The sequence below is a fragment of the Cucumis melo genome, chromosome 11 (assembly GCF_025177605.1).
Source record: "Cucumis melo cultivar AY chromosome 11, USDA_Cmelo_AY_1.0, whole genome shotgun sequence".
Lineage (NCBI taxonomy): Eukaryota > Viridiplantae > Streptophyta > Magnoliopsida > Cucurbitales > Cucurbitaceae > Cucumis > Cucumis melo.
Window position 1 is genome coordinate 5,452,369 of NC_066867.1, and position 72,089 is coordinate 5,524,457.

The window sequence follows — 72,089 nt, forward strand, 5'->3', positions numbered from 1 at the left end:
TGTTCAAGGAAGTTCAGGCAAAATCGTCGCGAGAAGTAGCTTTTGGAACCGTTCGAGGTTGGTGGCCGTCGGGTAGTTCATCTAGTTGGCCGTTGGAGTGATTCGTGCAGTTGGCCGTCATGTGGTTCGTGCAGATTCATTGTCGTGGTTTGTTCGGCCTGGTTCAGCTTGGCTCGTTCGCGAGTTCGTTCGGCTTGGTTCAGCGTGGTTCGTTCGACCTGGTGAAGCGTCGTCGTGCAGATTCGGCCTAGTGAAGTGTCGTCATCGTCGTGCAGATCCTTCATCGTTCAGATTTGTCACCGGTCGCCTCAGTTCGTGCAGATGGGTAGCGTCGTGGAGGAGAGGAGGTGGAGATGAAAGTTTTCGGGTTGGTAATGGGTAGGGGGAAGAGTTTTTTTTTAATTAAAATTGTTTAATGAAAAAAAGAGGAGGGAGATAAAGGAGGGAAATTTTTTAGACTTTTAGCAAAATCTACTTTTGTTGCTAAAGCTATCACACTTTTAGTGACATTATTATTGTGTTGCTAATTCTTTTAGTGACGCAAATTTAAAATGTGTCGCTAATAATAATCTTTTATGACATTTTTTTTGCGTCGCTATAAATGACCTTTTACTGACAAAAATTTGTTACATCACTAAAAATTTGTCACTAAATAGCAATTTTCTTGTAGTGTCCGCGTGGAAAGGTACTTTCAAATTCATAAACTTAGTGAATCCAAGAAAATGGTAGTATCAACCATTAGTTTCAGAGGTCCAGCACTAAACTAGTACCGATCACAAAAGGAGAGAGATAAGTTTCTATGCTAGGCGAATTTGAAGGAGTGACTACTAGTTCGTTTTTGGTTAGTGAGAGGGATCAATCTGTGGAAGATTCCTTCGAATTAAATGAGAAACTACCGTAGAAGAATATAGAAATCTGTTTGACAAATTAGTAGCTCATTTATCTGATTTACAAGAAAGAGTGATTGAGGAAACATTCATGAATGGGTTGTTTCCATGGATAAAGGTTGAGGTATAATTTTGTAGACCAAAAAGACTAGCTGAAATGATGAAACTTGCTTGGTTAGTTGAGAATAGAGAAATCATCAGAGGGAAGCCAATTTAAATGGGTACGCTGCTGGAAAATACCCACCAAACACCTTAGGAAATTCAAAACCTATTGAAAACACCTCTATAAATGAAAACAAGGGAAATGCTACTTTTCCTATAAGAACTATTACTTTGAGAGGATCAAATACCAACGAAGTAAAAAGGGAAGGGACATTCAAACGATTGCCTGATCCTGAGTTCCAGGCACGTAAAGAAAAAGACTTGTGCTTCAAGTGTAATGAGAAGTATTCGACTGATCATAAATGTAAAATGAATGATCAAAGAGAATTTTGGATGTTTGTTGTAGCAGATATCAATGAAAAGTTCGAAATTATTGAAGAAGAGGAAACAGAAAGAAAGGAGTCAAATGTTGTGGAAGTTAAGGGAGTAAACACAGCTTGTGTTGAGTACGGAACAACCACGAGTTAGGATCCTCGCTATTGAAGACCGACATTTTGACTTTCTTGAATTTGTTTCGGTCGCCATTGTTATCTTCTGTATTAGCTTTCTTTTTGGCTTTTTCATAACCGATTTCACGACTGGAAGATAGTTCATTCTCCTTCATATTTGTCGTCGATGACTCGCGCATCATTGATTTCGAAAGTCGTTCACTCATCATTGATCTCTCCTTCGTTGTCGTTTCCATAAACATCAATATCGCCTGCTGTTGTTTCTCGGATTGTAATCACATTAACTCCAGGTTCTTCGTGATTTCAGTCAAGCTAAGTTTGATCGCATGAAGTTTACTCATCTCCTTCTTCATTTTGGCAATCTCCTGATCGATCAATTCCATCCTCTCCTCAATTCGTGTCTAAACCGTTTTTTATTTCCTCCCCAAAATTCACTGCTCTGATACCAAAATGATGAAGATCGGAACTAGCAAGTAGAATTTCTCTCTTGATTTCATCAAAATAATAGAATTTTACATAATATATTGAATTGAGAATATCTCAATTCAATAAGCTTTGGGTTACAATCTTGATATCCTTTCTGTAAAGGATGAACAAGCCTAAATTCTCTATTATAATATTCATACTCTTCTTCCGGCCCAAACAATGCTATTTATATCTCACTCTAACTAACCACCCTAACTAACTATCACAGCTTATTACAACTGTCTATCTTTTATTTATCACACGTGCGGCTTCTTTTTCCCCCTTCTACTATAATGTAGAATAATTGGGGTTCTATCAAATAATCTAAGCTAAGCTTTTGCTTTTTTCTCGTAAGAAGAAGAGAGTGGTCCAAGAACCGAATAAGACTTTCTAAGCGATATGCGTGGACTGAGACGTGTATCAAGCACCCTAACCCATTTTATGTGTTCAACCTTGACGGCTAAACTGGGTAGAAGGGAAGGAAGTGCAATGGTGTCCGACGGGAAGGAGAAGGCTTTCTGGATGGTAGAGGGGGAAGGAATGGGTATCATTAATTCAATCAAAGAGAAACGGGAGAATTGAATTCAGCCTTTTTTTTTTGTAGCTCATTGGGGAGACAACTAACGACAACAATGGCAACAGAAAAGAGAGTGGCTTTCACATAGCGTTTATCGAATAAGAAGAGTACTCCTAGTGGAATTAGTTCAGGAAACTAAGGTATAGCAAATCTATGCTATGATATGAATGACAGTGATATCAAATACTTGTGTTAATATTAGCAAGAGCATTCTTCTTTTGGTTGCAAACATGTCGAGTTTCACATATTCATGTTTGTAGTGAAAAAGGATCAATTTCATAAAGTCATCAAACTGAAATAATATCTTTGTAAAGTTGTCAGTAATGAATTAAGAGTGTTTTTAGGGTATACAGAATTAGGCAACTTTCTTTTACATCAAGTATTGACTAATAATAATAAAATAAATAAATAACCTTGTGTGTTTTTAGGGCATCTTTCTGTTCATTAATAAGAAGTGATGAAATAACCTTGAGAAACGAATACTCGAACAGTAGAGACAAACACATATTAAGGGGTTAAAAGTAGTAATTTTAGCGAAGTTATTGTAACAATTTATAATTACTAGAAACTTTTAGAGGTTATTTAATTTTTTAAATGTTTAATTTTAAAAATAAGTCATTTTGAAAAACGTTGAAATATTTGACAAATCAAAATAATTTTTAGAACACTTTCCAACATGTATTTCTTTTTCTAAAAAAAAAATTATAGTCAAACCAAATAGATGATAAGAATTTTTGGCTACTATTTACAATTTACACTCAGTTTTCTAAGAGTTGAAAATATACCATCATCTTGATGTGTGCAACATAACAGAAAATAGAGGAAAAAATGGCTACTCATATTAGATTACACTTTCCATTTTCAAAATGGTAAATTAACCAACACATATAATGGAGAAGGAAAAAAGAAAAGATTATGAGGATGAACTCATCATTATTCAAACTTTGACAAACAAATAAGAAAGGGAGAAAAATGGGAGAAAAAGAAACCTCAAAGAGGTAAGGAAATGGGTTGGTGGTTGGTGACCCAAAGAAAGAAACAACTCATAAATGGAAAAACCAAAGAAAAAAGAGATGAAAAAGGTTGAAAAAGGACCAAAGTCAACACCACTTCCCACTTCCATTTAGGAGTTGGTTAAGAGCTAATTTATGCTTAAAAGAGACACTGCAACTTTAACAGAAGAATTCAATAGGTTCACATATGGGAAACATGCAGTAGTCAGTAGTGTAGTTGTAGTAATAATAATAAGGTCGTTGTAAGAAATGCAAAATTTGGAACCCCACCTATGTGATATTATCCTTTAATCTAATAAAACAAAAAAATATGTACATGAAATCGATAAAATATTTTTATAGTTTTTAGATTTACTTTTGAATGTTGTAGACAAATCGTCACTTCTCTTTCTTCTTCTTTTGCTTTGTGATTTCTTTATCTTTTGTTCTAGATTTTCTTTCTTCTATTTTTAAACGATTTATCATAATCAACACTATTGTTTTTCATGATCGATCATTTGTTATGATCAACACGATCGCTTAAATTTGAAGTATCTTTTTCAATCATTAAAAAAGAACTACACGTTTGTGTATCATGACCTAAACGATCATCAATCATTCATTTAGACTGTAGTATACGATCGTTTAAAAGAAGAGTACTTGTGTGCGTGGGACCGATTAATCACATGTTGATGGGTATTTTATCATATTTTCTATTATAGGTTTGTGATCTTTCTCTCTTTTTAAATTTGTTCTATAGAATATAAATATTTTATCTGTTATATTTAAAAAAAAAACCCTTACAAAATGTAACTTAACTTACTATTGCCACAAAAGAATAGATATTATTACAAAACTAATAAAAGAATATTGTTCAATCAACCTTCAATTACGTTATTACTTCAAAACAAATATATATATATATATATATATATATATATATATATATATATATATATATATATATAAGAAAATGATAGTTTTGTTTTCATTCATGAGATCAATAACACATAAAGACATACGGAGATGAAATTTAACTACTTAATTAATGAATACTTTTGCAAATTAAAAACATCAAACTCAAACATAAATGAAATTAACCAATAACTTATTCTACGTCTTTTTCTTTCAGAAAAAAATAGCTATTAAATTATTAAAAAGTAAAAGATGTTTCATGGTCTGAGATAAAAACTCATACGAACAAGACAAAACCACACACAAAAAAAAAAAAAAAAAAAAAAAACTTAGCTACAAAAATCACTATTTCAAAACCTCCAATTTGCTATAGTTTTTACTATTTTACCTTCTTCATTTTTTATTATTTGCTTCCATATTTACTATTTCCTTATCAAACAAAATAGTTACTCACCAAACACATATCTATTGTCAGCGTGAGCTTAACTCAACTGGCACCTGTATGCACCTGAGAACAAAATATCTTAGAATTCAAATTCCCCACTTCCAAATTTTGTATTACTATTATATTAAAAAAAAACATATATACCTATTATAACCCAAACTAAACATTTGGTAGGCTTTGCCTAATTAAGAAGAGTGTTCACTAGAATATATAATATGGATTACAAGTATATATGCAATTTATCTTTAGTAAGTAATCTCAATGCATGACAAGATTAGAGTAGACAGTCACTTAGGTTTCCCCAAAGTATAGTTGATATTTGATTGACTCTCCTTGCTAATAGTTTAATTAGGCTCCCCTAAACACTATAACTCTTCTTCTTAATCAATGTTGAACAATATATCAACAACAAACCTTCTTCATTAATCAGCAAAACAGTACTGTCTTCAAGAGTTCAACAAAGAAACAAATAGAAAAGAGTTTTTACGACCGATCAACAAACATTAACAATATGAAAATGTTACACTCCTTCAAAGGATTCTTGATAGAATATAATTTAATAACATATCATGCTACTCTTCACCCTTTTGGTGATGACTTATTAAATTTAAATAACCATATGATCTAATCAAAGTATACTGCCTATTCTATGAAGCACCATTACATTTAGATATATATATATATATATATAGCAACGTCATATTGGCATCATTAAAATGTCATAAAAAAAGTGTATATGTTTCAAAGGTGAGTATATTATGGTAAAATCCCACATTTTTATGCATCCAATTGTTTACTTATTATTTCTCATATATAGCTATAATGGAATGCCTAGCCAATTTCTTAATAATGTCATGGTGCCATTTTCTTTGGTAGAAATACTCACATCTTTATTAATTTGATATAATGATTATTTTTTCTTTTGGTGGAGAACTAACTTTAATTTATTAACAACCCATTTCAGATAATACTTTAAATAAAAAGAAAATGGTTATAAATAACCAAATTTTAAAAATTATTTAAAAATATAATTAAATGTCACTGTTTTTCGACTATAGATTTATAAAAACGGATATCACATGCTATTATTTGTGTTACCTAATTTAGTAATAAAAATAATAAAATTTTACTATATTTGAAAGTAATATTAAAGATTATTACACTTTTTTTGAAATAAATATATTAGTTTTAAATTTTTGTATTACAAAATTATACAAATGCTTGTACCCAATCTGTTATTAATATTTTTTAACCTTATTATTTGCAAAGGTAAAAGATATTTTTTAAACCTAATTTTAGAAGTGCATTTCTAGGTAATTAAGCTATAGGGTTATAGATAAGTATCATATTGTTGATATTTGAAAAAATGTATTATATTAACCTTTGAAATTTGATTTTTCTTTTCAACCCATCTCGAAGATATTTGTTGTTAATAATTAATTGAACAATTTCATCATATTTAGTTGGATTTGACCCAACCTAGCTAGAAACATATTAAAAATACTCAAAGTTGGATGAGTTGAGCACATAATTAGGCCTATAGTAATTTATTATATAGCCTATTTTCAAAACAAAAAGTTCTAACATTTCACACCTATTTTATCTAGAAAACCCTAATCAACATTGTACTACTAAATAGTTTTAAAAAGGAATGCACACATGAAAACGCCATTCAATTTTATCATGATGCTAATTATTGTTTAGACAAGAATAATTAGTGAGTAGAAATATGCACATCATCAATTGAAGTATGAAAACTTGAAAATAAAAAGAGGGTTTGGTGCAAAAATCCTAGAGCTCTCACAAGTGGAAGACCCAACTTAGGAAATGATTTTTTTTTTTTAAAAAAAAAAAAGTTTCAACTCTCTCAATTTGAATTTTTGATCATTTCTCATAGTATAAAAACCCCATCTACCTCAAACATTTCCAACATCAAGAATTCAATCTCACAAAACTTAAATTAGGTTTTGGGTTTCTATATTTGTTGAAAAGCTTTCCATAATATCCAACCATGGCTTTCATATGTTCAAAACTTATCATTCTGTTCATTTGGGCATGCATCTCAACAATAAGCTCTGCCAATGGAGGTTGGTTTTGGGGACCAAATTGCACTGTGCCTTCCAAACCTAGGCATAGTCGATCTCCGCCACCACCATCACGGCGGCTACCACCATCACCACCACCATCACGACACCCACGAACTCCACCATCACAACGGTTTCCACCCCCACCATCACGACGATTTCCCCCGTCACCACCACCATCAAGACATCCTCGAACACCACCATCACAACGGTTTCCACCACCACCGCCACGATCACGACGTCCTCGAACACCTCCACCATCGCCACCAATGCTATCATCGCCTCCACCACCATCACGAAGGCCTCGAACACCACCACCATCAAGACGTCCTCAAACACCTCCACCATCACCACCAATGTTATCATCGCCTCCACCACCATCACCAAGGCCTCGAACACCACCCTCGCCAATAGTGTCGTCACCACCACCACCACGATCACGACGACCACGTACACCACCACCCCAAAGAATACCACCACCACCGTGGTCATTGCCATCACCGTTGCCACCATCTCCATCACCATCATTACCACCCTCACCACTACCAACCCCACAAAGTCCAAGAAAGATCATAGTGGGTGGTTCCAATCAATGGCAGCTTGGCTTCGACTACACCGATTGGGCGCTCAAAAACGGTCCCTTTTATGTCAATGATATTCTTGGTAAGCCAATTTCTAAGCTCAATTCCATGGTTAATATGAGAAGTTTTCATTCCCAAACTAATTTTGAAAGTTTTTTTTCTTCTTTCTTTTGTAGTGTTCAAATATGATCCTCCAAACATGTCAACTCCACCTCATAGTGTTTATCTGCTAACAAACATGAGAAGCTTTGCCAATTGTGATTTAGGAAAGGCCAAAATGTTAGCAAATATAAAACAGGGAAGTGGAGATGGGTTTGAGTTTGTGCTTAAAGACCAAAATCCTTACTATTTTGCTTGTGGAGAAGGCAATGGCTTCCATTGCAAACTTGGATCCATGAAGTTCACCATCACACCAATACTTAAGGGTTGATTGTTTTACGAGTTTTCTTGATAAAACAATATTATTTAACTAGGTGCATCTTAAAATATATCTATCATTGTGCATTTTATTCTAATCATAAATGCAAAATAATTATTCAAAAATATAGTTTTTAAAAAGTAAGAGAAGTTTGCCACGTGACAAACTATGATTGGACAATTGAGTGAGATACACAAAGATAAATATAAATTAAGATACACATTCTAAATATTTTTCTTCTTGAAATACATCATCTTCTCGAACCCTCACAACAATATAAGTTATATATGTAGTTACTACGGTTAAATAAGATATCCCAATGCATGGGAGAAAATGATGACCCATATCTTGTACTTTTGTTCTATGTAATTTTGTTTTTTTGTTTTTTTTTTTTTTTTGTTCTAACTTTTTGAAGTATAGAGAAGATAAAACATATATATGTTGTTTTAGTGGAGGGTATATGTCTTAATTAATTAAAGCAAGGATCAAGTTGACCACTTTGATTACTTCTAATAAATTGATTTTGTGTTTTAATATTAATCCATCTCTTTTAGTATATTAAGCTATATATGTTATATATAAAAAAAGAAGAAGATATTATATATATGAAGGTAGAGAAAGACACATGTAAATGTAATAAGAATTTATTTTATGTCCATGAAATATAATTTCAATAAATTGTATATGGATGCTAAGTTCAACATGACTTGGTTCATCGTTAAGCACATACCATTCTCAAACAAACATTATATTTGAACCACAAATCCTATCATTCTGTGTCTTTTTTCACAAACAATTAATGAAAAGTAATATTAAGGAAGAAGAGTTTGCCACGTACTAAAATATGATTGGATAATTATATTGAATAGTGTTATCGAGAAAATAACAATATTTCACCCTCCCAAGACTGAATCAAAATTAAAGGGTAGAGCCACTATTCTCACTACGACTTCTTTTTTATTTACCACTAATCAAGCCCAATTTTGAAAAAGCTTCAAAAAGTTGTTTTTGAAATTTAGAATTTGGGTAGCAACCTATCATCTTGCTTACATGAATAACAACTAACTAAATTCATTAGAGTAGGACAAGATAATGCACAACAAGTCTCTTATATCTCCCAACCCCTCCATATACATTTATAACCCAACTCAACTATAAAAAAACACAACAATTCAACATAACTATTCAAACTTAGAAACTATATAGCCAATATCTACAAAGTGTAGTCAATATCTTCTGAACCCAAGCAAGTAAGAAGTAAGATTAACAAAAGCTAAGCCAAAAGACACCAAAAAAAAAAAAAGATGATATTTTAAATATATATCTCCTCCTTATAATTCAATATGCTATTGAATATAATTTCCCTTAACGACGACTATCATCCTCTTGTTTTTAGAAGAGTTCCTCTTGCTTTTGCAGGCTTTTTTATACCATTTGAGATATTGGATTAAAATAGAGATAACAATCCATATATACATCAAATCTATCATTCAAGGACTTAAACTCAAAATGAGAGGTTGGATTAGTTTTGCAAATGGATAAGTTCAAAGCGTTTCAATTTATATTCCACATGACACATCTACTAGCACAAAAGTTAAACTTAAATTTACGAGGGTATGTAATGTTTAATTTTGTTTGATTGTAATAAGATATGTTGGCTTTTGACGAGGCAATAATTTAGTCTGGGAATTCTCCAAACACATCCAAATATAACAGTACGTAAATTTTTGGTGATTATCTAAATTAGTATTTTTATGGAAAAACTATAATAATTGATTTAGCCCACGTTAAATGTGAGGATAATTTATATATATTAATAGAAGGTATTTGCGTGATTTAATTCATATTTACTTATTACTATCTCTAAATTTTGAATTATTAATAATAATAAAATATTTTATATGATTAATAACAGTAAGTAGTAATAAAAATAACGTTGTGGAAATAAGAGACTCTCGAGTTTTTTACCACTAATTTTAATTCTGTTTTTTTAGATATCCATATTTGTTTTGTTTGGGTTTAGATATTATTACTTTTATTTTTTTAGAATTAAAGTTAGATTTTGGATAGTTGAATTTATTAAGGTAAGAATTAAGTTATAGGGATATTTTGTTCTTTATTAAAATTAAAGATAAATATCAAATTAATTTTGAGGTTGTATTACTTTCAACTCTAAACTCATAAATTATAAAACACTAAACTTTGTTCTAAGTGAGTTAAAATTGATGCATTCGGGCATGGCCCAAATAAATATCAAGGGTGAAACCGAAGAAGATGATGGTGTAGGTGTAAGTGTAGGTGTAGGTGTAGGTGTAGGCAGGCCCAAGATGATGGTCGGCGGTGGGGGGATGTTGAAGCGACCAAAGCAGATCTGTTTTTTCTTCTTTTCAAACATCATCCGCCATTACAATCCACCAACCTCTGTTTCCCCTTTCCCCTAAAACTCAACCTCCATCTCCCCCCGTCATGGATCAATCCTTCTTACTCATGCTCTCAACCCTTCTCCATCTCCACAATTACCTTGATCCCACCATTTCCCTCCTACCCTCCACTCCCTCCTCCGCCTCTTCCCCTTCCTCCGCCTCCCTCAACTCTCCCACCTCCCTTCTCTCCTCCTCCTCCGCCGCCCCTCTTCTTTTTTTCACCATCGCTTCCGTCCTCTCCTTCATCGCTTCCTCTCGCCCCAACCCCACTTCCCCCACTTCCCCCACTCCCACTCCCACTCCCCCACCTCCCTCCTCCTCCGACTACTCCGTCTCCGCCTTCCGCGCCTTCTCCACCGACCACATTTGGTCCCTCGAAGCCCCTCTTCGCGATGCCCAATGGCGCTCCCTCTACGGTCTCTCCCACCCTGTCTTCACCACCATCGTCGACAAGCTCAAACCCCATATTGCCCTCTCCAATCTCTCTCTCCCTTCGGATTACGCCGTTGCTATGGTCCTCTCTCGCCTCTGCCATGGCTTCTCCGCTAAAACCCTAGCTTCCCGTTTCTCTCTCGAACCCTATCTCGTTTCCAAAATCACCAATATGGTCACCCGCCTTCTAGCTACCAAGCTTTATGCTGAGTTTATCAAGATACCCGTTAGTCGCCGCCGTTTGATTGAGACCACTCAGGCTTTTGAAGAGTTGACTTCTCTCCCCAATATGTGTGGCGCCATAGATGGCAGTCCGATCAAGCTTCGTCGACTCCCTGCTGATCAGAATTTTTCTACTAATTACAATTGTCGATTTGGGTATCCTTCTGTTTTACTTCAGGTTGTTGCTGACAACAAGAAGATTTTCTGGGATGTTTGTGTTAAAGCTCCTGGTGGCAGTGATGATGCCAGCCATTTTAGGGATAGTTTGATGTATCATAGGCTTACTTCTGGGGATGTTGTTTGGGATAATGTTATCAATGTCAGAGGTCACCATGTTCGGCCTTACATTGTTGGTGATTGGGGCTATCCTCTGTTGTCTTTTTTGCTCACTCCTTTCTCGCCGAACGGCATGGGCACGCCTGCACAGAACTTGTTTGATGGAATGCTGATGAAGGGTCGTTCTGTTGTAGTTGATGCAATTGGCTTGCTTAAGGCTAGGTGGAAGATTCTTCAGGATTTAAATGTGGGTTTAAGTCATGCACCACAAACCATTGTTGCTTGTTGTGTGTTGCATAATTTGTGTCAAATTGCTAAGGAGCCAGAACCTGAACCATTGAGGGACCCAGATGAGACTGGCCCTGCCCCTAACATTCTTGATAGTGAAAAATCTCTGTGTTATTATGGTGAAAGTGTGAGGCAGGCTTTGGCTGATGATTTGCATCATAGGCTTCCATCAAGATAGCTAGTTTTTTCTTGGAAGGGAAGATGAGTTTCCGCCCTCTTTCACTCATATGTAAGAATGTAGTCTTTCTTGTAGCTCTCTCTTTATTGCCTTGCTTTGTGGTTTTGTTTCTGTTTTGTTGACTCTTTATGCCTAACCACTGAAGTTGATGCATACCCACAAGCTGGCTGATGAGTATATCAACAATCAACTGATTGAATTGCATACTTTGAAAATATCTTCTAGAAAATCAAAATGTTGATTGTGTCATTTCTGAGAAAGCTGTTATGATCTGAACTCAACATGGAGATGAAATTCTAGTTCGAACTACTATTGTAGATTAGATATATTGATCCAAAAAGAAATATGGTTGTCTGAGAAGATCTATATGAAATGATAAGGAACTGCAGGATTGGAGTAAGCTGCCATTGACAGATGAATTGAGATATATTAGCCGGGGACACAGGGATACCTTTGTTCAGTAATCCTGTTTGCTTTTATGATCTCCTTAACATGGTAAGGTGGTATCGATCTGAGTTCAATGATCGTTGTATGAACTGTTGATTATGGCCTAGTGTTTGTAGAAGGGTTAGAGATCAAATGTACTCATATTTTAATTGAAGCATTTGAGGAAGATTGATCAATTAGAATTTTCAAGTTAGTTTTTGGGGATAATACATCTTGGCTACCTTGCAACTTTCATTCCTTGAAGTATACAGATTTGTTGTTTCTTTTTAAGTACTAAATTGAATGAGGTGAGCTAAATGGGGTTGAAGGGCTTTATTGGTGTCCTAGATGTTTTGTTTGTGTTAAACGGTCTTCTAGATGAAGTTTTGAAACAGATCAGAAGTAATGGATAGTATAAATTGGAATAATAAACGTGAGGTTTTATTAATAGGAAGAGAATTTGATACTTCATTTTCTTTTCTTTGAGTTGGTGAATGTTTAGATGATTCTGGTTTTGTCTTTCCTTCTGTAAAATAGCGTAAACAATATACCAAGTAAAGAAAAGTGAGACTAACAAGAGTTTAACACAACTAGAAGGATTGAGAGCTTAACATAAATGATAACAAGAGCAACAAGAGCTTAACACAATTTGTCAAAGTTATTTTTTCTTTTATCATGATAGATTGAATAATAATAATGATGATTTTTTTATCACTGATAATAATGGTTTTCAGGGAAGGAAGTACAATATTTGAAAATGTAAGTGCATAATTAATTTTTTTTAAAATGTAAACAATAACCTAGTAGAGAATAAAATTAAGATTCATATAAATAAGATTATAGTTGAACAATTTACAAAATTATATGGATCAAAACAAAATAACATGTTTAACAAGGAGTGAGTATGATAGCTCGAAAAATCGAGCCACATGATCAAATCAAAACCGAGTGATTGATCAATGGTTGGTTTTTTACTCTTTCATGGTTATGGTTAATTTGAACAATCGCTAAGTCTACCATAGTCAATTTGATTGAAAAACCGACTTCGACCAATCGATGTTCTTGTATGTTTAACTTTATTATTGTTATTAGGGATTTTTACCTCAAAAATCATCATTATTCCCTGTACTTCATAAATATCTTTAAATTTGAAATTTTTTTCAAAGTTGTCTTTTAGTGTTAATTTTGTACAATTCTAGCATTTTTTTTTTTATTGTATCCAATTTTAATATATATTTTTCTATTTACAAAACTTCTTAACGATGGAAAGAGAATTTATTTATTGTGAAGAGAGAAAGGGCATTTAATTTAGTATTTACAAATTTTCAATTATAGAAAGAATGCATTTAATATAATTTTTTAAAATTTTTATTTGGAGAGAGAAAATGACATTTAACGTTAATATTTTATATTATTGATATATTCAAAATTGCTTATTTGAAAATGTTCTAACCAATATATGAAATATACTAATAAATATATTTGATACGTACTAAAATAGGACTAGTTTCACAACATGTTCTTGGTTTTTCTAGAGGATTCATGACTATTTTGAAATAAACCTTTGTACATTGTATTACATATTTGCAAACTTTCTAATTAACCAAAATACGAAATATACTATTTACAACATAGACAAATAATTTGAAAGTTTTGATATTAAAATATCCATATGACAAATATATATGATTATGAACTGGATGTTAGGCAAAAAGATGAGAGAGAGTTTTGAGAGAATTGGAGATGAAAGAAACAGATAAAAGGAGAAAATGGGAGGAAGATGAAAGAAAAGTTTGTTTGTTTTTTGAAACTCCTTAATGGAGAAGAGAGAATGAGGAATGATTTTTTAGAGAGAAAATAGGTAATGACATTGGTATAAAACCGAAGTGAAGAAGACCATTTTTGTAGAATTTTCAAGACATGAATGAAATGAGACCTCATTTTAAGGCCTTTTATGTAAAAGTTAGGAGCTAAATAACAATGTTGAATTGAATTCAGACAAAACCTTATTAGCCATTTTGAATGGAATATAATTGTTGAACTTCAAAAATGGTTGCAGTGGGAATTATGAAACAACCATACTTAGCGAGTAAATATTTATAATATAAACCGAATTCTCAAATTCCGTTGTAGTCTAGTTGGTTAGGATACTCGGCTCTCACCCGAGAGACCCGGGTTCAAGTCCCGGCAACGGAAATTTTTCTCTTTTCAAATACTCTTTTTCCAATTTTAATGTAAAATGTGTACAAGCTATCATGATTTTTAATTCTTTTTTAACGCAAAATATGTACTAGTTTTATTGTGTGTGAATTTAGTCTACCTAGGAGGAGCCATGAGAGAGCTTTGACCAATTTATAGAAAGCTTGCTGGAATTGTGAGGCAAATTTATTAGAGCTTAGAGAAACCTAAAAAAAGCCTACGAAATCTCGATAGGACTTATAAAGTAACTCTAAAAGAAGCTTATAAAGACCTAAACCAGAGCTCAAGAGAACCTATGGAAGAGCCTAAAAGAGCGGAAAGAATTTTTGGTGGGACCAATTACGTGCGGTTAGTGAAGTTCATAAGAGAATGACTCACAAGGAAGAGTCCAACCCCTTAGAGGATCTCATAGAAAGAGGATCTATATTGGAGAGTCTAGTCTCATAAGAAAAACTCACAAAAATAGGAGGAATCATAAGAGAAATCCTAGCATTCTAAGAGTAACTCACAAAAAGATAAGTACCCACGAGAGAAAGCTTGCATAGAAGATCCTGGCCTCCTAAGAAGAACTCACAGATAAAGGACCCACAAGAGTAAAGGAATGGAATTCCTATAGCAGAAGCGTATGAACATTGTGCAAAAGGAATTCAATTTGAAAAAAAAAAGAATTTGAATAAAAATAAAAGAAAAGCCTAAACATGCTTTTAAGGAGGAAAAGAAAAAAGAAACTAACTTTTGTAGAATCTCCCAAGATCTCTTGAACCTTCCAAGATCACCACGAAGGCTTTCTTGTTATTCTCAAGGTGAAAATGAATAAAGAGTTATGGGCTTCTGTGATTTGTTTTTACGAAAGAGAAATTTTTTTAGAGAGATTTCTTTTTCTTTTTGGAACAGAGAGATCGTCAAATGCAGAGAGCGGAGAGGTTAAAACATTCTATATAATCTTAACCATTTTGTAGGTCCATAAGATCCCTTAATTAAAATAATATAAAATTAATATAAATTTAAACCATATTATATCTCATATAATGTAAACTTTATATTATATCATATATAATATAACAAATGCTTTAGATCTCTCATATGACTTATAGTTCTAATATGAATTGAAACCATGTCAATTTTGACCTATACTTTATTTATGAATCTTATTCATATTATTATTATTATTTGAATCATATACAAATATTAACTTCTCTCATAAAAACTTTATATTATAATGTATCTACATTAATTGTATTATATACAATGTATTCCCTTTAATCAATTTGAACAATTCAAATTAAATCAAAATAAATTTGATTCTCATTTATTCTTATTGAGCTAATAAAGGGATCTTATGGACCTACAAATTGAAGCTCAAATGATATGAGTTTAATTAATTAAACTTTTTAATTAAATTAATATTCATTAATTAACTATTAGTCATTTCACTATCGATCATTCCACTAAAGACTAACAGTTGCATTCTTCTTATTGTAGATATATTTTTGTGTTCATTAGATATAACTAATCAACAGTGCAATGACTCTTCACAAATTGCTCGTAAGTACTACTAGACCAAAAATTATCGTTTTGCCCTTGTAGTTACATCTAACTCCTTAAGTACCATTGGTTCCTCTAATGAACAATAAGTTATAGTTCCACTATAACTTAATTTCTCTCAGGCCAAGAGAATGTGTGGTGTCACATTGTTAGAATCAACCCTTAAAAGAGCAATTTTTCTACTTACTATATCTATAGAGGAGTGAATTCCTTCTTGTATAGTTGTATTCCTAGCTCCCCAATAAGATGAATCCCTAAAATAGTAGGCATATTGAATCGGTGACATATCCCACTCTCAACCATGCAAATTAAAGGACCGCCTTTATAGGCAAAAGTTCGCAACTCACCTAGGATTTAGGTCAAGTCACCTATGGTCATCCTGGTAAAATGTGGTCTCAACTAGTAGCAATGTTAATAAGAGAAACTATTCATTTCATGATCCGGTGTTATTTAAACTCTTTGTATAGAATACCTCCGCTCTAATTAAAGGGATGGAAGCCCTAGCAGCGAAATATTTAATCAGAACCATAAACTTAATTCAATTGGGATTTTAAAAATAAAAAATACATTAGCAAAAATAATTAAGAAAACTAATTTCTAGATTCTAATTAAGGTTAACTATGCTTTTGAAATTAAAATTAGACATTGCAGAGAAAAACAACTTACTCTCGTTGATGACTCTAGATCTGCTAATCACCAATTTTGAGCACCACCACTTCTCTCGCTCTGAGAATGAGATTTTGGTTTGTGGGAACCAAAATTGGAAAGGAAATTTTACGGAGAGTTTTCTTCTGAGAGAGGCAGAGTATGCAAAGTCACAGATATCACAAAAAGAAGGAAGTTGGAGAGAATCTAGGAACATGAAAAAACCACCCACATTCCCTATTAATTTAATAAATTAAAACAATAATATTATTCAATTAATTAATTATTAATTAAATCATATTTAATTAATATTTCATTTATGTTACCACCCAACTTCTTAATCTAAGCTAAGGTTATTACTTTAAGGTTTAACTCAAAACAAATCATTTAGACTCGAAAGATTTTATAAAACAAAATCTATTTAAAAAATAACATCAAGAAAAAGTTTAATTCGGGTCTTATTTCAAACAAAATAAAAGTACTGTTGAATAAGAAATTTTGGAACCAATCACAAATTGGCACATCATTTACTAAAATAATTGTATTCGGAATTAACTAAAAATTGTCATGTGTCCCAAATTAAATTTAAAAACAAATTGAACAATTCTAATGATTTCACATGTCTTTATTATGGCAATTGGATCAAATTAATTATTTTGGTTCAATTAAATATTATTTAGTTGCGCTAAAATTCAATTGAGCCCAAAAAATAAGCTTAATTTAGCCAAAAATAAAATATGACCCAAATCTATGTGATTGAGCCCATGGGTATAGTCCATGGACCAGACCAAGCTCAAGTTCATAAAAGCCCACTAGGGAACTCTATAAATAGAGGAATTCTCTTCATTTGTGAGGAAGAGAATTTGGAACTTCAGAAGCTCTAAAGGCAAATTTTTGACTTCAAAAGGTCTAGAGAGAATTCTCCCAAAAGACAGAAGACTCCTCAACTCCTAAAGTCAAACACCCTTGAAGATTGAAGCTCCTTTGAAGATACAAGCTTTCTTCCAAGTCTCCAATTTCAAGAACACCCTCGAAAATCGAAGTTCCTTTGAAGATACAAGCTTTCTTCCAAGACTCCAACTTCAAAAACACCACGTGCTTCGCTTTCTCAATCAAGCGTAAACATTCAGCTGAGAGAGAATCAGAGGATCAAATTCTAGAGATTGAACAACATCGCATCAAATCAACGTAAATACAATATCGACACAAGTTCAACTCCACGAATCAAATTTCTCTCGAAATCTCGTGTGAATAAGTACAAAAGTATTTGGGTTTTGAGATACAACAAAACATACGGTCATTCTAAACATTAAACTCATTTCATATCAAAACTTAAAAACAGTAAAAAACATTACGCGGAAGATTTTTAAAGATTTCCATATGTCGTTCATGAGTCTTCCTTGTCCCTTGTCGGTCTACCTCTCGTATTACCTTTGCCTGAAAAAGTAAACATGAAAAAAGTGAGTATAAAAAATATACCCAATAAGAGATCTACTACTGATCCCGATAGGGGTAAAATTGTTAAGTTTCTATTATGAGGTACCCTGTATCATAACAGTCTTATGATCTCGTAAGATACACGTCAATCAGTCTAGTGATCCTGAAGGATGCACATATCAGTCTAATGATCTCATAGGATACCATGACTGCAAGGTACACTACCTACCCCATAGCTAAAGCTAACAGTTTTCCTTCAATCCAATCTAAATAGTTACATCAAAGCACCATTAAAACTATCGACTCCTTTTCAACACATAGCCAGTCAAAATAAACACGCTAATGCATATTACAGTTCAATCAAAAGTACAATCCATCAATATATTTTAAACTACACATAATAGTCAAACCATATCAGTTCAATCAACAGTGTAAACCATCAATACTTTCTAAACTACACATAATATGTTCCAACTTTAATATAAGGCCAAGTAGTAGAAATCCCTTACCTCGAGATTAACAACAATCCTTGGTCGTCTATCAAAATTGAAATAAAACAATCCTAAACATAAAAAAAAAATTAATTCAACAATTTCTACCCAAACTGAGGTTGAAACCAATTCAACCTTGGTTAGGGAAAATTTTACCAAATACATCTTCTAGTAAAATAATCCAATTTAAGAAAATAATTCAACTCAATCCAAAACTAATTTATCTTGTACCAATAACAACACTTGATGGGTAACGCCAAAATTCATCAACAAATGATTACAACAAGACTCAAGTGGCTTAAATGGCTTGAAGAAAAAGGAAGAATACTCACGGCTCAGCTAGAATAAGAGGGTTGGATCACTCTCAGTTGGAAGAGGAAGAATCGACTCAGGAGGCTTGGACGCGGCTCGGATGGGAGGTCGGTTGAGACGTTTGACTAACATGGCTTGTTTGCGCAAACTAACGTGGTCTGAGAAGGAACCAAAGCGACTGTCAACAACGGACGCTTGAGAACGAATGGGCTTTGTTGGAGGGGATTAGCAACCTCATGTGGTCGTGTGCGATGGAGGAAGGTTGAGAGAGATGTAGAAGCTCGACACAGACAGTGGGTTTTACGTATGACGACTTCATGACGGCAGTGTCTTGTTAACAGAATGGGAAGTGGCTACACAAACGAAAACTCGCAACAACTTCGTCTGAGTCGTTGATTGCAAGTGGCGGACGAGGTGATTAGAGATGGCGACTAGGGTTTCTTTTGCAAGAGGAGGGAGATGAATAATGGAGAAGATGATGAGATGGAGGTTGCACGTAGACCGAGACCATTTTAAAATGATAATAATACATTATTATTGTTATTATTATGCTTTTTCTTTTCCAATTCCTTTTCAAAATAAATACAATAAAATTCTCTCTCCTCATTAACTCTCAAATATCTTCATTAAATAAATATGTAGATGTGTATAGATATATACATATTTATTCATTCTCTTTCTTCATTTAACTCTTTCTATCACATCACCTCTTTTTCTTCCAAAATACAATTATTATTTACTTCTAAAAATAATTATATATATATATATAAATCAATTCTTAAAGTTCTCCAATTTAATTAACAAATAACATTTAACATAAATCAATTCTTTAACAACACCAAAATTCCAATAAATTAACGCCCAAAAATTTTAAAAGCTTAAGAAAATAAGACAAATAGTTTGATGATAAATACCTTAAATTTTGGAGAGTTAGGGTGTGTTTGGGCCTCGGGTATAGGGGAAAAAGAAAAAAGAAATTGGGCCAAAACCTTTGTTTGGCACAAGTGTTATGTTAAATGGGGATTAGGGTTATCCTAATCCCCATTTAACCTATCTTCTCCTATATATTACCCACCGTACGCCTCTCCTAGCTCTACCTCATTTTTCGATCGAAATCCTCTGTTTTCCTCTCATTTTCCGTTCCATTCTCCTCCCATTATCTTCCCATTTTTCTCTGATTATCTCCCTTTTACCGATCTCTTCTCCCTTTCTCTTCAAATTCATTTACATCCCCTTCGTCTCCTTTTCAAAGGAGATGTCCATGTTGTTCATTTTCCATTTTTTGCCCTACTCTTTCTGAAACGATTCTTATCCACTCTCTATTTTGTGTTCGTTGATCAGTTGCCACGAACGTGCGTGAGCTCCAAAACGTTTCTCATCTTCTCTCCATATTTTCATACCCTTCGTCTATCGAAGAACCCTTGCCACTCCCCACTCTTACCAGTCCTAGAACGAGTTTATTGTATTTTTTTATACCGAACAACCATTTTGTCATACATGCTACACTAAATCGGTGAAAAGAAGTCGAGTAGAGGCATGCCGGCGGTTCTCGATTTGCACTAAAGGTATGGTCAGCTTATGATGAGTATTGTGGTGGTGTGTCTGATTTTTTCTTTCAATTTTTTGTTCATATTTTGGGTCCAATATGCATTTATGTTCGCAATGATGAGTTTAATGTTATGATTCCGTTCAAAACAATTTTAATGCTTCCTCTGTGAACTTGTTTAATCATCCTCACTCTCTGTTCTTCAGATGTATTCCTTTGTTTTGCGTCCATATGTGATCAATTTTGTTTTGCCTCCGTATGTGATCAATTCTGTTGCAACTCTGTATTCTGAACATGTTTTGGATTTGTTTTACAAGCTCTTCCATTTCAATTGTTGCATTCAATTGCCTTTAGACTCTCTTTGTGTCTGAGAATTGTATCTATTCTTGTAGCCTATGTACAACAATGTCATGCCTACTGTGTACTTGTGTTGAAAAATATGACTGGCTACTTTTTTCAACTTTGACTGCATTTGTGAAATCTCTTTTTTTTTTTTGTGGGATTCTTGTTGGACTTAATTATTGTCGGCTGCCTTATTTATTATGATACTCCCTTTACTATATATTTGGGCCTTCCCTTTTCCATTCCATGTCGGACTATCTTTCCTTTTTGGTATACTTGCATTCCTCTTTGGCATGCTTATCAAATTTCTTTTGTCTACTTGCATTCCATTACGTTTGCCACTTTATCCATTGTTTTCTTTGGTCTACTTGCATTCCATTCTTTGGTCTTTGGTATGTTCATCATGTTTCAATGTAACATTTAAAACGACACTTGATATATGTCTCCTATGCTAAAAGTTATAGTTAATTCAGCCCTTTTGTTTTGCCTTCTTTGTCACTGTCTATAATTATTTACAATACACTGATTCTGTAAATTTGTTTGCTTGTTGTTTTGAATGACCCCTTGCTCTTTTGAATACTCCATTGCTCTTAGTTTGATCACACTTTGGTATGTTCTTGAAATTTTCCATACTTATTTGTTTTTTACAAAACAATTCTGCTTGTTGTACTCTGTTTTCTCTCTATGACTTTTTTTCCCCATGCACTGTCACAAGTAATGCTTGCTGTTTTCAATGCTCCATTTTTGTTCGTGTACTATGTTGTCACACTGACCACTGTTTTCTGAACATGTCTCCATGAAACACATGAGAATGATCTCTATTTTATGTCTCTCTTTGGTTGATTGTGTTTTACATATGATGTTATTGACACACCTCATTCTAAATTTTCCCTTCTAACCTAGATCGTGGTGTGAATCTACTCCTTAAATTCATTCCTTTCATATGTAGGATTAGTAAAACCTTTTTCAAGAAATTCAAAAAAAAAATCGGCAGAGTCTCCCCTGAAAAACGGATTAACTACACCTGAAAAAATAGAAGAAAGACACACTTCTATGCTTTTCAAAAACTCAATATCATCGAGTGTGTCTCACCACACACTCATCCAGACAATTCCAGAATCTCGTTCAGAATTTATATTCAACTACGAACTAGTTACAGAAGAATTACAATCTAATAAAAGACCTCTCAAACTCAAATTCTCATCGTGACTCTCGCTTCTTCTAATCACCCAATAATACAATACTACACATAAATATATACATACAACAAGAATGAGAAACTACAATCAATGATAGAAAAGCACAACTAATGCTTGGTCCTTGATCGTTACCTGGAGAGGAGAAAACATTGAAAACGTGAGTTGAAACTCAGTGAGTGGCAATTTTGTTTATTTTCTTAAAAACTTATAAAACATATATTTAACGGTTTAGTTATAAAATCAACACCGAAATGATAATTTAAACATTAGAATCATATATTACCATAAACCATAAGTAACGCCAACCAACTTGTATCCAAACCAACCATGGCAAGGCATCTAAATATACAGCCAAAGATAGCTCGCACATGACTAAAAAATCATGCGGCCAAAACTAGCTCACGCATATTTAGTATCCGCCACGATAACAACCTCCATCCAATCCGATCCAACCAATCCAACCCAACCATGATAGTATACTAAGCATACGGCCTAAGGATAGCTCACACGTGCTCCATATCCACAAAGAAACACGCAGCCAAACGAAGCTCACACATACTTAGCACCTACCACGGTAACAACATACCGCTCCTATGTGCACATAGAGCCACCCACCATGGATTAAGCTAGGCCCGAAGCCATATCACAATCCTCCATCCATGTCCTCACCTAGACTCAGGTTCTCAGATCTCCGGTCACGGCCTCTTTCAGCCCCAGAATCCCCTGACAACTGTGGGTGGCGCTACGGAAACACATTCACGTAGCCTTTAGGGTAATCACCAACATTTATAATATCACATATTACATGTTTAATAACCAAACATGGTCAAGAACACATTTCATAAAGCCATTTTAAATCCTTAGCGACTAAAACATGTTTTAGAATAACCTTTCATTCAAAATATCCATGTTAATAACAGAACAAGTATTCTTAAATCAGTTGTCGTATAAATTATAATTAATAGGTTCGAGTTCAAACATGCTTTCTGAATATAAGAGTTCATAGAAAATAGAAAGACGTATTTGAAAAAATTTCTAACACATGGTTCATAAAGTAATTATATTCGAAGTTCTCACCATCGGGTCATATTATAGAACATATATAGATTTATAAGGAAATACTTGAAAATAAGCCACTCACTATCAATTACTCGATCCCCCGGAATTTTATACTTTCCCCACTTCAATTTAGCCGGAAACAAGGATTAAGGTTTATCAATTAACTTCACAAAGCAAAACGACACAACAATCTTCAATGTACTTCATAAAGCCAACTCAAACTATTTTATATTCCAAAGACTCCAATTTCTCTCTTCCAAGACTTAAATCGAATTATCCCTTCATGCTTTAATATATTCTAAATATTCCAACTTTGGACTCTTAGCATCACATTAATCTCTTAACGACACAAGCACCCAAACATGAGAGAACCCACTAAAATTTATCTAAAACCATATCAAAATCACCTCGACAACACATTTCTAAAAATTTTCCAAATTCGTAACATAATATTCAAATGATCATAACTCTTTCAATACTTAACCAAAATGAGTGTTCTTTATGTTAAAATCTTCATTTTAATGTCCTCTATAATTTACAAGAAGGAAGAAAAATACGATTCTCAATGGATTGCTACATAATTGACCCAAAACAGAGAGTGTTCAAAAATGGAGTCTTCTGCGATCCCCTAACTTGTTTATGAAATTAGGCTTACTTCAAAACATATTTAGCTCACAATTCCTTCATAAAAGTTGTAGTCAATTGAATAAGCTTTCCAACCATACCAAATAGAGATCTTAAATCCATTTCTACACTTCTAACTACTCAACACAACAGCATCTTCGTAGATTCATGCACGAAACCTGAAATCTGCCTTCTCTTTCGATTTTCGACCTTTAACCTTCAACTCTAGGAAAAATCCAATGAAATTATTCCATACACTCTTATTTCCAATAATCATACCTTAGAGGTTTAAATCCATTAACAATCTCAACAAAAATCTAATGGGTCAATAACTTAGAAACCTACCCCACTCACCTAAAATAATCTCAACCGTGACCAAGGCTTCCAAGTTCTAAATTTAACTTTTCCCTAAATGCTTTAGTCTAGGCTAAACATTCCACTCTTGAACCTTAAACTTCACATTGGACTCTTAATAAGATAAGGATCCAAACTTAGTGTATACTTAATGGGTCTTGTATATTAACTTGCTCTTAGTTGCAATATCAATAATGTGAGGGATTTAGATCATTTAATAACAAACTCAACGTCAAAGTAGCAAGTCAATATCTTAAGAAATTTCCCACACTTGTCCTAAACAATCTTAAGTGCGGTGAACAATGCTTCATAGTTCTCTAAAGTCCCCACTTTTCCATTCAAAAATTATGGGTAAAATCAAGTCCGCACTAATACGAAGTGGTATTTAAGAACTATGAGAGAACATGCTAATTTATCTACAACCTTATCAAATACTTGTCAAAATCGCCTTGATAACATGTTAACACCTTTCTAAATTCGAATCTAGGATCTAAAACTATTGTGTGTTCATATACGCAACACCCAAACAAATCTCTAAAGTTAGAAGAATGTTCATTCTTGACCTCAAATGTTTAACTTTGGGACTCGAGTCTTATAAGTAATCTAATATAAATGCTTAGATTCAATGGGTATGCAAGAACTCAAAGAAAACTCACTTAAATTACTCCAAAACTTGTCAAGAACCAATTAAAATACTCTTAACTTTCATGGGAAACATCCTAACCACCTACTAAGCTCAAAATCAAGTATCCGACATCATGGTTTAATCAATATCGTTACTAAAATTTGATGGGTACTCAAGACCCGCTCTATAAAGTATAGAATCTTACCCAAGTTGTACTAGAACACCCAAATTTGAGCTTACGAACTGCTGGACAGTGGTTTGAACTCCTTTAAAATCCAAATTTAGCATTAAAATGTAATGGGTATCGTGAAAACCAAGTCGAAACTTAATGGGTAACTGAAATTTATCAAGAAATCCATTTAAAATAAAGAAGATTTACCCAAAAACTTAGATCCAACGATACGGAGTTGAAAAGAACGAAATTACCAATGATTCAACTTGCCGAATGACAACGAACGATGGATAGGTACTGCACAGCTCAGCTACAAAGAAACACAACAAGGACACTCGAATAGATTGTGTTGATTCGAACTAACCACTTCAAAACGCCGTGGTTCAAGGCGCGCGACGTGGGTGGTCGTCTTCCGGCGGTTAGAGCGGCGCAATGATAGTGGCGTTGTGTCGGCGTGGAGAAGCAAATGAAGGATGGGGCAGCGGAAGAGATTTCAAAAAGGAAGGGGGAAGCCGTCGGTCTCTCTTTCTAGAAGGATGAAGAAGACGAAGAAGAAGGAGGAGGAGGAGAAGAAGAAGAAAAAAAAAATCTCCTCTTTTCTTTTTCTCTCCCTCTTTCTTTTTTTTTATATAAAAGCTTAATAATAATAAGGGAATGACAAAAATGTCCATCTCTTCAAACTTAAACTTCCTTTTTACCCTCCTTCGTTCTTTTCAACACCTATACAAAACAATTAAGTTTTGAAATTCCATAAATGTAGTTCTAAAATTTCCTTATCACACGAATAAATCTTAAGGAGATATTAAATAAATAGATAAAGTAGAAGAGAACGAAATGGGGCTTACAGTTATCGAGTTCACCACAAAAATTCTACCGCAAATGCGTTCTTCTTGAACGTATTTGCGGGAATTTCTTAACTCTGAGGCTACTTCCTTTCACATACATTATGTACTGACACTTTGATTTTTTGTACGGTTCCATGGATTTGTAAAGTTTCATTTGTGGTTTAGGTATGTTTCATTTGTATTTTTTCGTTACTATTTTACAATACGTTATCTTTACTGGCACGCATATGTAATGACAAGCTCATTTTTGTCTATATCTTCAGGTTGTCGTACTTAAAGCATTCATAAATGAGGTACTACGGCTATAAATCTCATTCATTTATGAAGTCGATCTATATATGGTCTACTCAATTGTTTTTGTAATTAATTCTTTTCTTTCGTTATTATTCATTTATGTTGTATGAAATGGTTCGAATTCTAGCTTGTAAATCATATTTTTTTTACTAAGTCGTTTTAATGATACTTTTCTTTATTCATTCCTTTCCATACTACATTTGCCACTCCCTGTATGTATCAATGTCATATTCATTACTTAGATAATGTTTTGAAACTAAATAGTGTGACATGTACCTATTAGGACTAAAAGCGTAATAAGTTAACAAATTTTATCCTATATCAAACTTAATTAACATTGTTATTTAAGAAAAATGATTGTATATAGATAGGGATAATAATAAGACATGAGCTATACATAATGTTGAAACCCTAATTAAAGAGATGTTTTGTTTCTATAAGAAGAAAATCAATAATAATAATTAATGTACCTAACTTAATAATAATTTTCCTTCTGTAAACCCAAACCCTTTGCTCTCTTCACTCTTCTGGGGTTTTTTGAAATTGGAAACTTGCTAAATTCTGCTTTAATTACCCTATTACTAATCATCTATTCAACTTTGTTAATTAGTGCATAATTGTATGAGAATCTTGAGATGGAAACGGAATATATTCTAACTTTAGAAATGATTATATCAAGATTTTTGTAGGAAAAAGTGTATATTAAAATGGTTAAATATGGTTAAATCAAAAGATCGCCTTACCATTAGCTTATGCTCGAAATGAACAACAAACACATACTTCATTTGCCAAAAAATAACTTCTCTAATTATAACTACAAAAAAGTACACATGGTCCGACCGAGAATTACTTTGGATAAAATGAAGAAATCACATTCCTTTAGCAGAAGAAATTAGAAGCTTTAGAAAAAACACTAAACCTAATTCACTAATAATATTAGAATATCTTTATATACGTTTTTTTTTAGATCAAGTTTTTTTACATATTAGAGGAGATTAATTTTTCGTTTTTTGTCAATTGATTTTGAAATGCTAATTGCATGTGAATTTGAGAGCTGATACATAAGAACAAGCAAATGATTTGTGGTTGTCGGCTACGATAACTCCCGAAAATATACTTAATGATTTTTTAAAAATAAAATAAAAATTAAACTATTTACACTCTATAAAAAAATTACTAAAAAAATACAATTTATTAAATCAAGGTAAAAAATTTATCAATTTTTTTATTTATGACAATTTCTTTGTACTTTTAAATCATATTTATATAATTAGAGATTTGGTTATATATGATTTAGTATACCATTATTTTTATCTACAACTTGCTTTGTTTGTACAATTATAGTTGGTAAATAATTAACGCGAATATACTTATAATTAAAAACAAAGAAAATGTAATTACTTTAATGAAAAAAATATTTTAAAATATAACAAAATTAATCAAATTATAGTAAAAATTTAAACCATATTATCGGTGTCTTTTAATATATATTAGTGACATTAATTAATAAAATCTAAAATTTTGTTATATTTGTAAATATTTATTGTACATAGGTTAATTTACAAATATTCCTATCCATATTTTACAAAATCCACTGGTTAATTTACAAACAAATGTTAAATTTGAACATATTCCCAACATTTATAAAGTTACTTTCAAGGCCTCATTAGACTAATAGCATTCAAATATAACGTGTTCTTAAGATTCTTTTTTAATAGAGTGTAAATCTAGTATTTATAATGGATGAACATGAGTTTGCATCTCTTCTAAATGTATTCATAACATCCCAACGTCAGTTAGTACTAATGTTGGAGCTGTTAAATAACGACACAAAGAGAATAACACACATCCCCCATGACACTAGGCATAGGATTAGACAGTTAGCCTATTTTCGCATGATTCATGACTCAGACCTAGTGTGTCGCCGAGTACGAGAATGGACCGAAGATGTTTTGTCATTCTTTGCACCTACTGAGAACCATTGTTGGACTAACGTCGATGGAAGCCGTTGATGTGGAAGAGATGGTAACAATGTTCCTCCACATAGTTGGGCACGACGTGAAAAATCGTGTCATTCAACGGGAGTTCATGCGGTCGGGTGAGACAATTTTCCGTCATTTCAACATGGTTTGGTTGGCCGTTATTTGACTTCATGACGAGCTTTTAAAAAAACTACAACCAGTGCCTAACGATTGCACAGATCAAAGATGAAGGTGGTTTGAGGTACACATTTCTCTCGAACTACGTACTTCCAACCCAACGACGTTAGATCTTCTCAGTAATCATTAGTTATGCGTTGCAGAATTGCCTAGGTGCATTACATGGAAAGTACATAAAAGTAAACGTTCCAACAAGTGATCGGGCTAGGTATAGAACACACAAGAGAAAGGTGGCCACAAATGTAATTGGCGTGTGTGACACGAAAGGAGATTTCATTTAAGTACTTGCCGGTTGGGAAAGATCAGCTGCGGACTCACGCATCCTCCATGATGTCATTTCAAGACCTAATGGCCTAAAGGTGCCCAAGGGTAACTACCTACGGTATTGTACGTATAAATGCAATTTTGTAATTAACAGCTGCGACATTTTAATCATGCAATGTGATCACAGGCTATTAGTACCTGGTTGATGCTGGGTACCTAAATACAGAGGGTTTCCTGGCACCCTACAAAGACCAACGCTACTACTTCCAGGAATGGCGTGGTGTTGAAAATGCACTTTCAACGTTGAAGAGTTCTTCAATATGAAACATTCGTCTGCTCGTAATGTAATCGAAAGAGCATTCGGTGTCTTAAAGGGTCGATGGATGATACTCCGGGGAAACTCATACTACCCTATAGAAGTCCAATGTCGCACAATACTCACATGTTGTCTCCTCCACAAACTTATCAATAGAGAGATGCCAAACTTTGATATAGAAAACGACATAGACGAGGTTGATTCCACCCACGCGACTACTGCCGCCGATGACATACATTACATAGAGACGTCCAATGAGTGGACTCAGTGGAAGGACGACCTTGCAGAAGAAATGTTTAGTGATTGGCAGTTGCGTAACCAGTAGAACAATTAAATGTTCACCGTTCATTTTCATACTTAAGTAGTGATTGCACTGGGTCTTATTTTGTCATAGTTTTTGAAATATATTTGTTTTGAATGTATTGATTACGCAAGTAAATTAATGGTAAACTATTTTTTAGTAGTAGTTGAATGTACTATGTATCTAATCGTAGAGAAATTAATGAAACTAATATGTTTGTGTTTGATTTCTAGTATGGCAAGTTCATCGAGACTGCCTAAGAACAATTGGACTAAAGAGGAAGAGGTAGGCCTCGTCGAGTGCCTCGTGAAGTTAGTCAATGCTAGTAGGTGGAGGTCCGACAACGGGATGTTTCGCCTAGGGTACCTAGATCAGCTGGCGAGAATAATGGCCTTCAGAATTTCAGGTTCTAACGTCCATGCTTCAACGATCGATAGCCAAATAAAGTTGTTGAAGAGAATGTTCCATGCACTTACGGAGATGTGTGGCCCGACCTGTAATGGTTTTGGGTGGAATGATGAATAAAAGTGCATCGTCGCAGAGAAAGAAGTCTTTGACGATTGGGTGAAAGTGTCTTACTAGTCATTTGAACAATTAATGTAGTATATTTTAAAAAAGGACTAACCATTTATTATTGCCATTTATTATTGTACTTGTACAGAGTCATCCAGCGGCCAAGGGCCTTCTTAATAAGTCATTTCCTAACTATGACGAACTGTCGTACATGCTAGGCAAAGATCGTGCTACAGAAAGTCGGGCTGAGACTTTTACGGACGTTGAGTTAAATGATCCTACTGGGTACGAGGAATTTGCCGCTGACGCTGCGCCAAATATGGACTTCTAGCCAATGTACAGTTAGGGATTAAACATGTCGCCTGATGAATTGATGGGAACAAAAACTGCTCGAGTAAGTGAGGGTAGGTATGTTTCGAGCGGGTCTAAGCGGAAACATGGAGGACAGGCCACAAACAGTGGGGAAGTAATTCGCACTGCGATTGAGTACATAAATGAACAACTTAACCGCATTTGTTGAATGGTCTGTCCTACAATGTCAAGACGCAAGCCAAACACATCAAGAGGTTGTCCGACAGTTGGAGGCCATCCCTAAGCTGACGTTGATGGATAGGTGTCGCTTAATGCATATACTTATGCGTAACGTCACAACATGAAATCTTTCCTTGACGTTCCCGACAATATGAAGTACCCGTATTGTAGCATCATTCTTGAAGAAAACCGATGACCATTTTGTTTGTTGTATTTGTATTAGTGGCTTTTCTGACTTCGACTATATGTTCTTCTTCTTACGTGTTTCGTCTTATTATCTCATGAACTTCTCTTTCTGTTCAAGCTTTATGGTTTGTGTTTTCATTTCGCTTTCCTATGTAATGGTACCATATTGTTGACTATGTATTAATGTACTATTTTCATTGAAGTTCTTTTGAAATAATATTTATAAATTGCGTATACGTGGAAATAATTTGTTTAAATGCACTAATGAAATTACGAATTTATGAATTAATTTTGCACGACATAACATAAGAGAAGAAACAAAATTATTAAATGGGACTCAATATAACTATTTTAGAAAACAAATATTTTGTTACTCACAGGGTACGTCAAAAAATATTTCAAAACGTATATACAAAAATATTTTTGGGTTATTCTAAATACATAATTGAATATTGATCATTTACAAAAAAAAAATTATATATTTTTTATTCTTATATTAACAATCCTTATTAAAAAAAATATCCTAAATCCAATTAACGTAATCCTTACTCCAAACAAGTATTATAATAATACTACATTCATAACTCTTCCTCCAAACACATTTTATAATAATACAACAATAATAATTCTTCCCCAAAACATATATTATAATAATACTTTAATAATAATCCTTCGCCCAAACACATGTTATTATAACACTACTATAATAATCTATTTCCCAAACACATACTATCATAACACTACCTTTCATATTTCTTCCCCCAAACACATATTATAATAATACTACCAATAATAACTCTTCCCCCAAACGCATATTATCATAACATTAGAATTATCATAATTCTTTTCCCCCATAACTCTTTCCCTCCCCAAACACACCCTTACAATTTAAATCATATTTAAATGAATACATCTCACATAACCTATAGTTTTAATTTAATTAAATCAAATTAAACTAAATTATAAATTAATTCCTCAATTAACTAATAGACTTAATTTCTAAATTAAATATCTTATATTTAATTTAATCCAAATTTGCATGATATTCAAATATAAATTTTTCTCATAACTTATAGTTTTAATGTGTATCATGTACACATTAAATTTTAACTTATAGTTTTAATATGAATCTAATTCACATTAAATTAATATTTGAACTCATTCAAATATTTTATTCTCTCATAAATTAATTTTAAATCATATCCAAATTAAATTTATATAATAAACTTTAATTAAAATATAAACTTTATATTATAATGTATCACCATACATTATATTAATTCCCAAAATAAATTTGAACATTTTAAATTAAAACCAATACAAATAAATCTCATTACCCTTTATGAGCTAAGAAGGGGACCTAATAGACCTACAGATCATAACTACAATTATATGAGATTAATCGGCTAAACTCATTAACCACATTAATCAATATTCGTAACAGTGTGTACTGTAACGCCTCAAAATAAGGTAATTTTAATTGTAATTATCTTAAGTTTAATTTTAACCATGTCGAAATTATTTTGGGTGCTAATTGAGTTAATTGTTGCAATTGTTTGATTTTGTGTGAAGTGGGATTAATTAAATATTTTGGGAGAATATTTAGTTAATTTGAGATTTGGAATTTTTGGTGTTATGAAAGATTAGTTTTAAGTGGAATGTGATTGGTTGATTTATATTTGGTGAAGTTGAAGGAAATATGATTAATTATATATATGTGTATATATAATTAATTAAATTGTGAAAATGTTAAGAATAATTATATTCCCTGATAATATAATTATTTAAGAAAATATATATTTTTTTTTTGGAAGATAAAAGTGAATGCGATTGAGGAAAGAGAAATATTTGATATTATTTTTGGGAGAAGAGAAAAAGAAGATAAAAAGGAGATTTGATTGGTATTAAATGAGAAGAGAGAAGGTTTGGGAATTGTTTTGGAAAAAGAATAAGTAAAAAGAAAAGAAAAATAATAATTATTATATTTTTATTATTTTCCTTAAATAGACCTTGGAAAACGTGATTTACTATTCCATCTTCTTCTTCCTCAAGACAAAAACCCTAGTTCACTTTCACAAACCCTAAATGTCGTCGCCTTGGTTCTTCTTCAACCTCTACAGCACGTCATCATCTCCCTCCCTCCAATCGACAGCCACCACGAAACGTCGTCCATTCAAGTTGTCATTGAAGTCGAGCCATCAAAGTCTCCCACGCATCATCGCTCACTACCGTGTCTCATTCATCAACGTCATCGATCACATCTCCTTACAGTCGTTGATCGCCGACCAAGTCTCCAGTCAAGTCGTTCTTTGCGTCCTAGCCAAGCACCCAAGTCGACTTTCCCTTCCAAGCCGCAAGCGTGAGTCGAGCTGCCCCTGTACGTGTAAGTCGAGCTGCATCTTGAGGATTGGATCGTCGCGCATAAGCTAGCAGCAGCGAGCTGCCCTTCAGTCGTAAGCTAAGCCGCGTGCTTTCTGCCTCCAATCCAAGTCACAAGCCGATTTGTCCCTTTAGTTAAGCCGCCCACCTAAATTTTTGGTCTTTTCCCCCTACTTTGATAAGTTTTTAATGGGTTTTGAATAATACCTTTGAGATATAAGTTTTAGACCCTAAATAATCTAATTTTGGATTAAATTGGGTTATTTTTCTTGAAGGATTGGTTAGATTTAATTGGATGTTTTAGGCTGTGAAATTTTTCCAACCAAGGATAAATTAGATTCGACCTCAACTTTGGATAAGTTGAATTTTGATTTTTAAGCAAATGTTAAGTATTGAATTTAATTTTTCTTTCCTTTCTGTTTAGAATTTATTCTTGGGAAGCTTGACTGTTGCTATTATAAATATTTTTTATTAAGCTAATCTGCAGGTAAGAGATTCTCCTACTAGACATTCGTACAGAAATTAAGAGTTTGCATGTGATTCCCCTATTATGCATTGATGTAGCTAAAATGCATAATGTATTGATGACGTATGATGATGACTGATAGTTATGACTGAGTAATGTTGATGATGTGATTGATTATGTTAATGTTAATGCAGAAATATTAATCTTATGATTAAGAACGTTATAATTAATATTCATGTCATGTTTATGATGTTATGTTGTGCTACATGCTATAGATAGGATATTCTATTAACTTTATCTATTAAAGTCGTACCAATATGGCTGTCCCTCGGGATCACCACCTTTTTATGACTATGTGGTTCGATGAAATTACCATTCTCATGAGATGTTATGTACACCTACATGAATGTGTTGGATCATTGTGTTTGTATCAAATACAAAATGAGTCGTATCCACAATGTTACCCAGATAAGGTACCCAACTTTATCCTATACTATAGACCCTTTAAGTTGTATCTCGAACATTGATCCTTGTATGTCTCTACATACTATTCAAGACTCTTCAAACAACTTAGGATGTTGGTTTATTGGATTTAGGTTATTAAGACAGAACTAATAATATATTAAATAACAGTTATTGAAATTGTAATAATAACATTTTATTAATAATGTCAATAGATTATATTTACTATCTACGAGTTTTAGGACATAAAACTTGTAACGACCCAACTCTTTATACTAAGTTGAGGTCATTACTAAAAAATAAAATAATAACAAGAGACACTTTCTTGAAAAGAGGAAGACTAATTTTTTACTAAAAATATAATACTGAAACACTGATATATAGATGCGAAAGCAAAACTGAGTCTTTCTTCATATGGCATGTCACGAATTCTTCTCTGTCACTTGCCAGCTTTTCTCTACCTTACCTCTGCCTAAAATATTAAACATAGAAAATTTTGGGTATAAACATATACTTAGTAAGGGACCCACTACTAGTCCCACTAAGTGTCTGTTAACTTCACATTAGGGTCTTGTAAAGAAGCACCCCTAAACTGACGCGTTCCCAAACATACGCAATCTAATGATCCTGTAGGAACACATCTAGTCTTCGGTGAACCCAAAGGAACACCTAGGACAAAATTGGTCTCCGGTGAACTCAAAGGAACACCTAAAATAAACTAGTATTTAGTGAACTCGAAGGAACACTTAAGACAATCATGTTGTAAGTGGTCTTGTCGGACCAGTCATGAACATATCATGACAAAATGGTGGTCCCGTCGAACCATACGACTATAAAAAAGTGGTGATCCCGAGGGACACCCATATGAGTACGACCCTAATAGACAAAATTAACAGAACACCCATCCATATCATGTAGCATATCATAAACATGATAAACATGGCATGAATATTAATCATAATGTTCTTAATCATGTGATTAATATATCATACATCATCAACGTAAACAAATCATCATCATCAAAATACTACCAGTCATAAACATAATATTAGTCATCATCATCAATCATCAATATAATGTCAGTCATCATCATCAATCACCAATATAATGTCAGTTATCATCAATAGCATCGCGTTATGCATTTTAGCTACCATCAATGCATAACCATAAATACATGTGGTCTCTTAAATTCAGTTCGAATGTCTAATAGTAGAATCTCTTACCTGAAGATTTTAGCCAAACAAAATACTCCATAGTTAACAGTAAAAAATTTTCAATTAATTTGATTCTAATCGTAAAAGGAAATTTCAGTATCTTAATTAATAAAATTAGCAATTGGTTATCATCCAAAAATTCTCCCAAATTAATTAACTTCCAAAAAATTGGGGTTGAAACCAATTCAACCTTGATTGGAGGAACAATCCAAGATTAAATCTTAAAAAATTAGCCAATTGAATTTTTAACAAACCCCAATTAGACCAAAATTAAATTAACAAATTATTAATTTAATTACGTTAGCTTACCAAAGTTATCCAAATGGATGTTGAAAAATTCTCTTTAACCTTGATAGAAAAATTCATCACTTAAATCTTCAAGCTTTACCAAAGATATCAACCATAACTAAAATTGGTGAGGCGGCAACGGCAGAGGGTTATCTAAATATCCTACTATTTGTCTATTGTCTAGTTACTTATAAACACAATACTAACTTAACCATTGGAGTGTATATTATAAGATACTACAACGGTTAAATATCCTACTATTTTTAAATATTTTATTTTAAAATGTTTTGATTAAAAATGTTTTCATATTTTAGGTAAATGAAACTGAATCTAATATAACCAAATATTTACTGTTTTATAAAGTCTATTAATGAAATAGTTTGATATTTTTGAAAAACAATTACATAAAAAAGTCGTTTGCAAAAATAGCAAAAAACTTTATGATAATAGGACCTTTGTCACTAATTTTCTAAATTGCAAAAATAGCAAATTTAAAAATGGATAACCCTCAGACAACCATCAAATAGCCCTCAAATAGGCATATGATAGACGTTTGATATATATAATACTATTTTCCCTAAATAAATTTTTATTAAAGAAAGATATAATTAGTTTAATACAAGATTAAAATAATAATAAAAAAAGATATTTTGAAAATTTTATTAAACCTATATTTTTTTGAAATCTTATAAAAATAGGTTTATGATTTAATTAAATACACATTTTAGAAATTTTAGAAAATAAATATATGAACATTTACTAAAGATAAATGTTCGATTAGGATATAATTTTATTAAATAAATACATAAATATTTATTAGATATAAACTTAGGATAACTAATCGGAGATGTTATGAATAAAGATTAATTCTACAACAAATAAATCTCAAATTCGGTTAAGATCTAATACAATATCTATTTGAAAAATACATTATGTTTTGAAAATTCAATGGACTTGCAAATGTATGATACATTTAAAGCAAAGAAAATCATAACATACCATATAATTAGGGGCAAAGTAGAAATAAAAAAGACGTGTGTGAGAGAATTTGCTTTAAAGTTTATTAATTTCATTTTTTTTTTTTTTTTTTTGCTATAGTTCCAACCGGCTCCCAAATTTTGTCATTCCATCCAATTCCCCTATTTTATGTAAAAGTATACCATGCTTGAAAAACACCCACGTAATTCATTAATTTTAAATATTTTGTCCATTTTTTCATTTTTGACTAAAAAATTAAAGTGGATTATCTTTTTTAATAATCACTCCATCATATCTAAAATTAATAAAAACAAAAATCACTTTGGGATACTTTTGAGAAAATGCAAACATAAAAACTTTTTTAAAATTTTTAATCAAAACATTTAAAAAAGTTAAAAACTAATTATTTTCCTTAAAATAAAACTAAATTTTGAAAAAGAAAGAATCTTATTTGAATTAAAAATTCAATAGTTACAACTATGTCATTATTAATTATGTAGTCATTTATGTTTTTTTAAGAAGTTTACATTGAAAATAATTGAAGGAATTTCCAGTTGTTTTGACTTCTTCTTTTATATATATATATATATATATATATAAACTGCAATTATCATACCATGAAAATGAGAATGGAGAATGAGAGCATTAAAAAAAATGAAACAACCAAAGAACTACGGAGGAATTTTTTTGGGGTAAAGGTAAGAAGGAGTTTGTTTTTTTCTTTTTTTCTTTTATATAAGCTTAAAAAATATATTGTTATTATAAATAATAATATAATAGTGTGGATGCTCATGTCATATGTCTTAGTCTTATACATACTTAGGGGGGTTTGGAGGAAGGGTTGTCACTGTGGGATTAGGTTAAGTTAAACCTAACCCCCCGTTTGGGGGAAGGATTATGGAAACCCTAGTTTTAGGGTTTCCATAAACCTGTTTTTACCCTTCATCAACCCGTGTTCACTTCTCCATTCAACACGTCTTCACCCATCCTTTCAACCCGTTTCGGATCTTCAATTTTTCTTCCATCACAAATCCCTCGTTTTTTTTCTTCTTCTTCTCCTTGTTTGCTTTTGATTTCCCTTATGACATTTTTTTCTACTGCGACATCTTCCCATCACAGATCCCTCGTTCTTTTTCCTCTAAACGACCATGTACCAAATTGGAAGAAGAAAATATTGTCCCAAATTTAAACAATCGTGTATAAAAAATCTTGAAAAAACCATTTAAACGGTCGTGTATAAAGATTGGAGTAGGCAACTGTAGACGATCATTCTAGAAAATAGACCATATTGACTGCAAATCTCAACAATCATGTATGAAATAATTTTAATTAAATCGTAGTCAAATGTCAACGATCGTGTACTATAGAATCTTGAAAAAATAAACGATCGTGTAAACAAATGTACACGATGGTGTAAAATTTGTTTTTACGATTGCCTACCAATGTACATGATAGTGAAAAAAACGATCGTTTAAACAAACGTACACGATCTTGTACCATTTTATCTAAAATGTAAACGATCGTGTACCATCTTTTGCAAAAACAATCGTTTCAAATCTTATTCGATCGTGTAACCAAATTTAATCGTAATCAAGCTAGACGGTCTTGTAACCAAATTAAATGATCGAATTCAAAAACCAAATTTCATCCAAATTTAAACGATTATGTACCTTCGGATAGCCACATCTAATCGATCGTGTACCAAATATATTCCACTATGGGCCTGTGTCATACACATCATAGATCCCTCGTTTCTTCTTCTTCCTTCTTTCTTTCTTCTTTTTCTTTTCCTGTTTCGATATTTCGATCTGTCTTTCTTTCTTTCACTCTCTCCTTTGGTGCTCTGCCGATTTGTCTCCCTCGCATTTCTTCTTCAACCCCTCTTCACGAATCTCTTCAATCCATCTTCATGTATCTATTCAATCTGTCTTGCATGTATATTCATCTTTCCCTTCCCTCACCGATTTCTTATTCCTTCTTCATGCATCGCCTTGGTTCTTCTTGTTATCCCTATTTCCTTCAAGTCTGACTTGAAGTGACTTCTCTAATAGCCAAATACATAAGTCCCTATGTTGGACGGTAAAATCAACCCCCTTCCATCCGAAAAACTCCTTTCGACCACGCCATTTCCATCTCTCGCTCTTTCCTCACCGTTTCCCTCACTATCCAAATATCAAAGAAACCGTTGAACAAGAATTTTTCTTCTAATGTATTTCATAAAGTCCTACCCAAAATTCATAAATGGGTTAACATTTTGGGCCCTAACATTTTTCACAAAAGAATGAATCAATTTATCTTACTACTCAAATTTTGATATTGAGAGCATTTCGCATGTAATAATCATGTCTGAATGCATAATGAAAAGATTCGCAATGAGCATTTTATATGCAATGATCTTGAATCAATGACACATTATGAACTACACAAGTCTCATCACAATCAACAAGTCTGTTATACTTCCACTGCCAGTATTTTCATCGACTACCATGATTCCACTATTCTGTGTAGTGCATCGAGAATCACGCTCTACCGCCCCACCGACAATGCATCCAGTGTAAGAGTGAACCTTAAGTGAAAGTCCCATCGCGAGTGAGAAGAAATCATGAGAAAGATTTTCTCTCTCACATATTTATAGAATCTGAAATTAATGTAAATGAATATATATAAATTCAGAAATAAGCATATATCAATTCTCAAATTCATGTCCTTATATACCTGAGCTCTGAACCAATCAGGAAATGCTCATTTATATCTTTTAAATAAGTCAGAAATGCTTTGGCCATGACGACGTATCAACCTTAAGTGTTTTCTAAATTACATAATTGTGAGTTTGTGTGACGACAATAATAAAGACTTAAAATAGCCAATGAAGTATAAAGTTGGAAATGCATATTTTTGATAGTCCGCTATTTTATCTACATTGTTGAAGATATACCATTTAAAGAGGCATTTATCTTCCTATGATATGGTTCGTAAACTTAACGCCCTCAATGGTTGTACTTTTTGCACGAACACTTCAAACTCACCAATTACCTCGTCGTCAGAAATGCTATCATTATTTTGTTCGTCTCTAGTGAATCAAGTTTCAATCTCACTTAGATATCTCGAACAAAAAGCCCCGATTCATTAACCACAAATGCTTTTGCAATAGACATCCCTCAGGACATGCTTTATTCTGAACAAACTGTTTTCACGTACGTTGACTTCTTTCAATGGGATACATCCAACTTAAGAGACCACACCAACAACTTTAGTTTCAAATGGTAGGTGAGCGACAAGGTGTATCATTACATCGAAGAAGACAGGTGGGTATATTCTTTCCAACTTATGAAGTATGATTATGATATCTGATTACAATCGGTCCAAATCATTTATTCTTATGGTTCTTACGCACAAGTCACGAAAAAAACCACACAATTCAGTAACACCAGTTGACACATTTTTCAATAGATATGCTCGAACACCAATAGGGAGAAGTCGATGTCGCAAAATGTGACAGTCGTGTGTTTTAAGACCTGATATTTTTCGTCTATAACATTCACACATTGTGAGATATTAGAAACGAATTCATTGAGAAACTTAACTGATTTCAAATACTTGCAAAACACAACTCACTCGCTGCCAGTCAACGTGTGACTTGCATATGGCTTCACCAATCTGTTACCAACTTCTATCAAGTGTAAATCCTTTCTTATTTTCAATTTTATAAGTCCAACCGAGCAATCATGGTAGCTTTTGTTTTGCCTTTAAGATTTAACAATGTACGAACTAAGTTGTCACAAACATTCTTTTCAATATGAATTACATTAAGTTTATGACGTAATAGTAGTCTTACCCAGTAAGGAAGTCCGAAGAAGATACTTCTCTTAGTCCAATTGAGAGCTCTCTTTTTTTTCTTATCTTTCAGTGAGGGATGTTTATTCATAACAGAAAAATTCAAGGAATATAATTGTTCCAAGATATCATGCACATTAAGTATAACTGGAAGAGCCCTACGCTCTACCTCATGTAGCTTACTTCTGCGCCAAGAGAATCATACGTACGCACACCAAAAGTCCATAACTCTTTCAATTCCTCAAGCAATGATTGTAGGTAAACATCAATTTTTCTACCAGGTGATCTTGAACTGAGTATGTGCAATGACGTGAAGAAGTTGGACTCTTTCATGCATTTCCAAAGTGCCAAATTGTAAAGAATTAACACCACAGGCCACATATTGTACGAGGTACTCATATTCTTAAACAAATTAAATCCATCTGAAGCTAACCCTAAACAAATGTTCTGTGAATCTGAAGCAAAATTAGGAAATTCACAATCAAAATGCTTCCATCCTCAGCATCAGTTGGATGTCTCAATACATCCTCTGTTTCGACTTGTTTATTGTTATGTCATCTCTTATCAGACAAGCCTTCTTGCAATACAAACAATCATTGTAATCTCGGTACAGAAAGTAGTGCAATACCATATGCAGAATTTTTTTCCATTTATTATGACTACTAACCTTGTACCAAGACTCACTACAAGTTGGACAATGTTGCAAATCGCCAAATTCCTTCCAGTACAATACACAGTCGTACTTACAGCATGAATAGTCTCATATCCCAAACCCAAGTCACGTATTTTTGTTTTCCTTCGTAAAAGGAACTATGGATAGTAGTACTGCACATTAGAAACGCTGCTTTTAGCAGTTCTAATTACATGTCGGAGGATTTGTTACTCAAACTGTTGAGAACCTTAACATGCATCAACTTAACCAAAATGTTCAGGGAGGAAAATTCTAAACAACTGAGGTATACCTCTCTACATGCTTCACTCAATAACTCCTTAAATATGTTCATTATCTTTTGATTCTACACCACTATTAAACAGCATGTCATTCTCTAAACCTTCCTCCCTTTCTTCTTCATGTTCAATTGAAAATGTGATGTCATATATATATACACACACATATAGTGTATGTGTGTGTGTATGTCATTCTCTAAACCTTCCTCCCTTTCTTCGTGATGTTCAATTGAAAATGTGATGTCATATATATACACACACACATATAGTGCGTGCGTGCGTGCGTGCGTGTGTTAACGAAGGGATAATGCTTGAATTTGTTTGGTTATCAATTATTATATCTCTCTATTCTAAATTCTAAATTTTGAAGAATTTCATCAAACATTAATCATTAACAATATGTTTATAATTTTAACGAGTAAAATTAAATTTAATATTTTAAATCTTGAGAAGCTTTATTTTTTAAAAAATTAATGTTAAGTAGTTAAAAAAGATTGTGAAGTACTGTTGAAAATATATGCTATGGAATAGAAAATTTGGTAGGCTAACATGAAAATTTATAATTTTCACTTTTTGTCTTCTTTGGAAAGAAAAAAAAAAACTTTTTTAACTTTTAACTTAAAGCTATTTGTACTTAAATCTTCTATAAGAAAAAGCTCAACCATGGATTAGGTAATCAAACTAATGTAATAAACATAAGAATGTTAAATGAAATAAAATAAAGACATTTACATTAAATAAATAAAATAGTGGACATAATACATACTAAAGGAAACTTAGGAAAATGTAACAAACTACCGAACTATTTATGGTTTGTGTAACAAAGGCATAAAGTTAGCCATTTTTTAAATATTCTGATGAAACCGGCTACCATTTCTTTCATCTTCTTTCTTCTTTTCCTCTTTTTTTTTTATTTATTTCCATCATCTTTCTTTTCCAATTGTTTTTTTACGTGGTTAAATTTTTCCATCATTTCTTTTTTTCACTGCGATTTCTTTCCATCGTATTTCTTCTTTCTGATTTTGCAATTTCTTTCAACTGTCTTTCTTCTTTTTTTATTCTTTTTTACGTCGTTTAATATTTTCATCGTCTTTCTTCTTTTCTGATTCTTTTTTACATCGTTTAATCTTTCTATCGTCTTTCTTCTTTTTTTTCTTTTTCGTTATGATTTCTTTCCATCGTCTTTCTTCTTTTCCTCTTTTTTTTTACGTCGTTTAAATTTGGATAAGCAAATCTAAACGATTGTGTACAAAAAAAAATAGTAAAATCTAGAAAATTGTGTATAAAAATTTTTGAAAAAAAATCATTTAGATTGGAGTAGCCAAATGTAAACGATCGTGTAAAAAAAGTAAATCGACAAATCTAAACGATCGTGTACCAACAGAATTAAAAAAATCCTTTAGCCAAATTTAAACGATCATGTAGACAAATCTAAACGGTCGTGTAGACATATCTAGACGATTGTATAAAACAATAAACGATGTGTAGCAAAAGAATTTTAAAAAATCATATAGCTAAATCTAAACTGTCGTGTACCAAGTTTTGAAAAAAAATCGTTTAAATTTGGTTCCCCAAATCTAAACGATCGTATAGCCAAATTTAAATGTAACCAAATTAAATGATCGTGTAATAAAATTAAACAATAGAATTGAAAAAATAAAGTGTAACCAAATTTAAACGATCGTGTTGTAACGCCCCAGTAGATTTGAGTTCCATTGTTCACCTCAAGAGTATTTTATATTTTAAAAGTGGTTATGAAATGAGATTTATTTTGACTTACACTTAATTAAGGTTAAAATTTTCCTTGGTTGGGTATTTAATTGTTGAGGTTTAAGGGTGAAATAAATTAATTAATTGTGAAGCAACAAATTAATTAATGCCTTGGAAAGGGTCAATGGTGGCCTTAATGAAGAGAGAGAGAGGAGAGTTGCCATTGGACTAAAGTAGAAAAGTAATTAATAATAAAAGGAGAAAAGAAAGTAATTTGGTGTGGATTTTATTTTATTTTTATATCCTTTTTTATTATTCTTTTATCCTTTTAAAAGGGGGGCATTGGGAGGCGTGAAACTCATCACCTTCCCAAGAAAAACCCTAGCCCCACCTTGCTACCACCATAGCCGCCGCCACTCTCCGCCGCCGCCGCACGCCGCCGCACGCCACCGCACGCCACCGCCGCCAGCTGCGAAAATAACCCTCGGAGCCGGCCGTAGTAGAGCCGAACCACCATCCCAGCCGCGCCGCGTCTGCAAGCCGAATCCGGAGCCGCCCTTCATCCGCGCAGCCGAGCGCCGTATCTGCAGCCAGCCACGCCGCGCCGCGTAGATCCGACGCAGCGCAGCCGGAACTCGTCGAGACAGCCGAAGCCAGCCAGCCGCGCCGCTCCGATCGAAGCCGAAGGGAGCCGCTTCGATCCGCGCACAGCCGTCTCCCGCAGCCGCCACTCGAAGCCGATCCGCCGCGCGTGCCTCCAGCCGTCGAAGCCGAACCCACGTTTCGGCCGACGCCCGAACCCGAAACCGATCCACGCCCGCTCGCCCGAAACCGACCCGCGCCCGCTCGCCCGAAACCGAACCCGCTCCACGCTCGCGCACGCCCGCTCCGAGTCGCAAGCCGAGCCCGCGCGCGGGCATCCCACGCCACGAGCCGCGCCGGTCTGCACCACGAGCCGCGCCGCGCCGCCTGCACTGCAAGCCGAGCCGCGCCTCCTTGCTGACGCGAGCCGAGCCGCACGCGCAAGATCCTTGCGCCAAGCCGAGCCGAGCCGATCTCTGTCTCCTTCCAGCCGAGCCGCCAAGCCTAATTTGGCTCCTTCCACCAAATTTTTGGTAATTAAATCAATTATTTTGGCATTATCCAGTAAAATTCAATATTTTGGGCACTAGTTAATTTAATTTGGAATTAAATTGGATCATTTTTCCTTAAGGGACGTCTTGAACCAAGTAACTGCTGCAGCGGGGGATTTCTTCAGTAGGGGCTTGAGCACTGCAATCTCCTTCTAGGGTAAGTCATTTCGAATGAGTTTTGAACCGTTAATCGTGGGCGACCTAATTACGAATTTTGGCATATTAAACAGTTAGGACCTCGTCGCTTGGAAAGCGTACTGCCTCGCGGTTAGGACTCGTCAAGTAAATCTCCAGGTAAGAGATTCTACTACTAGCTCCACGCTTAGAAATATGAGATGATGTATACTCCAATTTTGCATGTTGGGGATTGGACGGTACGATGCCTGAAATCAATGTTAGTATGATGTAAATGACGGTATGGCTATACTATAGCCTGTTATGTGTGGCGAGAGCCGTTATAGTTATACGACGAATGTCGAGACGGAGAGGGCAGAGATGATTTATATGATATGTTATATGCTGATGCCATGTGTATGTATACTGCACTTAGGGTACCTGTTAGCTCGATCTGTTAGAGTCGTACCTGCATGGGTGTCCTTCGGGATCACCACCTATTGAGGACTGTGTGGTCCGACGGGACGCCAGTCTAGCATGGATATAGATATGACTCGAGTGACTCGACGGGGTCCTCGCATCCCGACTGTCCTAGGTGTCCCTCGGGGCACCGAAGACCAGAGTTACGTTCCTACGGGAGCGCATGATTGCACGTGTTCGGGAACGTGCCAGAGATTGGGTACCAGTTATCAGGACTCTAACAGGAAGTTAACAGGCACCTAGTGGGACTAGTAGTGGGTCCCTTACTGAGTATTTTATACTCACTCTCTTCGTTTAATGTTTTCAGGTAGAGGACGGGGCAAGGGCAAGGGCAAGCTGGCGAGCGACCCGAAGTGAGACCGTGGAGGGCCATAGGGACTACCGCTTCCGCTTATTCTTATTTCAGATTTTCGCATTTGAATTTGAGTACTTTTCATCACTTACCATCTTTTATGTAGATAGGGCCCGAGTAGGATTTCAGATTGCTTTTACATTTCTGCATGACTACCTTGTTTGAATTTTATAAGTAAAATTTCTTAAACCGTATGCGTTTTGAAATTTTTTCATGACTTAAACCACTTGTTCTATATTGGTAATGACTTCGATTCAGTATAAGGAGTTGGGTCGTTACAGTTGGTATCAGAGCACAGTGTTTTAGGTTCTGTAGACTGACCTACGATGTAAGTCATTTTTTTTGTTTTGGTTTTACTTCACCCTATGGCTATACGGTCCTTCGGCACTCGCCAGGTATGTCTAAAGCCTTGCTAATGTTAAGATTACAATTTTGCCTGAATAGTCTAAGACCTAGATATAGGGTGTTAAGTTCTCGTGGTGAAAAGTTTGTTGGTGAATTTTAGGGAGAATGCCGCCACGTAGGGGTGCACGCCGAGGAGGTGGTAGGGGAGGCAGAGGAGCCGGTCGTGGCCAGCCGGAGGCGCCACCTGTTGCACCGGCAGTCGACCCAAACGCACCGGTCACCCAGGCGGATCTCGCCGCGATGGAGCAGCGTTATCAGGACATGCTGCAAGCTGCTTTGGCGCCCTTCCTTGCCGCCCAGCAGAACCAGGCCGCCCCTGCTCAGGCCCAGGCCGCCCCTGTTCCGGCTCAGGCCGTCGCTCCTCCAGCCCCTGAGGAAGCTCAACCAGTACCAGTTCAACTGTCGGCCGAGGCGAAACACTTACGGGATTTCAGGAAGTATAATCCCAAGACCTTTGACGGATCCATGGACAACCCCACAAAGGCCCAAATGTGGTTGACGTCCATAGAGACTATTTTCCGGTACATGAAGTGCCCAGAAGACCAGAAGGTGCAGTGTGCAGTCTTCTTCTTGGAGGACAGGGGCACCGCCTGGTGGGAGACCGCTGAGAGAATGCTGGGGGGCGATGTCAGCAAAATAACTTGGGAGCAGTTCAAGGAGAACTTCTATGCTAAGTTCTTCTCTGCAAATGTGAAGCACGCCAAGCTGCAAGAGTTCCTAAACTTGGAGCAAGGCGACATGACGGTGGAGCAGTACGACGCCGAGTTCGATATGCTGTCCCGCTTTGCTCCCGATATGGTAAGGGATGAGGCTGCCAGGACGGAGAAATTCGTTAGAGGACTCAGGCTAGACCTTCAGGGCATTGTCAGAGCCCTCCGCCCAGCCACGCATGCTGATGCACTACGTATAGCACTGGACTTGAGCCTGCCTGAGAGAGCCGATCCGTCTAAGGCCGCCGGCAGAGGGTCAGCCTTGGGACAGAAGAGAAAGGTGGAGACGCAGCCTGACGTAGCACCGCAGCGAACACTGAGGTCAGGAGGTGTCTTCCAGAGACACCGACGGGAGCTTGCAGTAGCCGGGAGGACTCTGAGAGAGCTACCCGCTTGTACTACCTGCGGGAGAGTCCACGGAGGTCGTTGCTTAGCTGGAAGTGGAGTCTGCTTCAGATGTAGACAGCCGGGGCACATTGCTGATGTGTGTCCTCGGAAACCCTTTGAGACGACACCGCCCCAGCCTTCTGCTCCCCAACAGGGGAGAGTTTTCGCCACCACCCGGCAGGAGGCCGAGCGAGCTGGCACAGTGGTGACAGGTACGCTCCCAATTTTGGGGCATTATGCTTTTGTGCTATTTGACTCTGGGTCATCCCACTCGTTTATATCCTCCGTTTTCGTTCAGCATGTGGGTTTGGAGGTAGAGCCTTTGGGTAGTGTTTTATCGGTTTCTACTCCATCTGGGGAGGTCCTGTTGTCCAAAGAACAGATAAAGGCATGTCGGGTAGAGATAGCGAATCGTATGTTAGACGTGACCTTGCTAGTGTTAGACATGCAGGATTTTGATGTGATACTAGGCATGGATTGGCTGTCAGCCAACCATGCAAATATAGACTGTTTTGGCAAGGAAGTTGTCTTTAACCCTCCCTCCGAGGCTAGCTTCAAGTTCAGGGGGGCAGGCATGGTATGTATACCCAAGATCATCTCAGCCATGAAGGCTAGTAAACTGCTCAGCCAGGGAACTTGGGGCATCTTGGCAAGCGTAGTGGATATTAGAGAGCCAGAAGTTTCCCTATCGTCTGAACCAGTGGTGAGGGAGTACCCCGACGTTTTCCCAGACGAACTCCCAGGACTTCCGCCTCCCAGAGAAGTAGACTTCGCCATCGAGTTAGAGCCGGGCACTTCCCCTATCTCGAGGGCCCCTTACAGAATGGCTCCAGCCGAGCTAAAGGAGTTGAAGGTCCAGTTACAGGAGTTGCTGGACAAAGGCTTCATCCGGCCCAGTGTGTCGCCTTGGGGAGCCCCAGTATTGTTCGTGAAGAAGAAGGATGGGTCGATGCGCCTTTGTATTGACTACCGAGAGCTGAACAAGGTGACAGTCAAAAACCGCTACCCCTTGCCCAGGATTGGCGACCTGTTCGATCAATTGCAGGGAGCCACTGTCTTTTCCAAGATCGACCTGCGATCAGGCTATCACCAGTTGAGGATTAGGGACGGTGACATTCCCAAGACGGCCTTTCGATCGAGGTACGGACATTACGAATTCGTTGTGATGTCTTTCGGCTTGACTAACGCTCCTGCAGTATTCATGGATTTGATGAACAGGGTGTTTAAGGACTTTCTAGACTCGTTCGTCATAGTCTTCATTGACGACATCCTCATTTACTCAAAAACTGAGGCGGAGCACGAGAAGCACTTACACCAGGTTTTGGAGACCCTTCGAGCCAACAAGTTGTATGCCAAATTCTCCAAGTGTGAATTCTGGTTAAGGAAGGTGACGTTTCTTGGCCACGTGGTTTCCAGTGAGGGAGTTTCAGTAGATCCCGCAAAGATTGAAGCGGTGACCAACTGGACTCGACCGTCCACGGTTAGTGAAATTCGAAGTTTTCTGGGCTTGGCAGGTTACTACAGGAGGTTCGTGGAAGATTTCTCACGTATAGCCAGCCCGTTGACCCAGTTGACCAGAAAGGGAACCCCTTTTGTCTGGAGCCCAGCATGCGAGAGGAGCTTTCAGGAGCTCAAACAGAAGCTAGTGACTGCACCGGTCCTGACAGTGCCCGATGGTTCGGGAAACTTTATAATTTATAGTGACGCCTCCAAGAAGGGACTGGGCTGTGTCCTGATGCAGCAAGGTAAGGTAGTTGCTTATGCCTCCCGCCAGTTGAAGATCCATGAGCAGAACTACCCTACCCATGACTTGGAGTTGGCAGCTGTAGTCTTTGCACTGAAGATATGGAGGCACTATCTGTACGGTGAGAAGATTCAGATTTACACCGACCATAAGAGCCTGAAGTACTTCTTCACTCAGAAGGAGTTGAACATGAGGCAGAGGAGGTGGCTCGAGTTGGTGAAAGACTACGACTGCGAAATCCTATACCACCCAGGCAAAGCAAATGTAGTGGCTGACGCGCTGAGTAGGAAAGTGGCACATTCAGCAGCGCTAATCACCAAACAGACCCCCTTACTCAGAGATTTTGAGAGAGCCGAGATTGCAGTCTCAGTAGGTGAGGTTACCGCACAGTTGGCTCAGTTGACAGTTCAGCCAACCTTGAGGCAAAAGATCATTGCTGCTCAGCTGAATGATCCCTACTTGGCAGAGAAGCGTCACGTGGTAGAGACAGAGGAAGGTGAAGACTTCTCCATATCCTCTGACGGTGGCCTTATGTTTGAGGGACGCCTGTGTGTGCCGGAAGACAGCGCAGTTAAGACGGAGCTTTTGACTGAGGCCCACAGTTCCCCGTTTACCATGCACCCTGGGAGTACGAAGATGTACCAGGACTTAAGGAGTGTCTATTGGTGGAGGGGCATGAAGAGGGATGTGGCAGACTTTGTCAGTAGATGCTTGGTGTGCCAGCAGGTGAAGGCACCTAGGCAGCATCCAGCAGGGTTGTTGCAACCCTTGAGTGTGCCAGAGTGGAAGTGGGAGAGTGTGTCGATGGATTTTATTACGGGACTGCCCAAGACCCTGAGGGGCTACACGGTGATCTGGGTTGTGGTCGACAGACTCACGAAGTCGGCCCATTTCGTGCCAGGGAAATCCACTTACACTGCCAGTAAGTGGGGGCAGCTATATATGACAGAGATTGTGAGACTACATGGAGTACCCGTATCCATCATTTCAGACAGAGACGCCCGTTTCACATCGAAGTTCTGGAAAGGACTTCAACTTGCATTAGGTACGAGGTTGGACTTCAGCACGGCATTCCACCCTCAGACTGATGGTCAGACAGAGAGATTGAACCAGATTTTGGAGGACATGCTGCGAGCCTGCGTACTAGAGTTTTCAGGAAGTTGGGACTCCCATCTGCATCTAATGGAGTTTGCCTATAACAACAGCTACCAGGCTACCATCGGTATGGCACCGTTCGAGGCTCTGTATGGCAAGTGCTGTAGATCCCCTGTCTGCTGGGGCGAGGTTGGAGAGCAGAGGATGCTAGGCCCCGAGTTAGTGCAGACGACCAACGCAGCCATACAGAAGATCCGAGCTCGTATGCTGACAGCCCAGAGCAGACAGAAGAGTTACGCTGATGTACGACGTAAGGACCTCGAGTTTGAAGTGGGAGATATGGTCTTTCTGAAGGTTGCACCCATGAAGGGTGTTCTGAGGTTCGCGAAGAAGGGGAAGCTGAGTCCACGCTTCGTAGGGCCGTTCGAGATATTGGAGCGGATTGGCCCCGTGGCGTACCGCTTGGCGCTACCCCCATCTTTTGCTGCAGTGCACGACGTATTCCATATCTCCATGCTGAGGAAATATGTCGCAGACCCAACACATGTGGTGGACTTCGAACCACTGCAGATTAGCGAGAACTTGAGCTACGAGGAGCAGCCTGTCGAGGTCTTGGCAAGGGAGGTCAAGAAGCTTCGCAGTCGAGAAATTCCACTGGTCAAAATCCTTTGGCAGAACCATGGAGTGGAAGAGGCCACGTGGGAGAAAGAAGAGGATATGAGAGCCCAGTACCCCGAGCTGTTCGAGGATTAGAACTTTCGAGGACGAAAGTTTTTTTTGGAGGGAAGGTTGTAACGCCCCAGTAGATTTGAGTTCCATTGTTCACCTCAAGAGTATTTTATATTTTAAAAGTGGTTATGAAATGAGATTTATTTTGACTTACACTTAATTAAGGTTAAAATTTTCCTTGGTTGGGTATTTAATTGTTGAGGTTTAAGGGTGAAATAAATTAATTAATTGTGAAGCAACAAATTAATTAATGCCTTGGAAAGGGTCAATGGTGGCCTTAATGAAGAGAGAGAGAGGAGAGTTGCCATTGGACTAAAGTAGAAAAGTAATTAATAATAAAAGGAGAAAAGAAAGTAATTTGGTGTGGATTTTATTTTATTTTTATATCCTTTTTTATTATTCTTTTATCCTTTTAAAAGGGGGGCATTGGGAGGCGTGAAACTCATCACCTTCCCAAGAAAAACCCTAGCCCCACCTTGCTACCACCATAGCCGCCGCCACTCTCCGCCGCCGCCGCACGCCACCGCACGCCACCGCCGCCAGCTGCGAAAATAACCCTCGGAGCCGGCCGTAGTAGAGCCGAACCACCATCCCAGCCGCGCCGCGTCTGCAAGCCGAATCCGGAGCCGCCCTTCATCCGCGCAGCCGAGCGCCGTATCTGCAGCCAGCCACGCCGCGCCGCGTAGATCCGACGCAGCGCAGCCGGAACTCGTCGAGACAGCCGAAGCCAGCCAGCCGCGCCGCTCCGATCGAAGCCGAAGGGAGCCGCTTCGATCCGCGCACAGCCGTCTCCCGCAGCCGCCACTCGAAGCCGATCCGCCGCGCGTGCCTCCAGCCGTCGAAGCCGAACCCACGTTTCGGCCGACGCCCGAACCCGAAACCGATCCACGCCCGCTCGCCCGAAACCGACCCGCGCCCGCTCGCCCGAAACCGAACCCGCTCCACGCTCGCGCACGCCCGCTCCGAGTCGCAAGCCGAGCCCGCACGCGGGCATCCCACGCCACGAGTCGCGCCGGTCTGCACCACGAGCCGCGCCGCGCCGCCTGCACTGCAAGCCGAGCCGCGCCTCCTTGCTGACGCGAGCCGAGCCGCACGCGCAAGATCCTTGCGCCAAGCCGAGCCGAGCCGATCTCTGTCTCCTTCCAGCCGAGCCGCCAAGCCTAATTTGGCTCCTTCCACCAAATTTTTGGTAATTAAATCAATTATTTTGGCATTATCCAGTAAAATTCAATATTTTGGGCACTAGTTAATTTAATTTGGAATTAAATTGGATCATTTTTCCTTAAGGGACGTCTTGAACCAAGTAACTGCTGCAGCGGGGGATTTCTTCAGTAGGGGCTTGAGCACTGCAATCTCCTTCTAGGGTAAGTCATTTCGAATGAGTTTTGAACCGTTAATCGTGGGCGACCTAATTACGAATTTTGGCATATTAAACAGTTAGGACCTCGTCGCTTGGAAAGCGTACTGCCTCGCGGTTAGGACTCGTCAAGTAAATCTCCAGGTAAGAGATTCTACTACTAGCTCCACGCTTAGAAATATGAGATGATGTATACTCCAATTTTGCATGTTGGGGATTGGACGGTACGATGCCTGAAATCAATGTTAGTATGATGTAAATGACGGTATGGCTATACTATAGCCTGTTATGTGTGGCGAGAGCCGTTATAGTTATACGACGAATGTCGAGACGGAGAGGGCAGAGATGATTTATATGATATGTTATATGCTGATGCCATGTGTATGTATACTGCACTTAGGGTACCTGTTAGCTCGATCTGTTAGAGTCGTACCTGCATGGGTGTCCTTCGGGATCACCACCTATTGAGGACTGTGTGGTCCGACGGGACGCCAGTCTAGCATGGATATAGATATGACTCGAGTGACTCGACGGGGTCCTCGCATCCCGACTGTCCTAGGTGTCCCTCGGGGCACCGAAGACCAGAGTTACGTTCCTACGGGAGCGCATGATTGCACGTGTTCGGGAACGTGCCAGAGATTGGGTACCAGTTATCAGGACTCTAACAGGAAGTTAACAGGCACCTAGTGGGACTAGTAGTGGGTCCCTTACTGAGTATTTTATACTCACTCTCTTCGTTTAATGTTTTCAGGTAGAGGACGGGGCAAGGGCAAGGGCAAGCTGGCGAGCGACCCGAAGTGAGACCGTGGAGGGCCATAGGGACTACCGCTTCCGCTTATTCTTATTTCAGATTTTCGCATTTGAATTTGAGTACTTTTCATCACTTACCATCTTTTATGTAGATAGGGCCCGAGTAGGATTTCAGATTGCTTTTACATTTCTGCATGACTACCTTGTTTGAATTTTATAAGTAAAATTTCTTAAACCGTATGCGTTTTGAAATTTTTTCATGACTTAAACCACTTGTTCTATATTGGTAATGACTTCGATTCAGTATAAGGAGTTGGGTCGTTACACGTGTACCAAACAATAGTCAAATCTAAACGATCGTGTATCAAATGTATTACGCACGCGTTGTTGTACCAAATATATTACGCGCGTGTTGTTGACGGGACATTTTTGGTATTTTACATGGTGGACTTGTGAACTTTTTCTGTTTCTAGAATTATTCTATACATTGTAAATATTTTGCCACTTTTTTATATTTTTTAGAAGATCCCTAATTTTAATATAATAATAATCAAGAAAATTTTGTCTAAACTATTTGAGGATAGAATTATTAATAAATAAATAAATATGAACGTGGTAGGAGACGGGTATATATTAAATAGAAAAATGAAAAATGAAAAATATGATGAAAATTTTAATATATTATTTTATAAAAATTAATTTAGCCATTGATTAAGAAAATTTCGTTGTAATCTAGTTGGTTAGGATACTTGGCTCTCACCATAGTCCCACTCATGTACATTAGAAAGAAACCAAAAATTAATGATTTAATATCAACGTATGCCAAATTTTGTTTTTAAAAGGAGTGATTCATATCCATCCCACAACAACAACCTACATTTGATTTTATAATTTTTTCTTTACTAGTGAACTTTCCCTTTGGGCTTGGGCCAAGTGTTCATATAACCCAATGTAGTCAAGTCGAACTCAAATGACCCTAAATAAACACATATAACACTATCAAAATTCGTCTTCAAATGATCTTAAATAGACATATATAACACAAATGACCCTAAATAGACACATATAATACTATCAAAATCCGTCTTCAAATTCAACTAACGGTCATGCCAACTTAAAATTAGCCCCCAATACAAAAATGGATGTTCCTACCATTAATTTGATAAATACAACGTGATAATCTATGGACAAGTTTTTTTCATTCAATAACATTGTAAACTGATTATTAACAATATTGCGATGATATCGTGTTGTAAATTAAAAAAAAAAAAACAATATAATAAAAATAAGAATAATAATAAGCCTTGCTATGTGTTTGAAAGTGATGCAGGGGAATAATTATTAAGTTGGTAGGCATTTACACATTGAATGTAAAACATTATTTGAAGAAAACATACCATAAGTTTGACTTGATAGTCAACTTGTGTGTGTAATTTCCAAGTCAAAGTTTTTGGCTGTGGGGAAAAAGAATTAAAGAACCATACATTCATACATACATAAGAGTGTTCAATGACACATCTTGACAATGACATCTTATTTTGAACACACCATTTGCTTTTTTACTAATCTTTTCCCTTGACTCAACCTTTTATAGGTCCACCTCAATCTCTTTTAGTTTATTAAAACCAAACCCAACTCAAAACAATAAAATATCAAATCTATGTCACTATCCAAATATCAAATTTACCGACCTATCGATAAAATATCAATATCAACATATACTTGTCTTGAACAAAATAATTTAATAGAAATCATTTGAGTATATAATTAGGTTTTTTTTCTTATAAAAGAAGTGGATCTTCATGATCCAAAGTTAAGACACAGTAAAACAAATTCAATCATAATCAAAGAATAAATTGTTTATTTGCAAAATGTAAAAATTGAAGGCTTGAACTTAGATTTAGAGGAGACAAAAAGACTAGTTTACTACTGAATCAACTAATGATATTGATTACAAAATGAGAGGTAAAATTATATATATTCAAACATCCTTTTTATGTTTAAAGCATACCTAATGGTATGAAATTGTGTGGTTAAGTTTTTTCAAATTAATATTAATTAAGTAAACAAAATTGCAATAATGTATAGTAATTTTGATGGTGATGTGTGTTTTATATTGCCTTCCACTTCAAGCACCACTTTGTTTCCATTCTTTTCTTCTCTTTGAAATAAATAGTTCATATGCTTCTTAAATTACTAACACTTTGAATTAAAAATTCACTCAAAATTCTTCATCTTTCCCAAAAAGTAAGGGAAAAATAAAAAAAAATAATAAAAATCATTAAATAATTAGAGTATATATAAATTAAATGCTAAACTCAGTTCACTTCCCTATATTTTAGAATCAAATCGTTTTGATCGGCACATTCCAACTAACCTCACGTTCAACTTAGTGCTATTATTTCGATAACTAGAAAGGATAACAATTTCAAGAATAAAGATCAAACAATTTTAAAAATTTGTAAATATAACAAAGTTTATATGATGTAGTAGTAATAGACCAATATTTGTAATTTAGTTTATCAGTGACAGACGTCTATCATTGATAGATTCTAATAAATTTTGATATATGTTTTTAAAATTGTTGCTATATATGTTAATACTTTGAATCAAATTACTATATTTGCAACTTTCTCTGTTGTTTTAGGTTTTTTCTTTTTAAATATTTCATTTTATGACTATTCTAAATTATATTAATATTCATAACTTCATGGGTTGCAAATCATTATTAATCCCTATGATCAACTTCTGATTATTTTCATGAATTGGAAAAGTTAAATTATTTAGAAATAATGTGTTAAAGAGGTGAACATCGATCAGTCAGAGTTTGTTTTTCAACCAAACTGATACCGAACTGACTATGGTTGGTTTAGTAAATGTTCAAACTGACTCTGACTATGAAAGAGTAAACCGACCATTTGTCGGTTGATAGGTTAGTTTGGAACGGTTTAAGCGTTTGAAATGTTTTCAAACATGCCTTTTCGGTTTGGATTTTTTCCTATCCGACACCGACTGAACCTCTTCTTAACTTCGATCGATCATATTCAATTAGCTTGATCAACCCAGTTTTTCAATCTAACATGTTCATTCCCAACTTGTTGTCCTTTACATGAATTATTTTTCATTTTCCATCACTTACTTGACTCTTTTTCTCCTCTAAGTTTTTGCAAGTTTTAAGAATTTTATAATAAAAAAAAATTATTTAGTATATAATCAACAAAAAATTTAATAAAATTAATAGTTGTTGAGTAATGAGTGTCAACCAGTGTACTATATTACATTTGATGACATCCATTTTAGTTGTTGAATCCACCATCAACAAATTCTTTTTGGTAACACTTTACAATAAAAACAATCATCATTATTATATTTAACTTCTCTTTTACCTTGTCAACAAAAACAAAGTCAAACTTTTTTGTTTTTTTGTTTTTGTTTTCTTTTTAATGGTAATTACCTGTTCAAAATGATGGTGATGATTACGATTAAGTTAAACTCACTCTAACAATCTTACCATACTATGTATAGCTTGTAGTTCTTCCATTCTTTTATTTATTTAGTTTAAATATATTTAAAGATAAATTATCTTAAATAGTAAAATAGACAAAATATTTACCTTTTATAAAAAGGTTTAATTTTTCTATAAAAGATAAATAGTTTTAAAAAAACGGCTGTGTTTTTAACTTAATTTTGTTCACTTTATACCCAGGCACGTCTTTTAAAATTTAATTGATTTATTACTATATAAATTGGAATGTTATATGTAATAATAGCAACCTTCTTTTTTTTATTTTGTGTCTAGTAGAACTTTTGTATTAAATTTCAATATTTGTTTCAATAATATCTTCTTTCATCAATTAGAAAATGGATATTTTACTATATATATATATATATATATATATATATATATATATATATTTGCATAATTTAAGAGTTTTTCTATAACTAAACAAAGAAACGAATTATTTGATAAAATATATATTTGGTTTTTTAAAATAATCAAGTTTTAAAATATCAAACACTTTTTATAATAATAATTAATTATATGTTCATATGTTCATAGATTTCATCTTTGCCCGAGCTCAAGTAGAATGGACTTCTTGGTTGTGTTCTTCAAGTTTTGAGGCTCAAGATCAATCTCATCTTTGATAGAGCCCGAGAGTGAAGTGATTTGTTTAAGCTTTTGACCCAAACTATTTTCTCCTCTAGGTCAAATGGTCATGGTAAACTTCATTGGAAAGGAGAAAGTCGGTCTCAACCAAGGTAGATCGAGCTTTTCTTGGGCCTAAAGCTCAATTAACCTTTTCCTTAAGTCCATTTTCACTTTCTTGACTCAGTTGCTTGTCCATTTATTACCATTTTATTTTACTTTTTTCTTTATTATGTCATTTATGTATACTCTTTTAACCTAAAAATTAAATTACACATAAAAATATAACAAGTGATGATAATTTTGTAATAGATTTTGTTTGAATTATATCACAATCACAATAATTATGTCAAAGGAGTGGAGTGGTCCAAAGGAGGGTGTGATCTCATTGAACCATTATATATATTAGTAAAAAGAAAAGTAGCATAGCAAATAGCAATGTCCTAAAGAAAAAGCTAAGGCACTCTCTCCTTCAAAAGAAGCCACGAAGATGCCAATAAAGAGATAAAGAAAAAGAGAGAAACCCTCCCTCATAATGATACTTCAAGGTGGACCTCTTCTTTCTCATTCATATTATAATCATTTTTATATATATACATACCTTCTTCACCTTTTAATTTAAATGTGATAAAGATGGTTTGGTTCATCTTTTTTAATAACTATTTTTTGTTAAAAGTAATTAATTTCATTGAGTTTTAAAAATTTTAATAATTTTCCATTGAAATATAAGTGTTATCAAAAAAAAAAAAAAAAAAAAAAAAAAAAGACCTGATTAGAAAAATGAAGCAAAGATCAAGTGAAGAAACAATGAATTGAGAGTTTTATGTTATAAGCTTAAAATTAATTATGCTATACTTGTTGATGTTACTTATTCTTCCTACATAAAATTAATTAACATTAATGATTAATCGTGATTAAGATATATAGAAAAGAAAAATACTCAATGCATACATGTTTTTGAGAAATTCAAATTAAAAAAAAAAAAAGAAAGAAAAATTATAATAATAGTCCATAAATAATTCTTCAAAAAAGGTGGTAGCCCCCGGTCCATCAAAATAGAATAATCGAGAGAGATATTGATATAGATTTTTATTTTCCCTTCATGTTCATGAGCAACATAGATATTTAAATTGACCATTCATATAGACTTTGGTGATGGATAAGGTTAGGGCTCTTATTGAAGAATGATCAAATAATAAGTTTAGTTTCACCAAATTATCGTTGAATTAAAATCATTATTCAAAGAATGTCTTAAAAATTTAAACTTAACTACGAATTAGGAAAACAATATATAACCAAATTAAAATAAAATTCAAATTATAAAGACCAAAGAAGAAAGCAAGAATAAAGAAAGAATTCAAATATAAAACTATGCTCCTTTCACAATTTGCACCTTTTTCCCCCTTTGGTATAGAGGTTCGTGGTTTTTTAGTTTAATTAGATGGAGGGAGGAGGTGCAAGAGATTGATGCAATAACTTTTTGGCTGAGATTTGCGGAAAGGGCAAAGGAGTTATTATTGGTCATTACAAAACCCAACTGACCAACTTTTTCTTTTTTCCCTTTTAGTGTTTGCATGGCCCTTAAACATGAATCTATTCTCTCTATCCTATGCTTTTAGCATCCAATGAACTACATTTTCCTAATATATATTCTAATACTCCACACGCTTAACATTTGAAATAATTCGGATTCGACAACCGATGGCTTCGGTATTCCCCTTCAACCTCGCAATATCATCATTGCTTGTCTTTAAAAATTTATTAGAATAAAAGTTGTCTCAACACAAACCAAACACGAGTTCTTTTAGCATACTTTGTTCTCACATACATACATCCTATAAAAATTTCCAAGAGGTCACCCAACAAAGAATTGGTTCAAAGCTAAGTACGCATAACTTTGGAGTTTATATATGATTGAGCTACTGAAAAGGAAAATGCAACATATATATTAGTATACGTAGTAACTTTCAATTCTTTTAAGCCTTTCTTAACTTTAATCTCATGTCCTTAGAATTCCTCTCATTCAGATGTAATAACTATGTTCATTCGTGTCTGCCTGCTCTAAACTCGGGGGCGTTACATGGCACCACCAAGCTTGGGCTTATTTCCTCTCTGATGCCATCTATAATTGTTTTACCTTGTCTCATTTACAGGTCTCAACCCTTCTCCTATTCCTTATCTACTTATGGTCATTTCTAATTGGACAGGTTGCATGTGGATCTCTTTTCAAGCTACAACTAACCGATCCAACATCTTTGTCAGGTGCGCTAGGGTTTCATTCATTTTAGGCTTGATCATTATGTTTGATCTTTGGCCACCATTGGGCTAAGCATAGGGGACTTGACCTCAAACCCGGCCATAACTAAAGCCAACCAACCTAATTTTCCCTTGGGTTCATTCCTTTATATTCATTTTTACTCCTTTGGCTTATTTCAAAAGCCATCCATAAGGTCTTGTTCGATTATTATTTAGTTTTTTTATTTTTATTTTTAAAAATTAATTATGCCTATCTTTTCTTAATTTTTTACATTGTTTTGCATCTTTCTTAAGTACAATGATTGAATTTTTAGCAAAATCTCAAAAACAGAAACAAGATCTTAAAAGTTACTTTTTTTAGTCTTTAAAATCTAGCTTGACTTTTTTAAACCATTGCTAAAAAAAGTAGATAACAAAGGGAGAAAATTCTATAAGGTTAATTTTTGAAAACAAAAGCCATTGCTAAACAAGGTTTAATAACTCAAACTTGATCAATATATATTGTATTGGTAAATGAACATATTCTTTTGTTCATTTGAAATTAAAGAACTCATTTCTATTCCTTTTAAAAATAAGAATTCTTGTCATTTTGTATTTCTTTCTAAAGTGAGATTTTCCTACCCCTTGGCTCATGTATTTTGCCAAAAGAAAAAAAAAAAAAGAAACCCACCAATATTAAGATTAGTCATCACCATTTTAATTATATTTCATAGTTATATATATATATATATATCCTCCCACTACCACTAGTATTAACATATATCAAACTGACAACAATATTATATTCTTAAATAATACTACCAACTCATTTTAAATATAAAAACAATTATCAATGGAAGCTTCCTATGCATTTGAGAATAGTCCTTACATTTACATTGAATTTCATTTCAATTTCATCTCTCCATTAATCTTGCATCATAGTCAAATTGTATGAATTTGACACCAAATTTGTCTTCCAAATTTCCTAAATATTCAAATTAATTTTAATTCAATAACACTACTCAAAGGAAGTTTCCCATGCATTGTTGAAATGTTGAACAAAAAAATTACAAAATAATGAGTTGAAGAGAGAGAGAGAGAGAGAGAGAGAGAGAGAGAGAGAGAGACTTAAGAGAAGAACACCTAAAAAGAAGAGTTTGGTATATAATGGAATAATAAATTCAAATTCACTTTTATAAATAATATCTTTTCTAAAAAGGAAATTACTATTTAAATATTTTCACAAGAATACTTTAAACTGCTTTAAATGCATATCTCCAAAGCGTTTAAAAGATATTCTTAATTACACAACCAAATATCTACTTTTCCTCTAAAAATCATTCCTAATAGAAAAAAAAAAGACTCTCTTTCTTATTATTCATATCTTCAATTTCTTACATCTTCAACCAAATTCTCTATAATCATGAATTTATTTATGTTTCAAACACCGACAAGAACATCACTCCTTACATTGATCAATCCGAACTAAATAAAAAAAAAAAAATCAAATTAAAAAATCTTGCCGGTTCATCCACGTGTCAATGACCCAATTCCTCTAGAAATCTCCTGTATACCGGACCGGTTAAACCGCAAGCAACGGCCCAAGAATCCCGGTTTATTCGGCAAAAAACTCTTCTTCTTCAACTCCTCAGAAACCGCCCGGTTCGCCGCCGTATAACGCATTCTGGGACCGCCACTATCCTCTGACCGGAAACTTGAAATCTTCACATCGTCATCCAATTTTTCCGACATTACAACGTATGTAGACCTCAGCTTATCGGCTTTCTCCGTCGCCCGACCTTCCGACGCACTGCGAAACAACAAATCTCTAAGCCTCCATTTCCTATTGGTCTTTGAAAACGAAATCGCCGACAAAAAAGACGACGATTTTGATTTTCTGGCGCCATCTCCATGGAGTGCGGATTCAGAGGAGAGTCTGAAAGGGGAAAGAGATCGAGTTTGTTTGCGAGAAAAATTAGAGTGAATGTATGAAATTTTGTCTGTTCTTCCTCTAATAATTTCGTTGTTGTCATTTGAATCAATGAGCTCGTAATTGATCCTATGGCAATGAGTTTCTTTGATTAGTGCTGCTTCAAATGGGTCGTCGTTGATGTTCTTCGTGTCGATGTTGCTTTTGCTTTTACGAGGCGAAAGCCTCAGGTTGTGCGGCGATCTTGGCGACGACATGTTCGACTGTTGACGATACGAATAAAAGATTAAATTAACAAAAGAAAATTAGAAGAGCAAATACTCAAATATATGTCTAATTATTTTTTCAATTATTATTAAATTTCTTCCTTTGTTTTTTATTTTTCAATTTTAAAAATATTAAGTTAAATTTTGTGAAAAAAGAAATTGGGTTTTAAAATATATTGTAAACTACAAATTTGATCGGTCTAATTTGAAGGGAAAAGAAGAGTTAGAATTTAGACAAACTTTATATATAATCTCTATGATTTGGTATATTTGTGGTAAAAATAGTTTCTAATTAAGACTAAATTTTAATTAGAATAACCGACGTAGACCTTCTAATTTGTAAGCAATTATGTTTGGTAAGAGAAGAAAAAATTAACCTGAAATCCGGGCGGCGGTTTGAGCGGCTTGATCTTGCCGGCATGGAAGAGCTCATCGGCGGAGATGGAAGGTTTAGAGAAGAAGGAGTGGCGGGAACAATGAAATTCAAAATCATGATCGTCACCGGAGGCGCAATTATCGGGGGACTTGGGGATGCCGGGCTTCTCCTCCCAGTGGAAGGGGACGGCAGAGGGAGAGCCGATTGGAACGTCGACATCGTTGTCGAGGCGGAAGAAGTTGAAGCCGAGAGAAGTGGGGCTTGTGGGAGCACTGAGGGAGGAGAAGGGAGTAGAAGGAGCAGAAAGATAATGGGAGGAGCAAGGGCTACCAAAGTTGAAGATGTCGGCACCGGGAGGAGGGACTGGAACAACAACGACTTCCATATGGGACTCTGTATGAGAAATGGAAGGAAGATTATGGGTTAATTGTTGGAGGAGAAGAAGGGGGGGGTTGTTATTAGGTAGAAGAAGAGTAAGAGAGATGAAGGGAAGAAGATAGGAAGAAGGGGGAAAGTTGAGAGAAATTGACTTGGAAAATTGAAGTAAAATATACGAACATAAGGAAGGTGGAGCCACACCTTTTTGGTGGATATATAAAACTTGTATTCTAATATCTCATTATTATATTTTTCTAATATCAACACATTCACCATTTATATGTTTTACACATAAACAAAACTTTGTTAGTAACCTCAATCATCTTTTTGCCTATGTTGCACTTAAAAAGTTTCATACTATACCTTTTCTATATATACATATATATAAATTATCATATGATCCTTTTTAACCGAGTGAAATATAAATTGCATAATAGAGTGAATGTTCAAAAGTTCAAAATAACTGCACTTAAGTTTTTTTTAAGAATTTAATCCTAATTTATTATAGGATAAACTTTTTTTTTTTTTTTTTTGTTTAACTATTTTGAAGTATAGGTCCTACCTAAAATGCATACAAATATTGTTCTTTTTTTTTTTTATGTCCCAATCCTACAACTTTTGGAAACCTTTTAATACATAGATTTTCGATGGACTAAGATCCTAGACATAATTTCATCTAATATAGAGTACTACACTTTAATAAAAAAAAAAAAAAATTATAAAGATACTAATCATAACTTGAAAGATTTGAAGGTTAGATCCTCGTCTCAAATTTGTTGAAGTGAAAAAGGTATAATAACATGACTACATTAAGTTGGCCCAAAAACAGATGATATAATTAAGCGTATGGGTGTCCTTTGCACATGGTGAATTAAGAGGAGTTGTAAATGCTTTTTGATCAAATAGATTGGAATTAGGTTGTGGCTCCTACACTACCACTTCTAATAGCCCTTTCAATTATTTGGGTTTCAAGAGACTTTGTTGAGATCAGTGTGTATCTATCCACAACCTATAAATCTCTTAATTCATATCTTGGTTCCTTTTTTTGGTTTCGTATATATCATTTTTATATACTTTTGTACCTCAAAGGAATTGTTGTTGTGAGGTCTAGTTTGAATTTGTATTCTTTATTGGAATTTGTGAGGTTGAGCATAGAAATAAATGGAGATTTTTTCTTCTTAGTATGAGAGATGGAAGATTCGAGCGTTTCAACCTCTTGATCAAGAGTTGTGGAAAAATGACGTAGAAAAATTGAATACACTATCAAACTAATTATATCTCAATTAGTTACCTTAATTATATAATACATCTCTCGGTATATAATAGTAATATTCTAACTAAAAAATATGACAAATGGTATAAAAATGTTTATAGATTGATATAATAAGAAAAGAGAACTTAAGAGACAGTGAAGAAACTTTGATAAGTAATCGAGAGACGTGTGCATTATTTCGAATATAATATATTCACTCTACACAAGCTAAAAACAAACTACAATAAATTAATTAGAGCATCGTATGTGTCGTTAGTTGTCGTGAAAGAAATAAATAGAGATTTGATTTTGTTTGAATCTATTTAGTTTATGAGTTATAAAAATTAATTGGTTGTATATAATTTCACTATTACAATTTAACAAACTAAATAAATATATAAATAACTTGCAGTTTTAAAACAAGTAAACTTGTTGATGAAACATAAGACCTAATACAACCAACTTGAGTTTTCCCCTCTGTTTAATTATAGCTAAGTAGATTGTCACAATATGCAAAGACTTGTGAGAAAAGCTTTCATGTCTCCCAAACTATGCAACTTAAATCTAACTACCCAATTACATCGATTCTTACCAAAATAAACATATTTTAGTCATTATAGTTTATATATTCTACTATTCGGAAAGTTGAAAATTTAAATTCTTATACTTTTTCGTTTATTGTATTTGTGATAGTCTTTCATGAGTTATGGAAAACTACTTCTTACAAATAAGGATTGTATTGTAATTCAATATTTTGAAAAGTACTGATAAAATATAATGCACTTAAACAAGTTAAACAATAAGAAACTAAAGTAGATTCCTAACAACTACAAGAATTAAAATTGTTTAGAATTAATTTTTTCTAAAGATTATTGGGTAAATAAATTATATTCTAAAAATTACTTGAAATATGTTTTAAGTGAATTGATTAACTACCTCTTTTTTTTCCAGTAAATCTGGTCTTGCTTACATATTAACCCTTCTTTGAAAAACAATCATAAAAAAAAATTACTTTTGGAACTATATAATTCTAAATCACTTTAATCACATACTTAGAAAAGTTTAGAATCAAAAGTCGACTAGATAACTAATTTTACCTAAGTCTATCTTTTAGAAAGAAAACAATTACTTCAACTATTACTCCTTTTTAGATAAACATGTTGTAAATTTTTTTAATAGAACAACTTTAACAAAATGTGACTTGGAACAGAAAAAAAAGGTAATTTTAATTAAAACATTTCCAACTGCAACATTAATTCACTCAAAACCATTATATACAACACACTACAATTTATTGAAACCTAAATCCACTTTTTATCGCACTTATAATTAGACGAACATTTGCTTAAGGACTAGAAATCACGTGCAACCATTAATTTGAAAACACACACACACAAGAAATTAATTAATTAAAATCATAACTATCAGAGCCCTTTTCTAAAATTAATAATCATTTTAAAAAAGTTACAAATATAATAAAAATATATTAATACTCTTATCATTTATTCTATAAGTAATAAACTCTTACCAACCATATAATCCGTAATACATTTTAAAAGGTTAATCTAAAATTGGGTATTTGAAAAAGTTTAATACTTTCGACCTCCAAAATTACTACAACTTTATTTAGAAAAATAAAATAATAAATGAAACAATACGAAATTTTTAGTACACTAGTTTTTTCCACAACTTTTCCTTTAGCTTTTATTGCTCACTAATTCCCATTTGCTTTATCATTTCATTATTAATAAACATCTCGCCCACAAATCTTAAAACCAATGTATTCTAAAATTTTAGTGAACAAAATTAGTTTTAAAAATAAGAATATTTTCAAACATAATCAAACGAAAAGTCCATCAACTTTATATATTTATTATATTATGTAAATATTTCAACAATTTTTTTCATTTATAATAATTTTCTTTAAAAAAATTTAGAAGTAAAAGAGATTTAAAATCCAATGAAGCCGTATAATTTTAACTGAAGAAGTATATAATTCTCACCTGTCCCAACAAGTAGAAAATTTCTGAAAAAAAAAAAAAGAAGTATATATATATAAAACCAATAATTGAAAAAACCTAATTTATTTCAGAAAGCATCCAATGCTGGACCTGCATGAAATCAGAAGTAACTACAACAAAGATAATAATTCTGTTGAGAGATAAGAATTCCATGCCATTAGGATTATGGTTCAATCAAAGCATCTATACTATGAATGAAATAATAATAATAATAATAATAGTAGTAGTAGTAGTAATAGTAATATCCCAAAATAAAAAATAAAAAATACCCCCTAAGCCAAGAAAAATCCACCCACATACCCCAAAATTGTTCAGATGAGCTAAAGCCTACAGGCAGTCTATAAGACTCTCAAGCAAGGAAGTAAAATAAATGTTATCAAGCCATATGATTAATCAAATAAAAGATTCGGCTAACCACAACTTAAATATGTTCTCTCTATTACCAAGTCAAATATATAATTATATTTTATATATATATATATATATTTATAGCTAAGAGATTGGTGTTTTGAAGGCTCAGAATTTCAGTTCAATGGTGGCAATGGTCATATTCTTCTCATCTCAAGATGAGCCATTAACTGCAGCAGCAGCAGCAGCAGCTGTGGGATGAATGTTTGGGTCCTGATGCTGTGGTACAGAGTAATAGCCACCATATCCACCATAGCTTTGCCCACCATAACGTCCACCATTCCATTGGTTATTTGAATCACCTCTCCACTGCCATTATTAAATCAAGTATTTTGAAAAAGGTTGAAAGATGATCCTTTTTTTTTCCCAAACGAAAAAGAGAAATGAAAATTGAGAAGAGAAAAAAAAAAGACTTGTTTGGCGGAGTTTTGGAAACAAGGGATTTAATGAAAATAAAATTCTTTTCAAATATTTGTTTGGTTGAAGATTTAGAAATTCCATAACAATGTGTTTATAGTATTTTTACAAACTATAAACTAATTATAGTTACTCGCTGAATATTATGTGATATAAATTGTTATTAATTGATTAATGGAACTTTTGTATAGTTATCATTTTGTAATATATATAATTTATAATATTATATAATAGATATTTCATTTAGCAAAAATAATTCAATTTATAAGATGAACTACTATATTTATTAATATTTTTTAAGCTTTTTTAAGACAATTTTACATCTTAAAATTTCAAATTCCAAGTTCTGAAAACGTTGAAAACATACTAATATTGTTTTGAGAAGTTGTTTTGTTTGGATAATACAGTAAACAGTTTTAAAAAACAAAATCCAAACAACTTATAAAACAGATATTCTGTAAAATCAACATAAGAATCTAAATTGCCTACTAAACATACCCAAAATATTTGTAGTTCATCTTCAAAGGCCTTTGAAGGTAAAATACCCTCAAAAAAATATTTTCATAATAGCTAAGAAAAAGGCTACAACTATTGCTGCTATGAGGAGAGGTCAAAGAGAAAGATGCCAGACTGACAATGGTGCAGAGTGTGAAACAAGTCATGAAATGTGAACAATTAAATCAATAGGTTGAAGAAACTGATTACAAACAGTATGATAAGTGCCTCATGAAGGTCAAAAGATTTAAAAAAGAAGGGAAAAAAGACCTACATAAACATATCTCTAGGTAATTCAACATCAAGTAGACTGTCCAAAAAATCAATATTCATAACTTCATTATGCTTATTAGCTTAGAAACAAGTTCAATATTTTTACCCTCTAAATTTATAAGTTCCCTTGTATTTCTTTTTACATCCATTATTCCTTTTATCCAATAAATTCTTGACATATATTCAAAGTTGGTCTACAGGTTCATTAGATATTAGAGTATCAAAATATCTAAGATGAAATCAACAAATGTGATTTTTTAATAGAGAAGAAAGGAGGAAAGATCAGATATCCATATCCCCACGCCATATAAGTGATATAGTGGCTAGTTCTATATGCATAGTCATCAAATTTCATTTCTACTCTTGTTTTCTAAAGGTCCTAGAGGTCATATGTTAACAGCTAATAATCCAAAAGTATTCATAAGACGAGTAAAAAGCATAGGATCAGACCTGCTTGTTCCCTGTACTTCGGCCCCAAGAAAGACGAACAGTTTGCTTCCCTATAACTGTTCCATTCAGTCCCTGTAATGCATCCTCAGCATTCTTTCTACAAAAAGGGAAGAAAAAATGTATGAAGACACTGTTATCATGTATAGTTATAGTTTCTGTTATAAATTAGTTAATCTGGTATTAATTAGTTGTATTAAGAGTTAAGTTAATGCATTGGTTGGCTGATTTTATTAAAGGCAAATTTGAGCAACATGCTAGACAACATGTCAACGACAAACATTCAACAAAATATTTTTTCCATATATGAAAGATTGATTTGCAGATTTCATGGAGCATTGATTCTCCGATATATCTTTAGCCTTTATTTTCCTACAAATAATATTTAATTATCTCCTAAATGAATATTCTATAAGTTAGCTATATATATATATATATATGTCTATATATGTATCTATATATATATATATATGTCTATATATGTCTATATATGTCTATATATATATATATATATATATATATATATATATATATATGTCTATATATATGTCTATATATGTCTATATATGTCTATATATATGTCTATATATGTCTATATATGTCTATATATGTATATATATGTATATATGTCTATATATGTATCTATATGTATATATGTATATATATGTATCTATATGTATATATGTATATATATATATATATATATGTATATATATATATATATATATATATATATATATATGTTACTCTATACTTTTTAGGGTTAGGTGCCTCATCAAAAAAGTGAATGCTTGAATGTTTTGAGCTTAGGGATTGTCTAAAGCCCAACCTTCACGTATTAATAGTGAGAAATTGTTGTGTTTGTCACTAAGACTATTTGGTCCAGTAGCCATTGTAGAACTCGAGAAGAGTTTCATATTAATATTGTATTTAAGGGGAGCCTAAGCATATTGTATCGAGGGGATCTCATACAAAACTTGAAGAAGCATATTGTGGAAATGGGGAGAGCTCAAGCTTAGGGAGAGTCTAAGTTGAAACATTGAAGAGCAAGCTATACGAGTCACTGAAAAGACACTCAGCATTCAGCGGTTGTCAATTCGTTGCTATGTGACATTTGAAGGAAGACAGAATATAGGACTAGTATTTGTTGGCAAAGGGACAATTGAGGAATAGGTTGCCTTGTGTGTCTATCCCTTGCATGCATAAGATAAGATACACCATCCTAGAGAGATCTCATGCTGGATTTTGATTCGGCATCATCTTGTGTGTTAATAGAATGCTCTCGAGATTAATTTCCTATCAAAACTAAACTTTTTTCATGAACTTGCATATGTATGTCCACTGAACACTACAAAGAGAGGAGCAAAAACAACCTTGTTTTTTTAATAGTTCATTGAAGAGGAAGCAAACCAAGAAGAAGCTGCAAGGTTCTAGTTCTAGGAGCCATCTGGATCATCTGGGAAGTGAGATGGTGAAAGCGAATCTGTTAGGGAATCCCACACTGAGTGAAAGCTTCCTCCAAAAAGAGTTGTCTTCGAATGTTGAGATTGTAATTATGTGCGGAGTGTTCCATGTATCTCATGCCCTGTTGGAAGGAGAAAAGGGTCTAAAAAGCATGAAACAACTTGAATAGCAGTTCACTTCTGATCCAAAAGTCCAGTCCAAAGCTGGTGGAAGAGTTGTTGGGCATCAAGCTCTTGTTCGATCCTTATGCTTAAGAATAGATTTCCAAGGAACTTTAGACGAGGTACAAGGAAAATGAATCCAGCCAAGTATCCATGGGTAAGAGCCAAATTTGGCCATGATGACTCTTCTCCATGTGTACCTCAAAATCCATGGATGTCACTCGTATGATTGTAATTAAGACTAGCCTCCTTTGAGAATATGAAATTTTCCTTTTTCAAGTTTGTTGTCTACCTATTATATAAGCAATAGGGGCCTAAAAGAATACGGACAAGCCACCAGCACCAATCTTGCACCGAAATCTGTCCCATATGAGCAATCACCGAATAATTGCAAATTTAAACCATTAAAAGCATTCCAAAAAGAGGAAAGAAAAGAAGAAGAATTATCAACTTCATCGGGAAAACAAATTCTTGAAGGGGAGGGGGAAATGAAAGAACGCATTCATTCCTTTAGAAAGAATCTCTTTGATTAATTATTAGACAATGAGCTTGGCTTAGTTCTCTCACAACTCACATGGAGTGGAGTGTCTTTTATTTTAGAAACAACCTTTTATTGAAAATAAAATGAAAGAATATATGGGCTCAAAAAACCAGCCCACAAAAAGGAGCGCCTCTATAAAAAGGGCATCCAATCCTATAAATGACACCTGTGAATAATCTATAAAAAAAACTTCATAACGGAAGTCCCAGGTTAGAGCCCACATGAAACCTAGTGATTGCAAGTTTACAGCTCTATCATCTTGTTTTAACCAAAATGATGGTACAGTTGCAAAATTGGAAGACTGAGTTTGTAATCTTGCAGATTTGGCAATTTTTTTCATAAAACCCGGTGACCAAGCTTGATCTGAATATCTCAGCTAAGTTGTTTGGGATGGAAGATTTCTGAAAAAAATAAAATGGCTTTCATTATTCCTTCCCCAAATAATGTTCAGTTATGTGCATTTTAGACACCGTGCAAAGGTAGCTTGTTGTATGATTAAAAAATAAACACCCGCGTCTGACCTTAGTGCCAAGTTTACAGCTTCAAATTGAAGAGAGCCTTATGCTACATATGTTGCAACTATTCTTCTTCAATAGCAACTTAACTTGTATAATCCTTCTATTACGAAAGGGGAAAGAAAATTTCTCACCTTCCAGGCCTTTCTGTTGTTCCTCGATTATTTCTTTTCTTCCAATCAAAAAAGAAAACAAATGAAATTATCAAGGAAACCATCCATGCAAGAGCCACGGACTAAGAAAGTAAGTACTAAAATGTCCATCCACAATTTCACTCTTGGTACAATTAGAAATTGCTTGATAACACAACCTCGAAACAATCAGTACTGGACTAATCTGAACGAGAAATAATTAGTAAAAGCTCACTCTGGATTGACAAGATATGAGTTCTATAAAACTTTCAAAGTTTCTAATAAACTAGGGGCTGGAGGTTAGTTGCAAGAAATTAGAACCTTTCACATGTTAAGATGACCGTTCATAGTGTGAACAAACAAGTTGCCCAGGCCACTCATCAAGAACGTACAGCTTGGTTCTGGCCTAGGCTCCCAGTAGGTTTGAGCCTATCCTCTAACATAAGGCCAAGCATAACTCTCGTGATAGGCCTAGTACACTCCCTGTTTTTTTTTCTTTTTTTATCTTTTTGCTATGGACATTTTTTATACAAAAAATTAAATGAATTTAATATGGATTGAAATGTTCTGAAGTTTTTTGACTTAAAATTCTACTTTTTTTAGCTGTTTATTCTTGCAGGCATCTGTGCTTACCTTTAAGGGTCTCTTGAAAATATTAACCTAATGAATATCAAATATTGCAAGAATATTGCAAAATGAGCATAGCTCAATCAACACATATGTACAATTACCTCAAGGTTTGATCTCCCACCCACATATTGTCAAAATGCATACACACATATTTAGCAAAAATAATTAATATGGAATATAACAAATAGTAAATCGTAAAAATTATAATATTAAATAGGGTAAAGAATAAAACCCATGTCAATGACTGATTACCATGATTAATGGAATTATTAACGACGTTTTTTTATAGGAAACAGATATGCATTCAACCAAAAAACAAGAAGTAACCATTAATGGCAAGGTTAATAATTAATTATCGATTAATTAAATCGGTGCTTACAACAAAAAAGTTTCTTTTTAATATAATATATATTTAAAAATTAAGAGAGGAGAGAGAGAGAAGTGATTACTATCAAGTGACTAAGTCAATTTGGCATTTTTAAAATGTTCCACTTGCCATTACTTTCTAAAAACATATAGCTACAATTATTATAATAAATAAGTACATGCCTACAAATTTTCAAGAAAAGCAAGCTACCTACTCGACATATTTTAAAAATCACAGGCACATAGGTCATAAATCTTAGACCCAATATGGCCAACTACTATGGCAAGCCAAAACTGACTGCTATTTCATGGGTCAGTCCAACTTGTGCCTGAGCAGTGACCTTCTCATTTTGTAACCACTAATTACTTTGAAGATATAAAGATTAGCACGACAGCTGCATGTTTAACGAAAGAAAAAGAAGAAAAATACCTGTTAGCAAATTGCACAAATCCACATCCTTTTCCAATTGGAATTTTCACAGAGATAACGTCACCAAATTTAGAGAAAGCTAGCTTGAGATCTTCATCACTAACATCAGAATCGAGGCCACCAACAAATATCTGAGGTACCACAAGTTGGTTAGGTATGTATTGGAAGAAAGAAAATTAACATGAGACGGGGAGGGATAAACTAACAGTTGTGTTGTTTGACTCGCTATCTGATTGTGAACCCTGAACAGCCATGCCATTGGGATGTCCACCGGCCAGTACCAAAGCTAAATAAAATAAAATATAAATAAAAGAAGACAGAAATTGGCATCAGAATCAACCACCCATCTAACATACAAAATGAAAACACAAAAATTACATTTTAATAACATTTAGACCTTATATCAATAAAGAGGCCCGTTTCCTTCAACAACAAAAAAAAAACAAATAAATAACATTTACACCTTATAACTTCACAATAAATTAGTAGAACATCTTCTCCACAAGAGGTAGAAGTCCAATCCATGTTCCTTACGCTTATGTCTAAAAGCCATTTGCGAAAAAGAAAATAATACTGGGGCAGATGCCTAAAGAACCATGCCCGTATCATATTAAAATGTCAAATCTTTTTTTAGATAAGAAACCAAGCTTTCATGGAGAGAAATGAAACAATTTATAAGTGCATAAAAAATAAAAAAAAAATAAAAAAAAACAAGGCTGCAAAAGTAGTCCTTAACTACATAAACAGACTTCAATTCAAAAAATAACATCATGCTGAAAACTATAGAAAAACTAATTTATGAACACATTAATAAACCTCACAACCTTCCACACCTTCTCCAAAGACCTCTCGATCTTTCTAAAAACTCTACTATTCTTCTCACGTCATACTCCCCAAAAAATAGCAAAAGAGCAAGCCTGTCAAAGGACTATTCCTTTATCACAAAAGGAAGAGTTCATCGGTATCTCTTCCAACATATAGGCTAGAGCGGCAATTCTATTACCCACCACAACCCCAAACCCTCAAAAGCCGACTTCACGAGGAATAAACAAACTGCTAAGTGCCAACCCACAAAAGACGATCAAGATCCTCCTCCTGCCAATGGAAAACATCAATCACTTCTAGTTCTAGCCTTCTTCTCCTAGTTGGCAAACAACCAACGACATTAATACTGGCCAGTAGACTGGTTCTTGAAAAATGACGCTTCACTTATCATTGCAGCAGGAGGGAAAAGATAAGAGGGAAAAGATAAAAGGAAAAAGAAATTCTCCATCCAAGAAAAACCAGTACCAGAAAAGTTACAATATAATCCAACATGGATTTCCAAAAATAAAGAATAATGTGCCAAAAAGCATGACCAGACAAACAGAATACTATTCATCAATGGACTCGAAAACCAAAAATGTTGAGATGGTTCAGCATTTAGAGGGGGAAGATTTAGTGGAGAAAAGAAGCACTGGATAAATAATGAAAAATCCTGAAAAGTGTTAAT

The 72,089-nt window shown here is 34.6% G+C and overlaps 4 protein-coding genes, 1 long non-coding RNA gene and 1 other non-coding gene across 7 annotated transcripts in view; 3 read left to right on the forward strand and 3 right to left on the reverse strand.

Moving 5' to 3' along the window:
* Nucleotides 1–6,820: 6,820 nt before the first annotated feature.
* LOC103498405 (extensin-3) lies at nucleotides 6,821–8,319 on the forward strand. The gene is made up of 2 exons (XM_008460993.2): nucleotides 6,821–7,639; nucleotides 7,734–8,319. The coding sequence occupies exons 1-2, from the start codon at nucleotides 6,904–6,906 to the stop codon at nucleotides 7,985–7,987; spliced, it is 990 nt and encodes a 329-aa protein (XP_008459215.2). The 5' UTR covers nucleotides 6,821–6,903; the 3' UTR covers nucleotides 7,988–8,319.
* A 1,901-nt stretch (nucleotides 8,320–10,220) lies between these two features.
* On the forward strand, nucleotides 10,221–12,475 carry LOC103498404 (protein ANTAGONIST OF LIKE HETEROCHROMATIN PROTEIN 1). The gene has a single exon (XM_017046902.2). It carries the CDS (start codon nucleotides 10,442–10,444, stop codon nucleotides 11,792–11,794), a length of 1,353 nt encoding a protein of 450 aa, XP_016902391.1. The 5' UTR covers nucleotides 10,221–10,441; the 3' UTR covers nucleotides 11,795–12,475.
* A 1,868-nt stretch (nucleotides 12,476–14,343) lies between these two features.
* On the forward strand, nucleotides 14,344–14,416 carry TRNAE-CUC (transfer RNA glutamic acid (anticodon CUC)). The gene has a single exon. It is a non-coding gene; the product is annotated as a tRNA-Glu (tRNA).
* Nucleotides 14,417–21,810: 7,394 nt separating this feature from the next.
* On the reverse strand, nucleotides 21,811–25,354 carry LOC107991661 (uncharacterized). Of its 2 annotated transcripts, none has more exons than XR_007815531.1 (3): nucleotides 25,025–25,354; nucleotides 24,804–24,934; nucleotides 21,811–22,068 (listed from the first exon to the last, which is right to left on the reverse strand). It is a non-coding gene; the product is annotated as an uncharacterized LOC107991661 (long non-coding RNA). The 2 variants fall into 2 exon arrangements; XR_007815530.1 differs by having other exon boundaries at nucleotides 22,220–24,934.
* A 34,087-nt stretch (nucleotides 25,355–59,441) lies between these two features.
* LOC103498403 (uncharacterized) lies at nucleotides 59,442–61,223 on the reverse strand. The gene is made up of 2 exons (XM_008460991.3): nucleotides 60,670–61,223; nucleotides 59,442–60,289 (listed from the first exon to the last, which is right to left on the reverse strand). The coding sequence occupies exons 1-2, from the start codon at nucleotides 61,051–61,053 to the stop codon at nucleotides 59,624–59,626; spliced, it is 1,050 nt and encodes a 349-aa protein (XP_008459213.1). The 5' UTR covers nucleotides 61,054–61,223; the 3' UTR covers nucleotides 59,442–59,623.
* A 3,458-nt stretch (nucleotides 61,224–64,681) lies between these two features.
* LOC103498402 (polyadenylate-binding protein RBP47) overlaps nucleotides 64,682–72,089 on the reverse strand; it is a 10,486-nt gene continuing 3,078 nt past the window's right edge. Inside the window, exons 3-6 of the mRNA XM_008460990.2 lie at nucleotides 70,804–70,883; nucleotides 70,598–70,728; nucleotides 66,363–66,459; nucleotides 64,682–65,036 (exon numbers count right to left, since the gene is read on the reverse strand). Coding sequence (XP_008459212.2) covers nucleotides 64,881–65,036; nucleotides 66,363–66,459; nucleotides 70,598–70,728; nucleotides 70,804–70,883 — 464 coding nt within the window. The 3' untranslated portion in view covers nucleotides 64,682–64,880. The remainder of the gene's footprint in view (nucleotides 65,037–66,362; nucleotides 66,460–70,597; nucleotides 70,729–70,803; nucleotides 70,884–72,089) is intronic.

What these genes read in the sequence shown, in the direction of transcription:
- LOC103498405 (XM_008460993.2), top strand. Translation starts at nt 6,904, where the DNA reads ATGGCTTTCATATGTTCAAAACTTATCATTCTGTTCATTTGGGCATGC. An exon ending in TTATGTCAATGATATTCTTG is followed by an intron (nt 7,640 to 7,733) that starts GTAAGCCAATTT and finishes TTTCTTTTGTAG; the next exon opens with TGTTCAAATATGATCCTCCA.
- LOC103498404 (XM_017046902.2), top strand. Translation starts at nt 10,442, where the DNA reads ATGGATCAATCCTTCTTACTCATGCTCTCAACCCTTCTCCATCTCCAC.
- LOC103498403 (XM_008460991.3), bottom strand. Translation starts at nt 61,053, where the DNA reads ATGGAAGTCGTTGTTGTTCCAGTCCCTCCTCCCGGTGCCGACATCTTC. An exon ending in AACCGCCGCCCGGATTTCAG is followed by an intron (nt 60,290 to 60,669) that starts GTTAATTTTTTC and finishes TATCGTCAACAG; the next exon opens with TCGAACATGTCGTCGCCAAG.